Source organism: Protopterus annectens, chromosome 2.part0 (genome assembly GCF_019279795.1).
Source record: "Protopterus annectens isolate FY-2018-M chromosome 2.part0, PAN1.0, whole genome shotgun sequence".
NCBI classification, from domain to species: Eukaryota; Metazoa; Chordata; order Ceratodontiformes; family Protopteridae; genus Protopterus; species Protopterus annectens.
Window position 1 is genome coordinate 1,265,079,516 of NC_056728.1, and position 72,089 is coordinate 1,265,151,604.

A 72,089-nucleotide genomic window follows, 5' to 3' on the forward strand; every position below is an offset into this window, starting at 1 on the left:
GTCCATTGGATATCAATGAACCATTAGATGTCCTCCCCCGATCCCTGGTGTGGAAGCGTAGCGCAGCACCACGAGAACGCGCTGTGCTTCAACACAAGACATATGGATAATATACATACAAAATGTAGGTTTAGTTAGATGTTAGTATGCCATGCAGATGAATGGCAAGCCGGAGACAACATGGCTACTGTGTACTGGTACCTATTTGTGGAAGCGCTCTGTCAGAGATGTAACGAAGCATTTGTAGGCAATGTGAGGCAAGTGAGGCTGAGGATAGTGAATCACAACATGTCATGCCATATGGGCCAAGCCTCTACAGTGTAGTGTAGGTTAAGGGGACTATTAGAGTAGAAGATAGGTGACAACAGGAGTGTGTATGTACAAAACACTGTAACCTCACCGTAGTGTCACATGTGTGCTGTCAGTACTCAGTGGAAGAGGCGTGTCATGAGCTATCGCAGGGAATGTCAGGAGACTGACGGCGTACGCCATGGATACCACCGATGTGACCTGCAAACCTGCCCACAGTGTGTCTGTGCTCGTGCGCGCCAGTAAGCCCGAGTAAGTATGTGTGCACGCGTGTTAGCCCGTGTGCCCATGTGGAAGAACGAGTAAGCTAGTGTACGAATGGTGAAGCCCCTGTAATTTTGTGTATGCATTTGTAAGCAGGTATACATGTGTACTACACACATCACACACGTACTGCACACACAGACACACATGCTGCCAGTACTACACTCATCAGTGAAATGGCACATGGATGGAGACTACATCATCAGAGGTAACAGTGCTGTAAACTATGCTACAGTGATGGTCATAGCTGCAATGCATCATGCCTGCTGAAGTACACCTGGAAGTAACACACTGTGTGTTAACAGCATGCTAACATCAATACAGTGGAATAAAGCCACTGTGTGCAGCAGCACCAGGTTAGTCAGATCTTGCATCAACGTTACACATCACAGGTGGTGGCACAGGTGACATCATATGCACAGGGTGTGGTGTTAACATGTCCAGAGCTGTCATAGAGCCATCCAATGTACACGTAGGTGTGTGTGTGTGAGGGACAACGGTTATTGCATGGCCCAATGGTGGTGCAATGGGTGTGTGTATGTGATAGCCGTAGCTGTTTGTGGTAAGTGTGTGTGTCTGCATATACACAGGTACAGCATGTGTCAGCCATATACAGGAGGTTGTGGGACAGTCACAGACCGTACCTGCCAGGCTGTAGAGATCCCCATTACTGGCCATGGACACCCCTCCATGCATCCAACACAACCCAGTCCTGCACCTGTCAATGTCTACACATACAGTCCTGGGATCTGTACCACAACCTGTGGATAAACGTGTGTCTGTAATGTTAACCTGGGTTGCATAGACTTGACAGTTACTACAGATGGATATGAGCCATACTCACACTCCAGTGTAATAACCACCACTGACTGTTTCTGAGATCTGCATACGACCACTCAAAGGTGCTGCACTAACATTGTTTCCAATGCCCGTGTAATACCCAGCAACACAATAACCGGTCACTACACATGTATAACCCACGATCACTACAGCACACAGTATGTGTACTATCACAGAGCCATAGCAGATGTACATACATGCAAGGTGTTCACGTACAGACAATGCGGCACAATCAAGAGTGATAATCCCAACATACATATCTATATACAATATACAATATATATATATATATATATATATATATATATATATATATATATATATATAGCTATATACATACATATCTCTCTCTCTCTATATATATATACATATATATATATATATATATATATATATATATGTAGATAGATACATATATACACACACACACACACACACACACACACACACACACACACACACACACACACACACGTGGCAGGGTTGGGAGCAGAACATAAACGTAAGCACTGTACCACACGACAGCATTACGCAGTTACAAAACACGCTACTATGATCAGTGGATCACATGATTCACACAGGCACACATCTAGCCTGCAGACAGCAGCAGCAAAGGCAAAGACGCCGCACGGATGTTATGGAGAGTGAATACTGTCAAAGCAATGTACTGTTGTCATGCAGCTGGAAACACACACACTTGGCAGGGCTGGGAGTCGAACATACACCTAACTAGCCTAACACACTACAGCATGACACATTTACAGAACGTGCTACCGAGATTACTGAACACAGCACTCCCAGAGGCATACTTCTAGGTGGGTGACATCATCCGCAAAGGCAAAGACGTCGGTAGCAAACTGCTGTGGTGTGCGGCATCTAAAAGCAAGACTGAGTCCCCAGGCAGATGGGAGCATGCGCGCACACACATACACACACACACACACACACACACACTTGGCAGGGCTGGGAGTCGAACATACACCTAACTACCCTAACACACTACAGCATGACGCATTTACAGAACGCACTACCAAGATTACTGAACACAGCACTCCCAGAGGCATACTTCTAGGTGGGTGACATCATCCGCAAAGGCAAAGACATTGGTAGCAAACTGCTGTGGTGTGCAGCATCTAAAAGCAAGACTGAGTCCCCAGGCGGATGGGAGCATGCGCGCAAACACACATACACACACACACACACACACACACACACACACACACACACACACACTTGGCAGGGCTGGGAGTCGAACATACACCCGACTACCCTAACACACTACAGCATGATGCATTTATAGAACGCGCTACCGAGATTACTGAACACAGCACTCCCAGAGGCATACTTCTAGGTGGGTGACATCATCAGCAAAGGCAAGGACGCCGATAGTGAATTTATAGAGAGTGAGCAGTCTGAAAGCATATTACTGTCCCAAGGTAGATGTAGACAAACACACGGCAGTGGTGTGATCGGGGCAACCAAATATCTACGTCGCACTACAACAACACTACATAGATATGGGACCCGCCACAGACAGTACACCCTTCAAGACAGCAACCAGTGTGTTCAATGTAGGCATCCATCGTGACATTGAAAATGGACACCTGTTGCCTGGATGACCACCATCGCTATACAGGATGTCAATGGCCATGCCCACATGCTTAGTATCACACGTCTGTTTGGAAAGTACTGTGTGTCCATCTACACAATGGCGTACTGGGCATGCTCACACACTTAACAGTTGCAAAGGGCCATCTTGCATGGACACGGATTCTAGACACGGAAGTGCGCAGTTTGGAATGTACTGTGTGTCCATCTACACAACGGCGTACTGGGCATGCTCACACACTTAGCAGTTGCAAAGGACCGTCTTGCATGCATGCACACGGATTCTAAACACGGAAGGGCACAGTATGGTATTACTGTCCCCACGTACATGAAGGCCACTCACATGTATTGACCAGTACACACTCAGGAGCTATCACAGATGTCTCAGGTGCATATCACAGAGGTACACACCACAATCTGCAATGTAGCCCTCCGACATCACCATGTCATTGGACCAGCAATACACAACCATACATTAACATAACACCGTGTGACTCATGACCAGTGCACTGTACATAGGTCTACAGCAACTGTGCAGACTACACATGTACCGACAGGGTTCCATCCTGTGTTATGCATTGCAATGATACCACTGTACATAACCAGGTCAGCTCTACACATACCAGGCCCCTGGGTCTTACACAGCTGTAACAGATGACTGTCACTGTACACCAACGAACACACATGTTAGGCTATGTCATACATGTAATTGTAGTGGATATGTGCATGGACCACACACATGACACATATGTACATAGCATAGCTTTTGCTGTCCTCAATGCAGACAAGTGGCTACAGCAATCATAAGCACGCAAATGGAAGGTGGGTCCATGGCTGTTGAATGCTAACAGTACATGAGGCAGCAATGTTGACTGAGGACACATTCCCTCTGTACTAGTTACCCATGACACCCATCATATCATACAATAGTCCATGTGTTATGTATGTCAACACACATGTCCACCAATTGCAATGCATACAAACATGGCTACATGACAGGCATGTAGGACCAACACACATGTACAATCTGTAGTGTGCATGCAGCTACCATGCATGTGCAGTAGCTGATCTGTGCCTAACTACAACATGCAGTTGCAATGCAACCCCATCATTGACACCTGTATATGGTGACATACTGACAGTACAGTAGGATGTACAGCAGGTATGGCTGGATGTGTGTACATAAAGTTGTGATCCACCTATGTAGATGGATGTTTGACGGGGACGGCTCACAGGTGTGTCACACGCCATCCTACCATTACATGTGCAAACAGTACGCTATGTTACCGTTACTTGACAGTGGAGACATAAAACCTACACAGCGGTCAGGTGTCACCGACAGTACGTCACTTGACACCTGTAACACTTACATCCTCCCGTGTGCATATAGCAGCACAATTGCTGAAGGTAGCATTGGTACACATAATGCGGCCAATACTGCTGCATGTCTGTCAGACGTATCATCATATAGCAGGTGTATCATTCACAGTATTGCCATGTGTGTTTGCTTGTGTGACCATATATGCCACATATGGTGGGAAATACATCCCAATTGTTACACACCCCTGTACACTGTTGTAGAGATCTGTACATACTGCAGTGTGGAAAGCATGACGTAGGCAGGTGTGGTGTGTGTATCACACACATCAGCTATCCATATGTGTATGACATTTGTGGTCTCCATAGTGTGTGTGTGTGTATGTAGGTATGTATGGCTGTCTGGTGCATGGAGTGAGGGTGTATGCTACCATACAGAACACACAGGATCCCTAACCCCTCATGGTGATGCAGTCCACTACCCTGTTGATGCCATTGATCTCAGCCACACTGGCTACCTGTACATGTTCTTTCTCTGTGTCGCGTTGTGTGGGTTCACAGTACGGTCCTCACCTCAACACTATGGGGTGTGCGTTATAGTGTTGTTGACCCCGTGAGTGTGAGCATGTTCCTGTAATGTGACAGGGTATTATTGCTACACAGTGAGGCCTCATCCTATCAAGTGGCCTCTAACATTATCATTGGCCAGACCGCTGTGTACAACCCCTGCACCATGTCAACATATCTGTGATGTGACATGGTATGGATGTCACATCTCTAGCCACTGTAGCCTAAGCTGCCCACATGCTTCTGGATCAGTATATGTGTGGACATCTGTGTTATGTTAGACTTTCCAACAGTCAGGCTGAGGCTATGTATAGGATGCTGATATTGCCATATGTGCCTGTGAGTACTCCACAGTTACACATGGGAGACTGCAAACAGTGCTACCTGTAGGCACATGCAAGTAGACCATAAGGAGGGAACCAGGGCATCATTACCAGCATGCTGTTACTGTTGTTACCAAGACACATACTGTGAACATATAACAATGCATGCTAAACCTGTACTACATGTTATGTCTGGTGTGTGTCAACAGTACACAACTAATGTAATATACACGTCTTTCACTATTCACACACAACTAATGTAATATACACTTCTTTCACTATTCTTACACAACTAATGTAATATACACTTCTCACTATTCTGTTCACCCTGTGCATCAGACCATTTGAGCATGTCTCTGCACCAATGGTGTGGATGACAGGGATGCAGCACAGGCTTCATCATATGCACAGGGTGATAATGTTTGCCAGGGGCATAGGCTGCACCAATGGATGACATCTTGTGTGTGGGTAAGGGCCAGTGATATGATTGGACATGTCTGTTCAGTATGCATGTGGGTGTTGTGGTGCCCTACAGATGTCTTTGCTGTGTGCGTGTATGTGTGCACACAGTTCTGCCTTTTGTGAGGCCTACATGGGGTATTATTGACAGCTCCAGATTGTACAGACCAGGTTGTACAGCTCACTGTGTCCGGCCACGGCCACGTGACCTGTGCCTGCCAGGGGTTGCACGGGCACTACCAGGCGGAGGTACAGCTTGGCTACTGTCCGACGACACATGTCCACTGGAACCGTGTCCCCACTGGGAACGTCCAGGGCCACGTCCACGTGGCCTGCTGTGTCCTGGTGTGGACAGCGCAGCACCAGCTGCACTGCTACTGCTACCAGCACTATGGGAGCGGGCATGTGAGTTGGCACGCTCACGTTGACCTGCACTAGGTGGTGTAGCTGGCTTACGTCCACGTGGCCTATGCCTCACTCCTACCAGATGTTCCAGCACAGACAGCTCACGCTCGCAGATTGCCATGCCACGGTCAAGGATTCCAACCATGTCACCCAATCGCCTGTCCAGAACATCAGCAATCAGCTGTTGAGCATTTGCCAATGCCTGGATGTTGTCATTTAGGGTACGGATAGCAGCCCTCTGCAGCCTCTGCCCTTCTCTGTTCTGCCGTTCAGCACATGCCTGTGCCGCCATTACAGTCTGGAACATGCGTCTGGTGATACCAGCTGCTGTGCTCTGTCCTGCAGGTGCATGTCTGCCAGAGGTCCTCCTATGAGCAACACCGGCCACATGCCTGTGTGGCACATCTGCAGTCATTACACTGACACCATGGTGTGTAGACACACCTTCTGTAGCCACCACACGTTCCTGTTCCACGCTAACAGATGCTGACTGTCCTTCCTCTATGGCCACTGGTGATGCGGTATGTGTTGGCAGCAGAACTGTGTGCGGGAAGAGGGAGACATAGCTGGGATGGCAACCATTGGCACAGATTCAGCCCCTGACAACCCTGCCTGTACCTCATGCATATGTTCATCACTGCTAGTATCTGTGGGGACACTAACATCAGATGGACCGCAGGAGGGTAACGCACCTGCATCACCTGTGAATGCAAAGAAAGACTCTAAATTACAATAGACACACAGACACACACACACACACACACACACGCACACACACACACACACACACACACACACACACACACACACACACACACACACACACACACACACACACACACACACACACACACCATGCATGTGATTTGACAGATGGCATGCAGCATGCCTGTGATACGGCAGAGGGCATGCAGCTCAGACATTAATAGTGTTAGTAAGCATACCTCCCTGGGGTTCACAGTACAGCAAGCAGGTGTCATATAAGTAGCCATGCAGTTCACACAATCATGGTAGTATGCATGCATCCCCGTGATACACCATGTGGACCAAAACAGGATAACAGTACACATGGCTGACGTGACCTTGACATGTAATCTGCTGACGTGTGCATTAACAAGCATAAATGTCTGACACAATGGTGTCCTGACACATGTACAGCATCGTAATGGGCATCACATTGCAGTGTTGTCTGTATGCCCAACAGATAGAATACATGTTTAGTAAATGTGCATGAGCATGGAAGGGTAGTGTGAGCCGTCTACATTGCTATACAGTGTGAAGTACAGACACTGTGCCATTGCATGACATCATGAGGCATCTATATTGCTGTACAATGCATAATATGTACACATTGCATAGTCATAACTGCATGCATACCCATGACATAACTGTGGATTGTGACCCACAATGCTAAAGTGTATACACACCAAACCATGCTGTGTCAAGTGACAGGTCAGTGGAGGACCTACAGATGACACCCCTGCACAACAACTACAGGGTCTTAGCTGCCTGGCAACCATGTCCACACATAGTGGACATGTCAATTCACCATTTCCCACATGACATTGGTGTACCACACACACGAGGTGCACAGCTAATGGTGATGTCCTACAGCAGCAAGGGAAATGCACAGTATCTGTGGCCTGATGTGGTGTCAATGTCTGTGGAAGCTGTACAGGTGACTACTGTCATTCTATGACACAGTCGTGATGTTCAACAGATCTTATATGGTAGACATCAGTGACATCTCCACTAGCTGTACACAGGCTTTTAGGATGTCCAGTGTACCACATCAACTGTATAATCAGTCAACTAAGGCTATAATTGGACCATGTGTGGACAATGTGCAACAGGGTGTGTACACATCACATCTGCTGTGTGGCAATGTGTCTCTGGCCATCCCCCATGGCCATGTGTGTACATGTGTTGACCAAATGTGTGTGATGGCCATCTCACATGTCTGTGTTGTCCCATATGACATAAACCCATAGATGTCAGATATGTCACCATCCACAGGGCTATGCAGACAACGGGTTGTATGTTTGGTATGTGGGGTATGGGTCATGGGATAGTGTGACAATATTGCAGCCAGAACACTACGTGTCTAGGACATGTCAGATGGCACATCACAATGTGTGCACCCAATGCAGGGGCATATAACACAATGGTGACACCTGTGGGCTGCCCATATCACAGCTCACTGTGTGGTACTGTTTGGGTACCACACATGTTGTTCCACTGCATACTACATATGCCTCCATTGTAGAACACCTCCACTGTTGTATGCACAGCTGACCACACATGTAGCAATGACAACTACTGTGGTTTCAAGTCAGTGTATAATTTCGTTTGTATATATTGCACATGGGTGGCCTGTGTGAATGATGGGTGATGCGACCTGTATATCGTGACTGGAACAAACATCAAGTGTGCAACTGTTAACTGGCCACATGGCAAATAGATCTATGCTTTAACATGCCTAATACTGATGACAGTCTCACCTACAATGGACTCATGTCTGTGCGGCATGCCAGAGGTACCTGTATAGGGGTGACACAGCAGTATGAACATTATCCCTGACTGTCTGACAGCCACAGGGTGCACTGTGCATGTCAACACATTCGCCTATATAATAGCATATAGTATGCACATGTGTGCATACACAGGGTAGCATACTGTAGTATGCAGCATGTGTGTCCACATATCTTGCGTATGTTGTTACTTTACATAATGTACAGTGACACATGCAACTAAATGGGATATAATAGCCATATGTGCAGTACTGACTTACCAGGCAACTCCAGGCTCATTGGTTGGGAGACAGCCACCTCCACGATGGCAACTAGTGTGTGTGGATGCTGTTCTGAGGGTGTCCCCAGACTGGCCAGTAGCTCCTCGGTGTGTGTGAGTGGGGGCTGGGTTGGTGGCCCACCACCTGTTCCACCTTGTTCCCTGGTGATTGCAGTGGCATGCTGTTTTGCATGTCATATCAAGTCCGTGCAGTGTCTGCGCACCTGCTGGTAGGTGCGGTTATGGCCACCCACATCGTTCACCCTCCTGCATAGATCCTGCCACAGGTCGTCCCAGTGCTGGGCATGCTGTGGCACATGGCTGAACAACACCTCGTAGTTCTCATGGAGGTACAGGATGAGGACATCATCCTCCTGGCGGCTGTACGCTGGAAGGCGTGTACGAGGCATTATCTGTAAGACATAATGATTGTGACAGGTCACAGTTTCAGAGATGTACAGAGATACTGCTGCACATACATTTCTATGACATCTAGTACATCTGCACAGTAATCTTTGTAAATCATCATGACACTGACACGACTGACGTGTTTGTGTCACACACATGTAACACCCGTTATGCATTGGATATCATCACCATATATGTGTGTCACCTTATTACAGTGTTCATACTCCATGTGAATGCTATCTTGATGTGGGCATGTCTATTTGCCTGCACTGGTGTTCTTACCTATCTGCACACGCCTGGATGTGTCCACGGTACTGCTGTTGACCTTGATGCTGTGTATATGTCACATATCAACACAGACACAGCCTTAATGGACTTGAGCAGTGACAATGCACACATATGCATGGACACCTGTACATGTATGTGTTTTGCCATATACATCTACACAGCACTGTACAGCTGTTTAACATCCTGCCACGGATCACCTGTGTTGGACATGTGATAGACATGGGACAATGGCTAGTTGGACATCATTCGCAGGGATGGTTATCAACCATAGCATGTACGGGCAAGGTTTCCCAGCTGTAACAGACAGCCAGTATGCCACCGCGAGGTGCATCAGTGCCGCATTACTGATCCGGACAGTTGATACTACATCTACCATGTGGCCATCACACCATGTATGACTGGGATGACATGTGCAGCTTTGATGGACAGGGTTGCATGGTTTGGTGGGAGTATGTCACATGTATGGCACAGGGATCTGTCCAGCATGTGGTGATCCTAGTATTAGGACGGTGGCTGTCCATGACGTATGTCTTACAGATCAGGATATGGACATGTAGCATGTCCATCATCATGGTGTAGCAAATGTCTTTATGCAAGGTAGACAGCATGCTGCGTAGTGGAGGTGAGGATTGTGAAGGCTGGTATCGCCCATCCACGCATGGCCATTACCCCTTAAAGGTGATATGTGATCCAATATTGGTCACCCCAGTGCTGTATATGCCTGTCCAATGATCTCCATGCTCATGGATGGCACCCTGTCATGACATGGGTACCTCGTATGACTACCCAAGGGGCCTGAAGACGTCACCAAGGCAGGGAGGTGTACTGCACAGCACCATCCCTTGCACTGTGTCCATAATGTTGACCACAGCTTAGGTGGTAGTTAATGGGTACAGGGATGTTCACCTAGCAGTGACAATGCTAATATCATCCATCAAAATGTGCACATATGCCACGCACCTCACCCAGATAGCCCATTCTGTATGTTGTTCACAACACTGACACAGCTATTCCTCATAGGTCATGGCCATTCACATCCTTACATACACAGATGCCTAACATTTGTCTGTGTGGTATGGGCTAGAATGAGGGTGGAGTACAACACATTAACCCTGTTCTACTGTAGCTGGCACTGGTGTGATATGCACATTGTAGTTGTGAGTCTGTCAACAGGCCACTGGTAGAGCACTCCTGTGACATACAAAGGTATTTGTAATCAAACATCCGTACTGTTTTGTACATCTGTACTGCTAACATCTACAGTGAAAATGGTTCATGGACATGCACACCATACTCAGCAGGGGTATAGTGCGGTGCCACCCATTATGACTGTCGTCACCACTTGTGGGTTGATATTATCCAACACTCTATCTGTATTGTATGGTCATGCTAGGCACTTGTTCAGAACTTGAGCATGTCATGAGCTACTGATTAATATAGCACCCATTCCACACCATTTCCCACAGGTACACTGGCTGTCCTAAAATTTCCAGCTTGCTTATGGTACAACAGCTGTTGTACACACGTAACACACATATCCTGTGAGACATGGTTATATATACAGGCATGTCCGACTGTCACATGCCACTGCTATTGCCTGTCTATATGATGGATATGTCGTACATGTGGCAATAGAGCAATTGTCTCATGTACGCTTTCAATGCTCACCTCCCAGCATACGACACTACAGCCTGTGGGGGATGCACTTATGCAGCCCTGCTGGGGGTAATGCTGTCACCAACCCTGGCTGCACCTGACAGTCATGTGGGGATGCGTAACATTCGCAACACACCCCACTCATCACATAGTCTCACATGATCTCCGCCACAGGCCACACATATGAGGACAACTTGTGCAGTACCTCTCCAGTCTCTGTGTAGGCACCAGAGGCAGCCTCCATCATGGAACACAACATCACCAACTTATAGACCACAGACTCATGTGTTCCCATCACATACAGCCAACAGGGTGTTATAACATACACAACACACCAGTCATAGGTGAGTCTGTAGGTGGTCACACTGCAACTCCACACAGCAGGCTACACAAGGCGATAGTCGCTTACATCTTGCTGTCGGGTAACTGGTTCTGCAATATAACCTATGCACCCATGCCACACCTCACCAGGTATGATGTGACTGTCATTCTCCATGTTAGTGTGGCTGCCCTGAGATGCCACTTTACAGACTACATGTGCAGGGACATGCAATAGCTCACCAGTGTTGTAGCCCTGAAGGTGTGGGCCTAGCCCTGGGGAGCATTATGCATTCATCAGGACCCGATACCACTGTACAATGACTGACTGTGTCACTTCAACAATTGCCTCTGCTTCTGCTGTCATTCCACAGGCATCTGGTATCTGTCCACTTTGACTGACCTGGTCAAGTACAATGCTTTGGCACAGATGACCTGCACCTGTCAGCCCTGGGAGTACAGATCACATGTAAGGCTCTTGCTGCTTCTATACTGCCTGTCTTGCACAGTTTTCAATAACAGTCACCGGCAGAACGGGAACTGGCAAGCAGGACATGGGATCATGTGACACATTGTTTGCATCTTCCTCTGTGATACACGCAGGCAAGGCACACCTTATAATGCACCACTCCAATATCTCTGCAGTGACTGGGACCTGCCTCTAGGCTCTGCAGAGCACACCTGCAATGACAGGTTATAGACAGACCATACCTTTCAGGCACATACCTGGACTGGCACACCCACAGCTGGGTGTTCCCATATCCTACTATGTTGTACACACATCCTGGCTAGTTACTTAGCACAATGCATCAGAGGTGCTCCATGTGCAACTAACTGTGTCCGGAACCGCTATACACATTGTAACAAGCTACAGATTCAACAACATACCCCACGGTTACCAGACCTCATTTGTTGGTGTACTGGACAGTAGGGCTCAGACAGCTACTACTGATGTGTGACTGACACTACCCCACACTTACCTGGGATAGCCACTCATGTACCGACACATCCATGAGTCATAACCTCCACTCAGCTGGATCAACCCATACACACCACCACCAAGACCAACATTAACCTTGACATGAACACTGCCAACATGGGACTGGTGTTCTACACCTGGGGTTATCCCCTCATTGGTGGATTCCAAACATATGCTAATCAACCTTGTTAGCCACATCCCAGCACCGCACCCTTCACGGCATACACAGTACATGAGTACTACAACACCTACTACAGACATCTTATGACAGCGGTTGTTAACGTCATGACACCCGTGCAGATGGACAATGCACTTACAAATGTTGAAACATACCCCAGTGCACTTCATTAGCACGTACACAACTGCATGGATCATGCTATTCCACACAGAGCCATAATGGTACACACCAGATAACAGACGCCACTCTGGTGGTCAAGTTCCATGGACATAATGCACAACAACAGGTGGAGGCTGTTACACAGTGGTGTACAATCCCATGGGTGGGGTAGCTCACTGGTCAGCCTCAGTAGGGCCACAGGATCCCTCATCACATACTCCAAGACTAACTATGTAAACATTACTGTGACACTTTCCGGGGTGTACCACAAGGCATTATGGTGGTATGTCAGTAGTCATTGGCAACACCCACATCTGCTCTCACATACAACAGTCACTCAGGAACATTACAGACCCAGGTGATGTTGGCAACATGCTGGCAGATGGATTCATTGCTAACATTACACCCTCTCACTCACTACAGGGCCACAATCCATGCAGGAACATTGCGGTGTCCCTGCGGTCACACCTACACAGTATTAACCTGCACTCTATATGTCCTGGGACACTGGCCCCATGTCACCTTCCAAAGTCCCAGGCTGTGATGTCCACAAACCTCTGAACGACATGTCTCCCCACTAGGCCACCATATTCAGTAATAGCCTTGTATCAGACATTGTGGCCCCTGAATGGCACACAGCAACATTTGTCACACTCCACACAGGTGGCACCACAATGCACAAGTGGGACTATAGTCCTACACACCTGACTGGACTGTTCTGCACAGCTATGGGGCACATCATCAAGGACGTCATTTACAGAGACATTGTTGGGCTCCGGTCCTTTGATGTACCCGGGTTGGACTTGTTAGGGCCAGAGCATGGCCCCTACACCTGGTGGACTCCTTTCATACAGTTACCAGGGTAGTTGATGATGGTATGGGAGTCCACACATCCTACATTGTCCTCTCATTGCCTTTCAGCACCGTTCTCCATTCTGGTATTGACAACATACACATCCACCTGCACATCGTACCCTATGTCTCAGGATATTATGCAATGTGGCTCATGGACAGGACACACACAATGAGGGTAGCATACCATAGTACCTACTGCATTTCAGTTACATTTACCATACCACAGTCCTCAGTCATTGGGCCCCTCATGTTCAGTATATGCTTCCCTGAGGTACAGGCTAGCACAGAGGGACTATCCCTGCCTAGCTTTACAAACCCCTGCATACAAAGCACCATGATTGATCCACCAGCTGATACTGACTCCATTCATATGGGTGTCACTGTGACAGATACATGATATGAATATCATGGCCTCAAGCTGCATGACACAAGGTGCATGAACATCACCTTTGCATTACACCATTCACCCACTGACTATCACATTGGTGGTAGTCCCCTACATACATGTCACATTGTACATGTTTGTAGTACACACGTATGTCGCACCCACTCCTGTGGTTACCGTATTGCCACTGTGGCGTGGATATCCTATGTGGCCACACTTATCTGTACTGGGTGTGTAGCTGGTACATAGGCACCCATTGTACCTCTGAACTCAAGACGTCTACACACATTCAAGGGTACACCACCCCATTTAGGGTGTATCTTACACAACAGCTACAGCTTTACATACCACACCATTAACACGCCATGACATTTATTGAGCTCCGACAGTTAAAGTATGCGGCTGAACTACGGACACCACGTCTGTACACATTTGCATACTACATACTCAGAGGTGACCTCTGCTGAACAGACAGGGCCCATGTCCACAACAATATTAATGGATATAATCCACATACACGACATAAGCAAAAGCCACTGTGAGCAACATGCTGATGGATATGTGCACACACGCAACAATGAGTGGGATGTGCTTGAGGGTTACATTCCCAAACCGGTCACTCACCTTGCTTTGGAACATGAGTCCTATGTACATCACGCAGGGACACTCAGTAGCACTGTTCATGTGATACCTCCCTTGGTGGATGGGAGACACATGTACACCAGGGATCACTGCAGTGGCTGTACTGTGCAGAGGTGCAGGTAACACATGGCTCTGCTGTTCACAGGACACTGCCCTAGAGAGGTGCCACTGGCGTGAACACTGTAGTTGTGCTTACACATAGACTTGCCAGACTGCATAGTACCCCACTATGAACCTGTGAAGCTATTACATGTCCTGTGTGCATGGTTACTTGGTAGCCTTTCCATTTAGATTAGCTATCATGCTATTGCAATGTCCCGTGCCTACAAGCCGTATGTATCCTGTTATTATACATGCCAATAGACAATACCTTTGGTATGCATGATATGCCTGTTATGCTGTGTAGAATATTTGACATATCTACCTACAATACTATATATTACACATATTTCACATAGTATCCCATAATGCAAAGCATACTTGCACAGCGGGACCACCTTAGACATGTCATTGTCGTTATATGCCCATACACATGCCTACTGTGACAGTATATCAACATATACTATCCCCTGCTATGGCACGTACTTGTTGGACATACCCTACCACTGACGGCGGGTTGTATGGAAATGTTCTGTTTAAAGCCCTCATGTAGCATCCCTTGTGGTGTCTGTGATGTGTACCTTGTGGCCCACTGCTGGACGCACAGTTTCTACATGCGTTAGTATGCTCAGCAAGACATCACTACATAAATACGTTTTCCCACTTTATGTATTGCGGACACTTTTAATTAATGCAAACCAGGCTATACATACAGTAAATAATTAATAAAAAACATGTTATACATAAACTTACATACCGAGTGTTCTACATACCTTGTTATTGTTACGGACTTTTGTCTCTATCTCTCTCACACTGCTTAAACAGGTAGTTTGTATGAGCATATGGTTTGAATGTCTAGCAAGTCATCCTTATATACGTCGATACCTGTAACGTGGTTTCCTCCCGCCAATTGGTGTTCCTGAGTGACTAATTACTTGCATATCAGCTGTGCAGCTACTCCATTCCCCAATTACATGCCAACAGTGGGGTATAATTTAATTCTCCACTTAGGCGTTGCCCATTTGCCCTACCTTCGGGGAGACGGCCTGTATTGTGTTTTGTTATGTGTAATTGCAACTGCTATGCATAGAGACGATTATAGTTTGGATTCATGTCCCCCATGGATTGTGTGTGACAGCTAGAGTATGTGGTTCAAAATGTGGGTGTTCCTGTCATCCCAACGTCTGATAATGGACTATTGCAAACAAAACCTGTAACATCGCCGTTTGTTCCATTATATAACAGCTGCAATTTTGCATGGCGCCTTTAATTGTATCTCTCACAAGGTATGTTGATGGTTCTGCAGATGTAATTGACTAACTGGATGTTTGTGCTGTTATTGCAGTCTGTATTGCTATAGTTTCTAGTGTGGGTGATGTCGGTGTAATGTAGCATATACAGGTTTGTGGGGCTTGCATTTCTACATATTCCATATATATGTTTGTGGGCTTCATCCCTAATTAAAGAGCTATCAGTTAGTAGACTTATGTTACGGGATTGTACATTGGGCCGTTGTTAATTGGTTTCTATATAGTATGCAGGTGAGGTTGATACTTCCATACCTCCGGAATTGCAGCGATATGTAAAGGGATATGTCTAACTGACAGCTATCCCGTGTATTTCTGTCCCAGATATTTGCAGTCATTGCGGTTGTGTTGGTAACAGAACCTCTTTGCCATGGGTTGCCACCTTTTCTTATGGCCATTGTTGGACACTTTGCGGGACACACAGCGGTGTTTACAGGCCAACACATAGCCACGGTCAGTACACAGGTTAGCACATACTTTTATCCTCAATACATACCTATTGTGGGACTTTGGCTACTTATCATATTGCATGTAACATTTACGTTTCTTACATACAGGCATAACTATTTAATGCAACTATTACATTATATGTGGGACATATTAATGTCCTACAATCCTGGACATTTGCCCTTTGTAATGTTTTATGTCAGGACACACCTACCCAGGGAGGGGCTGTCCCTCCTAATGTGGGACAGGTGGTAACCATATGCCTACGGCTAGCTATACCCACACCTACCATAATGATCTACCTCCGAGTTGGCACTAACAGACACATGATGTGGACACACACACACATTACAGTCACAGGGAGACGCACACGGCACCCTCAACCCACACATACACAGACTACGGCGCTCACAAACACATTTGAACACAGTACCTACGTGGACCGCAACACCGGCAGCAGTAACTAAATGTCCCTTCATATCATCATACTCGTGGTTGTACTGTTCCGGTACTGTGTTCTTTCGGTCTTTCAGCCTCGTGGTTACGCATGTCGGTATGTTACACATTCCATAGTTGGCAGTATCCTATTTATTTGTACCTCCGAGGTGTTATGAATGTCGTTGACCTATCAATATATATTTTTGCAGATATCGCTGACTCCGTATATATCAGCATATATCACTCTATCGCCCTTTCTATCTGTATTATATATATGTATATATGTGTACATATATATATATATCTGACGGGGAAAGTGACAGGCAAGCTACACCTTTTATTGTGTACTTGTTGGTGTATACTGTTTCCTGGACTCCGTACGTTTGTGTCTGTACCTGTCACATTACACACCTGCCATAGTTTAGGATTACCAGCTGTCCCACTCTGCGAGGGACAATCCCTCTTTGGGCAGTTGTGTCCTGCAAAATATTTGTGAACATGGCAAATGTCCTGGGATTTTAGAACATACTTATTTCCTATAGTTTATGTAATAGTTGCATAAAACAGTTATTCTGTATCTGAACCACCTATATGTTCTAGAAACAGAATAAGTAAGTAAACATTACAAGAATGAGCTTTTATCTAGGCAAAACAGTGAAGTTCTGCATTTCATACTGGCCGGGTGTATGTGTCGGCCTGCAGACATCTGACATATGTCCCACATTGGTCATTTGAAGAGGTGGCAACCCTACCATAGGTACATCTTGCCTAGCAATAGTGTTAGGTGATTCTATACATGACTGCGTGTTCTACACCTGGCAGTGGTCATTTTACCCTTCAGAGCAGGTGCTATTAGTACAGGGATGAATAATGCTGGTTTCACCTGTTCTGGACATCATTGGCCATGATCTGCGCGATATTTGGTGTAGCTTATCCCTGTTTCGCACATATCCATGTAGTCATATTTAAACGTCGCTTACCAGCAGTGGGCAATGCATATTCCCGGTAACGTGTGCTAAACATGATCTGCTGACCTGCATCCGACATGCATTACTCGTGCCTTCGGGATTATGTTACATCCCTTGCAGGACATGGGACCAGGAACATGCACGATGGTCACTGCATTTAACATATGGCCATCTGGGATTTGTACACGTGTTATGTCATTTTGTACGTGGAGTATACTATGGCTGTTACTCCATACTGCACTCACATGGGTAACTCAGTTAGTTTACATATTGATGAGTCCACTTAATGGTATGTCCATGTGATGTTTACTGGATGTGCTCCTGCATTGGGTATGTATATCTCAGTGAGCCACACATGATACTGTGCTACACCTTCAAATGACCATGGGTGGAGCATGCTGGGGTGATGAATACCTGTCATGGGTACACCCCATGCCTTGACACAACATCCATGATTATATTATGTGCAGCCCCTCATTAACACAGCAGGGACTCTGTGCTGAGTGTGTGTAGAACAGTGCTTACACACATGTGCTCCCATGATTGCCTCTGCTCCTCTACGCGACAGTTGGTTACTCGATGTTGTGGAGACAGCGGACACTGTTTGCCCCATTTGGTGTATGGCCTCTGACAGTCAGCCGTGAACCTACCGTTGTACCTGGGAACCTATACACACAGCACCACCATATGGTGATAGGCGCATGTACTGTTCAGGTGTTGACATTCCTTGTTCCTATAGCTGTTGTGTGTACAATGTTTGAGGGCTGCCTATGTGGGATTCACACAGTGGGCCACCTATACATTACAATTTACAGGTGGTCGTGCTTGTGTGCCATCCATTTTACTGTGTGTGCAGGTGGAGTGGTGTGTCAGTCCGTAGGGGCCTACACTGTCAGAGTATGTGCTATAAGTTCCCTCTTTGCCAAGGCATAGGCATATTGGGCATGCCTCCGTCTGCCTACTGGGGCTGGCACAGTGTGTTCATGGTCTGAATCCCTCTGTGCCTATGATGGCCTTGGCAATTGCGGTGGGCTATGAGGGCCTTCACCATTTTGTCCCTGCTGCAGCTGTTTCCTCAGGATCATATTATGTAGCATGGCACATACTATGACAATGTGGGCACACGTGCCTGGAGAGTACTGCAAGGCTCCACCAGATGTGTCCAAGCACTGGAACCGTGATTTCAGCATCCCGAACACATGCTCTATGATGATTCTGGTTTGTGCGTGTGCCTCATTATGGCGTTCTTGCATGGGTGTGTGTGCATTTCTAATGGGAGTCATCATCCACGGCTCCAGTGCATGGCCAGCATCCCCCACAAGGTGGCCATGTTGGATGTCCCCCCTGACAAATACCTGATACAGCTGTGAGGCATGCCAGATATGGGAGTCATGGTAGCTTCCAGGGCTGCCAGCACACACATCCATGATAATGCCCTGGGCATTGCACATGACCTGGCAGTTGATGGAGTGGAATCCCTTGCGGTTTATGTAGTGCCTACCATGTTCACCGGGTGGTGATTTGATTTGTATGTGCGTGCAGTCTATCACAGCCAGTACCTCCGGATAGTGTACCACATGGTGGAAGTGATGCATATTGCTGGCCAACTCCTCCTGAGTTTGGGGGAAGTATATATGCTCATTGGCATGTGGTAACATGGCATCCAGGAACTGGTGTAGTACCCTGGATGCTGATGCCTGTGAGATCCCCATTATATCTCCAGTTGGCCTTTGAAAGGTACCTGTGGCTAGTATTCACATGCTTACACATACCTTCGTGTCCACTGGGATGGGTTCCCCTCTGTTATTTCTGGTTCTCAGGCGTGGCTGGCACAGCTCCACTATTTGTTGTAAGATGTCCCTGTCCACCCTGTAATGCTCTACTATCTCCAGATCATGTAGCCCCTGGTAGGTTACCCTTGGTCTGAACACTCTTCTCCTCCTCCGGGGCCTGCGGTGGTTGTCGGCATCATCCTCCACAACACCGTCAGTCTCTAACACATGCTGATGAATCACAGATATGGCAGCTCCCAACATGTACATTTTAAAAGTTCTCCGTGTGTTTACACCTATGGTGCAGTGTTTGGGAATTCACAGGTGTGTGTAGGGTGCTTTCACACTTTATACTATTGTTCTGTGAACACCGATGATGTCATAGTGTGTGTATGTACGATCGTAGCTACAGGGTATCTTATGTGTTTTACTACCGGAACTACTATTGTGGTGCCTTTGGTGTTGAATTACATTTGGCTGCCGTGGATTACCTCTTGACCTTCCCTTTACATTTCTGCACGTTCCACCTACCATTTTCTGGCATGCATCCAGCAGCCTGCTTTCATTTGTACTTTCCTAGACCTGGTGTATCTTGCGTAATGTGTGCTATTGCCGGTCTACTGTTGGTTTGCTTTGCTCTGCTATGACAGATCTCCTATCTTTGCAATCCAATGCCTCCCCTCCTTTCTTTGCATTCCGATGCCTCCCCTATCCTGTTTTGCAGGTTTCTGCGAGCAGACTTGACAGCTGCCGTCGATTGGCCGCCGTGAGTTGATTGGTGTTGATTGCTCATTAGTATGCCAATTACCCTACTTTGGCATTTCCTTCTTTTCTTCCCCTGATCTTCTTGTTTGTGCTCTTGTTCGCGGCGCGTGCATCCGCTTACTGGGTTTCGGGCATGTTTTCATTCCCATACACATGCGCTTTTGGGCACCATGTGTGCTCTCAACTAAACGATTCTATACCTTCCTCCCCACCCCTGTCCTGCAGCTTTGCTTAGCAATGGCCAGGCCAGTTTGCATTGCTCCAATGTGCTTGTTACTATGGTGGCACACCCCTCTGCTGATGTCATGTATCTCCTCTGAGCCACTCCTCGGTATTATAGCTCTGCGCCATATGGTTCAACCTTCATCCGGCGGGGCATTTGCGATTCAGTATTATCTGCCGCATTTGCATGGCATTGACTACTAATTCATAGTTACCGCGCCGAACACTGTTGCAGGCCCTTAGCAACCCTTGCACCGTGGTTGTGGTGTTCCATGCCTACCATTGTGTATTATGGTGTAAACCTGATTTGTATTACATTGCGATTTTATGACATGTTTATATATTTTCTTTATGTTCCAGTTTGCGCACACATGCCCTGCGGTTGTACTGTGCGTTACTGTGGACATGACATTAAATGTTGTTTTTTAGGTGTTGTGCATCTTTTCTTATGCCATTGGCTGTGTATTTAGCCATTGGCATATGTTAACTTTGTAATACATAAGTCTGGTCCACTTCCAAAGCTCCGATGTTCTGTTTGGGAAAATGTAAACCGTGTTTTTTGGTTTACATTTCCGTGGGCTTACGCTACACCTGCACCACTTCATGAATCACTATCTGCCTTCATTTTCATGGTGTGACACTGTGCATGGGGTGATTAGCATACCTATGCCGAGGGCTGCGCAGTTCTGGCGTACGCCGGTAGTTCACGTGGTATTGGATCGTACCTGAATCGCTCGACGGCCATATTTGGCATTATTCCGCCTACGCTACACCTGCGCCTGGCGCAAGCTTCATGAATCCCAGGGTAAGTGTACACGTAGTATAGGTGTTTATGAATCTGGCCCATTACTTTTAGTGTTGATATTATACCAAAAAAAAATAAAGATATGATTTTGATACTTAGTGAGATTATCAACTATTTCACATCAAATGTACATTTGTTGTGAGCCAAATCATGCAGATTTGTGCAAACTAAATGGAATGTAGGCCCATTGAGTACAGTGCTATATTACTGAACAGTTTTTAGTTTTTATAGCAAACCAGTTCTAGGAAAAAAATGTCATGACATATATGCTATATACCACACTTAGTTTGAGAGTATAGGTAAAAGGCTTGTCTAAATTATGTGTTTTGTTCCATATATATATATATATATATATATATATATATATATATATATATATATATATATATATATATATATAGCTTTAAAAGATGTGCCATGTCATTACTAGCATTGGAAAATGCTACTTCCATGAAAAATGTTCTATGATTTTTAGTCCTTATGTAATGATAGTTCAATACAGATATGTCCCATGCTAATAATATATTCCCTGCCATGTAACCCTCCATTATGTGAATAATGTAATGGAATTTTTCAGGAAGTCAGACTGGGGTATCTGTGGAGCCTGTATTCTGTGCTTTCATAAAGGAGGTAGTATCTCAAATACTGCTTGGCAGTTCTCAGTAAAAGCTACAGAAAATTATACTTGAAAATTTAGGGGATCACTACACATATTCATTCCATGCTTAAGGATTTAGATATAAGCCAACACTGACACTGTCTGGGCCATTTTGCCCTTGCTATCACAGATAATTTTGATGGTGGTATATTTCCAGTATCATAATGTCTCATTTATGAAGAAATATTTCTGATTGTTCTGTCTGATGGAATATAAATTTAATCCAGATATGCTGTGGGCATCCAAACAAGCCACAAATCCATCCTTAGCATATATAAAATGTAAGGAATTATTCCCAAAAGCATGATCAAATATCTTTGCAAGACAGCATTTAATGCCCACATTCATTAGGCAGTATCTCGAGTGTTCACAGATGGCTGTTTATAACACATTCAGGAAATAATATTTTTGCAGTTAACTACAGGATGAACTAAAGAATATCATTCCAATTTTACAGATATTTACAATGTTTAAAGATCAATGAGGCTTTGCAATTTTACTATTGCCAATATGGTAGTTGCATATTTTAATTTGTAGAAAATGCCACTGAATGACCCCACTTACATAATACACACACACACACACACACACACACACACACACACACACGCATTTCTATCTATTTATTTATCTAAATATCTAGCTAGCTATCTGTGTGTGTGTAGTATATATTGCAACATAGTATAGTAATTTCTCACCAATATAGCATTTAAAATGATGTAAATAAAGGATATGCTTTAAAAGAATGTGGTGTATTTAGCATAGCAACAAGCATGTATTAGATAGTTAACTTAATTATATCATTGTTACCTGATTTGTGATTAGTAAGAAAGGCAGCTATAGACTTACCAAAACACAAAACTGTCCTGTCATACTGGGGAGGATCATTTCTTATCAGAAGGGTCCCATGTGTCATGTTTTAACCGGAAGACACTTTCTAGTTCTCCACAGCTTATATTCAGCTACTCCTATGCCCACTTCTCAGTAGTGGGCTTACCAAACCCAATTTAGCCTCCTACGTTTGGGTCTAGTGAGATCAAGGCTCCCTGGGAAAGCATCATAATGCTACTGAGAAGACTTCCTCCTTATTCCAATTGTACACACACACACACACACACACACACACACACACACACACACACACACACACACACACACACACACACACCTGTGCTATTCAAGGGGTCAGCATAGAATGGCCTCTGAGTCAGAGCCCTGTACCCCTACATGGAATACATCTTGGGGTTGGGAGGATGGCCTAATGGTTAAGGTGTTTGCCTTACAAACGCAAGGTACAGGGTTGGAATCTCACAGGGGATAATTGGCTTGGCTTAAAATGGCTCGCAAGGGCAGTTAGCCTAGATCTAATCTAATCTAATCTAATCTGTATCCCTGGCCTTGACCAGAGATTGACCATAATGGTATATTTGATGTGTGAGACTCCCCAGGATGGGAAGGTCTACCCACTTTGTCTGCGGCGTCAAGCTCCCAAGCTACTAATCAAACACAGGTAACCTGGACCATAGTCATGGTTTCTCTTTGCTGTCAGCCGGAGCAACCAGAGGAATAATGTTGGTAAATTCTTGGATGGAAAATAAGAATGTTTTCCAAAAGGAAGTCAGTGAAACACAAGAGTTTAAACACTATTCGAGAGCACTTGAATCCAGCCGAGAAGAGTTTTCGGACTTTTATTTTATAAGAAGTAATTGCAGCCCTTTCTTTATGTGGCTCATGGCCTATAATGAAGAAGGTGCTGATGGACAAGTACTTTGTACTTTTGCTTTATTTTGTTGCCATTTTTTTCTTGTGGAATAAAATTGTGAACATTTTGGTAAACACTTGGACTTTTCAAATCAGTTTTGATGAAATTTGAACAGTAAATAAGACCTTTGGTTTTCCTAAAAATGTATACAAATAGTGTGGGTGGTCCGTATGAATTGCTAAAAGTCTTTACAACAGTAGTTACCCATAAATATAGATCTTTCTCAAACTGCTTCAGCTAGACAGGATTTTCAACAAAATGGATCAACAGGACAAAAAAAAAAAACATAAACCCTACTCAAGATGCTTGTAATGGATAAACAGATCATCTGAAATATTTAATTCAGCAACAAAGTTCACAAATAAAATTCATAGAAAATTAATTAACAGTTGTGGAAAACAAATAGAATGAATAAAAAATTCAGAATGAATTCTTAATCCAGCAAAATACTTTACCAATGGATAAGTTTAAAGATTTACATACTCGAGAGAACAAAATAATAAGATATATGGTATCCCTGAGAAGCTAGAAGGAAAGGTTTCTCACAACATGGTTACCCAAAGCAGTAACTCTTCCTAAAGATCTTTCATACAACACAGACGAAGCACACAGATCTTTGGCAACCCCCCCCTGTCAAAACCTGGAACAAAAGATTAATGTCTTACTCAAACAAAGAAATGTTTTTGAAGACGGGCTGGACAAATTCTCATGTCAAAATACATACAAACAAAGCTGACAGTGATCATGCTATAAAAAGTCTAAAGAGAAGCAATGCCTGCCAGCCACTAATAAAGGTTTTAAAGAAAAGTAATATTTAGGCACATTTTATGTTTCTGACTATTCATACAGAATAAAACCAAATTACTTAACAAACCTGAAGCTGTTTCATACATCCAGAAAAATAACATAATTCCAAACGGTGATGACAAAGACTGTTATTATAGATCACAAAAAAGACAGCCAGAAAGCATACCTCTCAACTGTCTAGATGTTTGTAGAAAGTCCAGAGTTTTGGATCTTGTTTGTGGTCCATTCCTCATATAACTTGTGGTTTTCTGGCAAATCACTGCGGACCGAAATTATTAAATAATGATAGACATCTGAGTTTCAGGCTTAATTTCCTTCATAAAATGCATGATAATGCAAAACCTGTTACTCTAGCAACCTTCTAATTTTATAGCAGCAATGTTTAAAATCTGTCCCTATTTTTGGCCCTTTGCCTTTGTCTTGCCCAGTATTTTTGTCAGTATCCAGATTTCTTGTTTTAAGAGGCTGAGAGGTATGCCAGAAAGCGAAACATGGAAAATAGTGGCAGCATCTAAAAAGGGCAAGAACTGATAAGTAATCCTGTATATGCATACCCCACTGTATGCACAGCAGCAAGGGCCACCTAGATCACACCCACCACCCAAAACTCTGAGACTGTAATGTATTTTTAATTTTTATTTATTTATTTATTTATTTTTACGTTTTTGGAGAGGCAAGCCCCCCACACCCCCTGCAAATTAAATATACCAGCTGCAAGATTGCACTGCATTGAGGAAAAGGGTAAATACGTGCATGTCTGCAAGAACCACCCAGGGAGGTACGCATGTACAGGATCGCCAACTAATCAGCAACAATAAGAAGAAGAAAGGAGAAAGGAGAAAAGGCACAATACAAGAAAAAAACTGAAGGAAAAAGAAATGCAATAAAACTAGACTTCTAAATATCTAAACTTGTTTTAATAAACTTAAAATGTCTTAACAGGAGTTAATCCATAAGTTACAGTTAAAGATTTTGTATAAAACAGTAACAATTTTCATAGAATAGATAGTATTTTATTTGTTTTTCACAGCTCCAACTCAATATACACGTGTTAATGCAATGTGCTGTCAAAAAGAAAAGTGAAAAAAAGGTAAGCTAGCTTTTTTTATTATCATTTAATATTATAATATTACAGAAAAGACTGAATGAATGATGTAATCTGATGTTCTTAGATGAGTAAAGGATAGCCATCTTGTACTTTTTATGCATTATGCATAATAATGCTTGTTTGATAACTTAACAAGTATGTTTACATTTCAGCTTTGTAATCCCTTTAAGATTAATAACTATTGTTAAAATATTTAAATAACCATTTTTACAAATAAATTACAATGTTCATTTGGATACAATATTTCCTGCTGCATAAATCTGTTAAAATGGTCAAGGGCACATGCTGATGGCGCAAATGTCTGGATGAAAATTATAGCAACAGTTTGTGAAGTAATCCAGACATGAGCTCTCCAAAGTGCAGAATTTCCTCTCACTATTCCCTAAGTAGAGTTTCAGACTTCATACCCTTCATAAAAATCCATGCTCACACAAAACATGTTATTCAATATTTAAAATGTATCCCTATTTTATTATTTATAGCTTTGTCCAGATTTTTACCATAATACTTGTAATTTAATCAACCTGTTTAAACACATATGTAGAGATCAAACAGATAAGGAATAGTGCTAATTGAAACTACATGGCTACTAGGTCGTAAATGCTCATTGCAGCTGAATGCTTCATTTCTGATGTGTGTATAGGACAGGATTGTTTAAAGAATGTCAAGAGGGAAGAAAGATTTTATAGTGCATATTAATACGGTTGTTTCAGGTATATAAACAGATGATAACCCATCCACCATCCATACATCCACCACAATCCTGTCTTCCCATTTGCACAAGAGATGATAATCACTATTATACAATGACTGGCCAGTAATATTCAAAAAGGAGCACGCTGATTGGTCAGCCCAACCAGCATGCGCATTATAAATCCTAGAATACACCAATGGAAAAAGGTCTGATCACCCGGACTTTTTTCCATTAGCATATCTCATAAAAAATTTACTTTTTTTTTAAATTAAATTTACAAAACCAAAGACCTCAAACAAACGAGGGAGACGACACAGAGAAAAATAAGAGGATAATCAGGTATGTTTTGCGAAACTAAAGAAATGTACCCAATTATCCTTTTATTTTCTCTGTCCTGGCTCTCCCGAATGTTAAACGTCTCCTGGTTTCCTTTTTCTTTTAAATAAATAAAATTAAAAAATAAAAGCAATGAAGATCTTCTTTTTTCCGTTGTTTCCTTTGCATAGCAATGATGTGCTGCATAAGAATGGGAATGCAAGTGCCATATGCATGCGCAGTCAGTAAACTCGCAGTTAACAGGAACTCAATCAACCGGCGAAAAAATATCAAAGAAATACAGTACAATTTTCATGTGTTGCACTTTCTGTTTCCTCCCCCGCAGAAACATACCTTACATTTTTAGAGTTTTAAAAAGGAAGATAGGAATAAATTCCCTCTCACCCCAACCTGAGAACAAGTCAAACCAAACAAATAGTGTAGGGTACAGTATTAGTCTGGCCTATTTTTAATAGTAACTCTCGAGCAACCAGAAACTACAGTTATCCAGCATCTACCAATCCCTATGGGTGCAGGTTAACTGAGAGTTTACTATACAGCAGAAAAACCTCAGGATACAGGAACAATGCCAAAGGGCGCCATGAAGGCATTATACAAAGATATTATTTAATAAAAGTAAGTGTTTTTTTCTTAAATAATATCATTTTATAATAGCAATAACAGACTCTGTGGTGTGGTATATTGAAGATTTACCCATGGTTGTCTTTATTTAATTACTTAGGCTTCACCCTTGTGATTAAACCACACCAACGGGGGGGGATCTTTACTATACTACACTGACATCATAATGCAGCCTGAGTCCCCAAGCATGCAATAAATGTAAATAACATTTTCAGCAGTTCCCCCTAAAACTACTGAATATATTGTTTTTAGATTAGCAATATTGTACATGTAAGTTTGTCACTTTTTAATGCCAGAAGTGGGACATTTTTTAATGGTACATAATATTTTGCAGGACAAACCAGATCCACAATAAGTGTAATTGGATTGGAATTCATGTTTTGTCAAAATAAAACATACATCTTGTAGAATTCGAGTTGTTCTGCTGTCTTACATAAAAGTAGGGCATTTCGGGTACAAAATGATCTTTTTATGCAACTGTTAGAGGAAATATAAGAAACAATTTCTGTTGTAAAAATATCAAGACATTTGCATTTTTCATGATTTTTTGCAGGATGCAATGGCCCAAACAGGGACTGTCCCACTTAAAGAGTGGACAGGTGCTAACTCTATGTACATATTGTTGTAAGCATTCATATAGACAGTTGTAGATATAATGTGACCTGAAAAAAAAAAGACATACTAATTTGATGCTCAGGAAAAAAAAAAGTTACTCAAAAGAGTACAGAGATTATGGCTGGCTGCACCCTTGGATGGAAGCACAACAAATAAATAAATTATTTGATGGGGAGTTAACACGTGGAATATTTTTTATAAAGACCATTTGTAATACCATACATTCACTGAATGTTAACAGACATACCTCAATGCAGACTATGATGTTTGTAAAAGATACTGAGAGTGTTAAAGAAATGAAAACATCAAAATATCATAACTAAAATATTTTTCTGCTGGGAATGTGTAACTATACATTTAGCTATGCCTTCTTTTGCCAATCGAGGTAAAACTGGTACTGTGTTGAGTGTGTTCATTAAAATGGATGCAGTCATGTAAAATGTTTTGTTTGAAGAAAAGGTTTTTACTATTTAAAATTTTGCAAACTGATTATGAAGATGCTGTTGTCTTTCGGCTTTTCTCAGTAAGGGGTCGCCACAGCGGAACTCCAGTCCGCTAATGATTGGCAGTAGATTTTCACGAACGCTGAGGTGCCAGCTCGACATTCAACCTTCAACGAAGGCACGCCCATTTATGCATGTCTTTCGAATGCCCACCCAACCACGGGGAGGACATGCAGACTCCACACAGAAGGCACTCCCCGCACTCCAGCCGAGAATCGAACGGGAGAACCTCTTGCTGTGAGGCAACAACGCTAACGCTGCAGCATCTATTTGGTAAAAAAATAACATACAGACAAAAGGACTTTATTTCTTTATTGTAGTGAAATGTTAAATTTTGTTTTTCCAAGAGCTTTACTTATAGAATAATCAAAGTGCTATTGGACAGAACATGTATGTATTAGCAATGTCGTAAATGCTTGATTATGATGGTTAAACCTCTTAAAATGCTTCCAGGTTGGATTGTCATTATTAAACATGAATGAGGCCATCTAAAGAACAAAGTTATTATAAACTTATTTAGTGTGAAGGCTGTGCTTGTTTCACTTGTATATTTTGAAAGTGACTTCCCCGTTTATGTAACGCCTCATGCATTACCCTACTGGGGGATGATGATGGAGCTCTGGAACTTCAGCTGTCTGATGTTCAGTCTGCTGATGAGAGAAATCACTAGTGATACCATTGCTGGGGGATTTCCTCCTTCGAGTTGGTGCGATTGTGGAGTTGGTATACAAAAATTCAGGGTGGGGGTGGGGTTGAGTATGCTTATTTATGACCTACATTGATTTCTGACAGTAGCAGAGGACTGGACAGAAAGAAAGAGACGAAGAGGGGGGAAGAAATGATGGAAGAGCGAAAGAGGGGATATAACAGAGATAAAGGAAGGGAATAGAGAAGGATATTATATTTTTGATAAATATCACTCTAGATGTGAATACGACTTGCAAACTAAAGAAAAGAATTTGAGGAAGACGTGAACAAGGTATACATGTTAAATTATTATACTTATTTCTGATATATATGCACACATCAATTACCAAAGACCACGTGGCTTCTAATGAATTAAAGCTATATTTTTATATTTATATTAACAAACTCTTCACTGTTGTACCTTATAAATCAATGTATTCAGTACTTTATAATTTGTCAGCAATAAATAAAGTACTGAATAATTTGGTAATCAATGTGCATTAAACAGAAATGAACATTATTTCACATGTATATAAGCTATATGTTCTAATTATTCATTTAACCTTAGAATTATTTTTTAGTAATGCAACACTGCAGAGCATATTATGTTCATGCCTCTTCTAATCTTTTGTTAAATCCCATTGTGTATAAATACATGTATAGTTTTCTTTTCTGTGTAGGTAGGTTTTTTTTTTCTTTTGTTTTTTTTTTTTTAAATGTTCAAAATTTCAAAAGTCGAACATATGGTAGTGGCCATATGGCTTTTGGCTTTTTGAAATTTCGATCATGCATAGTAGATGCGCATATATATATATATATATATATATATATATATATATATATATATATATATATATATATATATATATCTATATGGGTCCTTGTTATTTGATTGAGTTTTCAGAAACTTGAACTCCATATGGTTGAGACCATATGATCGAAGTTTTGAAAACTCAGAGTTGTTGAATGGAGATTGTGGTACAGCGAGGACTGGGAAATTTACCCTTTTCCTCACTGTAGTATGATCTCAGAGTTTGTATATATAATTTGCTGGGGGTGTAGGGTGCAGTAAAAAGTAGATTTTTGTGGGGTGTTTCTGATGTTCAAGTTTTTGGAAACTTCATCATATGGTCTCTGATATTTTGTTCGAGTTTCCGAAAATTCAGTCATCTGACATAGACCCTTTTATATATATATGTATATATATATATATATATATATATATATATATAAAAACTATATATAATTATATATATATATATATATAAAACTATATATAATTATATATATATATATATATATATATATATATATATATATATATGATATGGGTCTATATTAGATCAGCGAGTGTGTGATCGACCTTATTTTAGCTTAAGTGAAAAATATCGAAGCAGCAGAAACTCAAATTTTTTCCTAGGAAAAGAATTTGGTTTTCCATTTCTGTTGCTTCGGTATTTTCAGTGCTGTGGTGGAAAGTTACGGGTGGGATTCAGGTAAGTGTACGATTGTGTGGATGTGAGTGTTAGGGTGGTTTAGGTGAGTTAGGGTTAGGTATGTGTGCGATTGTGTGGACATGAAGGTTAGGGCGGATTTAGGTGAGTTAGGGTTAGGGAGCGGGTGAGGTGAGTGTGCGATAGTGATGGACCTTAGGGTTAGATTTTGGGTTAAGGTAAGTAGATAGTGGTGTGTGCATAGTTTAGTGTAGGGTTAGGTGTCAGATTTTAGGTGTATGTGTATGGATTTCTGTTTGTTTGGTGTGCTTGTGTTGTGTGTATGTGTTTTGGATCAGCGATTTTTTTCCCTAGGAAAAAAATCGCTGATCTGACAGTTCGAGATTGTAAGCTTCCGCTTACATAAGGTCGATCAATCAGCATTCGCTTTTTTAAGTGTTCGCTGATATAATATAGACCCATATATTATGTTTATATCTACATAATATTATTCTAGTATAAATGATCAAATATATTCAATACAAAAAATAAAACGTCAGCAAAAATAATTTTCAGAATTCAGATAAATGAAAACCTGTAATACTGAATATGAAAAATATTGCAATCTTTACAATAAAACATCTCCATAACACTAAACCTAAATTTGTCTGAATAGTGCCAATGTTAGAGAAAAGTTTTTTTTTTCCTAAGGTAATGTGTAGAGTTTGAGTTAGGGGCAGTGTTAGGATTAGCATGCATAACTAAGGTGGACAGGGGCACTAACTCTACTGCCTGTACCCAAATCTAACCCTACATCTCACCTTAAAAAAAAAAAAAAAACTTTCCATAACTCTACCATATACAAGACAGGCTCAGATGGACAAACATGTACCAGCATGCACTCAGATCATTAGCTCTATCCCCTTACCTAACCCTAACCCACACAAACTTGCACATACATGCACACATGCACAAAAGCTATGCCCTCGCCTAACCCTTACCCTAACCCTTACCCTAACCCTTACCCGCATATTCTCTTACACACATACATTGAAGCTATGACCTTACCTAGCCCTTACTCTAACCTAGAGCTGGATCCAGCACTAAGCAACATAAGCAGTTACCTAGGGCCCCGTGGCTACAAAGGCCCAGTCTGGCCAGGAGGCTTCATAAAAAAAAAAAAAAAAAAAAAAAAATCTTCTTAACACCGGAGTGATGGTGACTTCTCCCTTAAGGAGGACCATGAATCGGTTGAACACATGCCAACATGGATGTAAACACATTCTGCACACGCTCATGGAATTTAAACTAGTAGTGCCATTTATAGAGAAAGTAAGTGCATGTGTGTGTGTGTGTGTGTATGTGTGTGTGTGTGTGTGTGTGTGTGTGTGTGTGTGTGTGTGTGTGTGTGTGTGTGTAATTTAAACTAGCAGGTCAGATATTTCTGTACGAGAGAGAAATTGTGTGTATTATGTATGTGTATGTGTGTATGTCATTTAAACTAGCAATACTGTTTGTATGAGAGATAGTGTGTGTCTATTGCTATATGAGAAAGAGAGAGAGAGAGAGAGGGTGTGTTGGTGTGTTTGTGTGTGTGCATTGCTGTGTGAGAGAGTCGGTCTCTGTATGTGTGTGCTGCTGTGTGAGAGCAGAGAGAGAAGGTAGGTCTGTGTGAGAGATTAGGTGTGTGTGTATGTGTGTGTTGCTGTGTGAGAGTAGAGAGAAGGTAGGTGTGTGTGTGTGTGTGTGTGTGTGTGTGTGTGTGTGTGTGTGAGAGAGCAGAGAGAAGGTAGGTGTGTGTGTGTGTGTGTGTGTGTGTGTGTGTGTGTGTGTGTGTGTGTGTGTGTGTGTGTGTGTGTGTGTGTTGAACATACCTCTGAACTACCCAGACTTAGCCTCGTAATTTTGGTTTGTTACATTCTTCAGAAAATGCATGCTAACACAAATCCTGTTATTCTAACAACTTTCTAAGTTAAAAAGAGCAATATTTAAAATCTATCCATATTTTTGGTCATTGTATCTCCATTATTTTAGGCTTTGTTCAGATTTCTTCCACTAAGAGGTTGAGAGATATGTAAGGCCCTGTTTAGAGGGGGGGGGTGGCAAATTAGTGTCTATATTAGAACACTGAACTTTCAAAATTTAGAGTGTCGAATTTAGAATCGAATAAACAGAAAACCAAATTTTTTCCTAGGGAAAGAATTCGGTTGTCCATTTCTGTTGCTTTGGTATTTTCAGCGCTGTGGTGAAAGGTTACGGGTCGGGTTCAGGTAAGTTTGCGATTGTGTGGACGTGATGGTTAGGGCGGTTTAGGTGAGTTAGGGTTAGGGCGTGGGTCAGGTAAGTGTGCGTTTATGTGGACGTGAGGGTTAGGGCGGGGTAGGTGAGTTAGGGTTAGGGCACGGGTGAGGTGACTGTGCGATAGTGACAGACCTTAGGGTTAGGGTTTGGGTTAAGGTAAGTGGATAGTTAGTGGTGTAAGTATAGTTTGGTGTAGCTTTAGGTGTAAGACTTTAGGTGTATGTGTATGGATTGCTGTTTGTTTGGTGTGCTTGTGTTGTGTGTATGTGTTTTGGAACAGCAAATGTTTTCCCTAGGAAAAAAATTCACTGTTCTGTATGTTCGATGTTTTAAATTTTCCATTAATAGGGTTCAATATTAGAACACTCGAAATTCTGAAAGTTTGGGGTTCTAATATAGACCCGGCAAATTAGTCTATTAACTTGATCAGGCTTGACCCTGTAACTTGGTTACAGGAGGCAAGAGCCTGAATTCTCTATACCAACTACCAGACTTCTGAAGGAATTTTAAGCTTCACTGGAGACAAGAGCCTGAATCCTCTACACCAACTATCAGACTGCTGAAGGAATTTTGAGCTTCAGTGGAGACAAGAGCCTGAATTCTTTACACCAACTACTAGACTGCTGACTGAATTGTGAGTTTTAGTTTCAGTACATTTTCAGGGAATTATGAGTTTCAGTGCATTTTCATGGAATTGTGAGTTTCAGGCAAAGCCGAGTCTGTTTTCAATGTGCAACTAATGGTTTTGTTTGGCAAATGGCAGTCATTGTTTGTGCTGTAGAATTTTAAAGCAATGTTAGTAGCATAACTGCCTTCAGTGCAGAAGACTGTAGATTCAACTTCCACACCATGTAGATGGAGTGCTGATATTGCAGTAGTGCTGATATTGCAGTGCCCTTATGATTGCGGCTTATTTGGAGCATTTTGGGGTTCTGCTCTCCTGAGTGTGTCCTCCTTTGTATGAGATGCCTAGTAACTATGACATTTTGTTGGTTTGTCAGTCATTCCCTATTGCAATATTACCAGCTTACCATTTTTTTTTAATGTAACACAGGCAATTCATTCTTTAAAGGCAGCAGGTACTGAATTTGTAGATGAAACATTGAACTGTAAAGTTGTTTGCCAGTAGCAAGCTCTTCATTAGTTACAGATCGCTTTAATGTGGAATTATTCAGATCACATTTACTTCTGCAGAGACTGTGCTTATTGACTGATACTGGTGGACTGTAATGACAGACGTTTGAGTCGCCTTTTATGATTAAAACGTTCTGAAATAGGCAGTTTTGTCATTAATGGGTTATACATTTTATTTCATTGCTTACTGGAAAATGCTCAAAACCACAAATTTAAAACACACTGTAACAAGTGGTGTTATGTTACACAAGGAATATAATTTATAAAATCAGGAAAGTAAATCAAAGAACACATACATGTATGCATGGCCCTAAAAATGTGTGCAAGGAGCCTATGGTTTGAAAACAGCCCAAAGGTAAACTTAATTTTCCACTGGCCAGATGCATTTTATTTGAATGTGGGTTTTAATGCCATTTCATTGAATGTGAGTTTCAGTGGCAGAGAGGTTTATTGATCATGCTAAGTCTGTTTTCATTCTGAGACTGTATTGTTTATTTAGCTAATGGCTACCTGTAATCATTGTAGAAGTAAATAAGAAAACAGTATGCACACTGATAGGTTTGAACAATGTTTATGGGGACTGGGGAGAAATAGCTAAGTAATAGAAAACTGGAATGGTTGGGGAGGGGGTGGGGGATTACTTTAGTAGGTGCTGCTCTGGGGGCCTCCAGTCTATTACCCTGCCTAGGATCCCATTTGACTATGATCCAGTTCTGCCCTAACTTGCATACATTTGCATGTGCACAAGTGCGCGTGCGCACACACACACACACACACACACACACACACACACACACACACACACACACACACACACACACACACACACACACACACACACACACACTCTGAAGCCATATCCTTACCTAAACTCACCTCTAACCATAACCCTCAAACACAAGCACAGACACTCCCATCCCTACCCAAAATCTGCTTACCATTTTCAGTAAAACAGATGTTCAAAATTCCAAATATTTAACAAATTCAAATATTCTGCAGTTCTATCTGCCCCTTGCACTTTTTGAGCAAACATACCGTACAGATGATAAGTTGCAGGAAAAAAAAAAAAAAAAAAACAGAAAAGGAAAACATTTTCCTTTTTTCCCCTTTTCCTGTATGCTAAAGACAAAAAAAAAAAAGGAAAAAACTTTTGGACTTAATTTCTCTGTATGGAGGTAGAAGGTGTTTAGTACCCTATTGTGCAGGGATAGGGTTAGGGGGCAGGGCACAGGGGTACAGTTTTAGCATTGTCACATCACAGCAAGAGGTTCTCTGGTTTGATTCTCAGATGGAGTTTCTTCTGTGTGGAGTCTGCATTTCCTCCCTGCGTTCATGTGGGTTTCCGCTGGGTGTTCTGGTTTCTTCCCACGTTACAAAAAGATACATCTGGAGCATTTCTCCCCGGGTCTCCACTCAATATTGGCTTTGTTCCAAGTTGGACTTTCCTGGTAAATGGATATAAAATAAAATAAAATACTTTGAAATTCTGTTTAGAGCAGAAAAGGTAGTAATAGTGCTGTACCAGAAGCTTATGAGAGCACCGAGGTACACTTGGCAGCCATTTTAGTGTATTTCTCTTTGGACTTTCCAATCTATTTTGCTCAACTGTAAAGTTATTCCTTAAGGACATCCTTCGTGTAAGACTTGAAGTTACTCATTGAGAATCTTATTCTTATTACATTTTAGCCTGCAAGCTCCCAGTCTTAGATATCCATCCTGAAAAATCTTTTCAGTGGTAGTCATATCATCAGGGGGATTTCTTTTGTTGTGCAAAGCAGTCTTCAGACAAACCCTGCCTAAATTGCTGGAAAATCTATCATATTCTTCTAAGGCTAAAATGGCAAAACTCAGTCTGTGTAGGTCACTTTACTGTAGCAGCCCCAGCTGCAACACTTTTTAAAATACAAATCTGCTGAGAGTGTTTGTGATGTTGCAGCTGATACCTTCATCCACACTTTCTCCCACCACTACCGACTACACTTGCAGCTTACAAACAGGATAAGGTTTGCAGCTGCTGGAGGCTCAGCCTCCCTCTCTTTGCTGACAGGAAAACTCTGAAGGGCTTTGAGCCCAAACTTGTCTTTTAATCAGCTGACAGTTTGGGTGCATGGAAGGTGTCCCTGAAGCTTTGGAAGCTGTCCGGCTGTTATATCCTTGGCAGGATATAACCCATATAGCTAAGGCTGCTGTAACAGTGATGATCTGAACATCTACTGTTGTGGTAGCTTGAACCTGCACAACTGAACGTTTTGCATCTATATTTTTATTTTGTAGCTGTTGTATTAACATGTATGCTATCAGTTGCTACTCTCTTTTCTGTCAAATGCACCATGACCTTGGAGTGTCTGTAGTGATTCTAAATTATACAAGGGTTACCCTTCCTTCCTTCCTTAAGGTTAAGATGACTGTAAACTGTTAATTGAACTGCTGTCTTTGATAGTTTTGAAATTAAAAAATGGTTTAATACAGAATGGATTCCTTTTATTGAAAACAATTATTTTAAAAAAAATCAGTATATCAAAAAACTTCATTAGACTAATGCCAAGTCTGGAAAATGTCTTCTTAAGAAGCTCTGACTCACTAACAATAATACTCATTATTTCACTATATCCCAGAAATAACTTCTACTTATATTTTAAAATATCTCTAATAACATAGGAAGCCACAGTATGAAGTTATAATGTTGCTTTAGTTCTATCCATTTGTAATTCTTTGTCGCCATCTAGTGGCATAGCTCTTTCATTACATGTTACAATTGCAGGAGCAGCAACCAGAATTCTTTTTTTTTTTTTTTTTTTAAATCTTTTTATTGAAATAATTTGAACAACTTACAAATCCAACAGATGACAACACCAAACATACCAGACTAACAAAAATACAGATAGTTTAACCCAAACAATAAATCAAATAACTATATACAAATCTCATCTAAACCCAGACCCTGAAAAGTTCAAGTCAATTTTATTATTTACAAACAATATATTATCACAGTAAAATATGTTCAAATATTTGCTTCCAAAAATCCTTTATTTTCGGCTGCTGGTTCCGTATATACAGAAAGTATTTATGAGCATAAAGTTGTTTTCTAGCTATCTGTTTGAATCCTTCCCACGACAATTCCCTCCTATTTTTCCACTTTAAATTAATATAGTATTTGATCAACATGAAAATAGAAATGAGGATCCGAATTTGATCTTTGTGTAACCCTGGAGGGGGTATATGGAGAAGAGTAAATTTCCATGATAAGGTTGTTTTTTCGTACCCCATTTTCTCTAAGTTGACCCTAAGCGCACACCATAACTTATATGCTATTATAATGTAACATATTATTATTATCTTTCTTTGGAATTCTAGAACTTAATTTTCCATCTTTTTTGTATATAACCAAATATAAATATCTAACTTTATCCTTATCGGAGCAAAAACTAAATGACAAAAATGTATTAATTTTTCCAAGTATTTAATAAACGTCTTAATGACTGCGGTGGTGGTGCTGCGGTAACGTTGTCGCCTCACAGTTAGACGCTGCCCATTCGATTCTTAGAGCGTCTTCTGTGTGGCGACATGTGTGAACAGGCGTTCCTTCATTGAAGGTTGTGCTTTAGGCCCGGCAAGCCAGCATGTAAAACTCTACTGCCAATCATTAGCGGACCGGAGTTCCGCTATGGCGACCCCTAACCGGGAAAAGCCAAAAGACACAAACAATCTACTTATTACACCATTTCATATTAAAATGATATCATCAGTAAATCATGCATAAATTTTCATATATCTAACATTTTCATTAACAAAAGTATAATTTTCTTCCCAGAAGGCCATCACTAAATTCACACAACTAAGTGTCATCCTGGCATCCATTACCACTCCCACTATAAAATTTCATTACAAAGCACAAAAGAAAATATGAGTTAAAACTATATCAATTAGCCCAATTAATATTCCTATCCATGCTAATGATAATTCTTTACTTTCTAATAATTTAAATCCAAAACACTCGTAACTTCTTTGTGATTCCATGCATTTCATGTGCACCAACCATGTCCTTACTTTCAGGGGCCATTGATGGAACATTATACTTTTCCATTCCATACACCATTTTGTACATCTTGTATTAATATGTATGCTGTCATTTGCTACTTTCTTTTTTGTCAACAGTGCCTTGACGTTACAGTGTCTGTAGTGATTCGAAATTATGCAAGGTTTATCTTTCCTTTCTTGAGGTTAAGAAATTCTTAGCTTGAACGGCTTTCCTTGATAGTTTGTTTGCTTATCTCCATGTAATTACTGTATGTTGTAGAAATGTTAATAGGATCACTGTCTGCTTTATTATTTTTAGTTGGAGACAGCCACATCTGGGGAAAGTGAGTAAGTCTTTTTTATTTTTCAGGTTATGGCTCCAAGATTCAGTGATATTGGAGTGAGATTATTAAAATTTAAGTATGTGCTCCCATGGCAACAAAACTTATTTTTATTTTAGTTTATATTTTTTATGCCTATTTACTTGAAAATATTATTTTTAAGATTAATCTGTAACAGTGCTTTATGTCCTTGATGTAATAGTTTAATGTATTTCTACTGGGGTGGGGGTTGGGGATTAAGATATCAATGCGTGAGCATTGTAGAAGCATATTTATAACTATTACAGCTTGCATTGATAAACATGTATGCTTCTGGGTTTTTAGATAACTATGGTTACTTTATTTGTTTTGCATTTTGAAGCAGTTGTGTACATCTCAGGAAAAGCCAAGACCAAGAGGACATAAACATACTCATAGACAATTGTATGACATCACAAGTGACAAAAGTTTGACCTCAGACTGCTATAGTTGTCAGTGTTGCAAATAAACATTTAAGTACAATGTTATTAAATAATAAAATTAGACATTCTTCAACATTGGGGAAGCATACTCAAAGTTCAGATGAAATGATTACAATACCTCATGTTGTATGTGTGTTGCTTACTTGAAATTAGCAGTACACTCCACAACAACTCCTATTCCACATTATTTGTGCATTGCTACAGTGATCCTCCTGATGATTAATGGGTGGCTTTTCATGTATCTACATTTGATTACGTTTCTTAGCTCCTACTCTCTGCTGTTTATTTAAGTTGCGTGTTTGCATTTCAGATTTCATTGCTGTTTGTTGCTTGCTATATTTTTACTTTGCTGATATCTCATGTATGGTGGGCAGCATGAATTATTGTTGACAGAAATGTGTTCCATGGACAAGAGCACTCATGGAGTGTTGCACTTTTTTCTTTCTCATTTTTAGCTGTTTTCTTCAATAAGGCAGCTTTGGGCTTTGTATTTATTCCATTCATATTTTCTGTCTTAAAGAGTGTATTATATATGTATCAAGCTGCATTTTACAGCTTTCTGTCATATTGCAAGGTGTATATTGCATCATTTAGAATTTTATGAATCACATCTATTGTTTCTTATTGTTAGAAATGACTTGCAGGAGGATGAGAACTGAGGGACTTTAACTACACTGGACACGTATTAGTGATATGGGTATTGGAGGACAGGACTGCATTGAGAGAAAGCCTGATTACAGGGGAAATGATATGGAAGAGTGAGAAAACAAAAATCAATGAGTGTGGTGGGCAGCATTTATTTGCAGGTAAAGACATTTTCTTTTAAATATTTTGTAAATAGCAACAAAGGTAAAAGAGGTGTTAGACTAAGTAATGTGGAAGAGTATTATGATGGATAGATAGATCTGGCCTTACAAGGAGTCATATAAAAAGAATGGCAAACACAGGCAACCCAGATGTTAAGGAGACATGCTGTCAGGGTGCCTCAGTTAAGCTTCTTAAAATCTGTTGCTGTATCTGTTTTCTTTTTCCTTGATCATGGCTCACTAGATGGACCCTTGTCATCAGAGTCTTTTTCATGTACTACCAACATCCAAGCTACCAATATGATACAGTCCTGGTCCTCTAACTATACACAACAACTCCACAGGTGTTACATAGAGTGGTTGTAGAGTGCAGGTCACCTGCAGAAAGACCTCACACAAGAGGACATTTACCTCTTGTCACCACTTGAACAAAGATGCTTTTCTAGCCAGATGATCCCAACCTGTATGAGGCTGGCCACATCACCACTTAGCAGCTGCCAATGTACATGTTTATCTCCATCCAGGTTCATTAATTGTCTTGGCCTTTGGCTGTACAGCTGGTAACACTTGTCCTTGTGGGCCTTGTGATGTGGCTGAATGCTGTGAAAACCCCACCCTGTTTTCGCACTGAACCAGCTGCACTTACAACTAATAAAGGAAAAGTGTGAGCACTGATAAACTGCACATATATGAAAAAGGCATAATGTATGACACACCAGAATACATACCATTAGTCACCACTGTTAGTGCAATGTGGTGAACCAAATTATCTGCTTGCTTTCATTGTGTAGAGTGCCATCCACAAAGCAATTTATGCAATATAATTAGTAATGCTGCTGTCTTACAGCATTATTAGCTGTGTAGAGACCAGCGGATACAACATATCACAGTGACAACATGACCAAGTAATAACAACAGGAAGTACTAATACAGTCTCATATGGCACAGTACAATAGCTATGCTGCTTTGCAAACCAAATGTCTTAGCATAAACAGTCAAAGTCTGTCCATGCTACATAGTCAGATGTGTTTATATCCATCCATGATATGCAGTTGCATTCAGAATTCATACACATCTATTACATTATCACCAGACCATGCTGTTAGCAGTAATTGTGAATATAGGTATAACTGAACAACTGTCAGTTAAAGCCCATCAGGCATAATGGTCACATTTGTGCAAAGCAATCACAATACATGACCAGTAGCAGCAGTTGGTGTCTTAGACGGCATTATGTATTGCATAATGGGATAGTGGACACAAAGGCATGTCTGACACTTGTCTCACATGAAGAGACTGAAAATGCAGTGCATATGGCTCAACAATGTAGCACTGAGTATAATGACAAAAACATCATCTGTCTACAAGGCTGCTGATATACAAGGAACATAGCTATGATACTATAAATAAACTCTTTCCACCCTTCTAAAACCAAAGCACAACTAAACACTATATTCTAGGAGTACATATGAGTACTGTTGATCAAACAAAGAGTCAGGAATGTCTGTTTCCATGATAACTATCATAGTATTCAAAATAAAATACATTTCTGTTAATATAAATGAAGGCATTCCTTGTGCATGTACGCATACACACATACATTGCACACCATCAGAACACGCACATATACACACATGTGCATGCACATGCCAGTATATGTCTGCATGCAGATCACAAGCAAATATGCACACCAGCAAATATGGTCACCAATAATACTTTAGTATCATGTTATACAAAACTCATAGTTGAATTATATGAATGCAATACCATGCCATGCAGTTTAATAAAAGGCAGTTTAATATGCTTAATCACATGGCTGATATATTTTATATCAGTTTATACTATTATAGTAATATGCAGACCATAAATTGGAGATATGAAAATACAGTAATTTTCTACATTACCACATGAAATTATAAAGTACATCTAAGCACATGGATTACAACCGATTACTACAGTACCATAGAAACAACGCACTACATATAGTAGACATGCTGTGTTAATACTGTAATTTATACTACTGCTACAAAAAGGCATCACAGTATTTCTAAGTACATACATAATTTATGAATGGTTACCATGTAGAGTATCATATCAGCCCATAAGTTGTAGGCTGGGAATATCTCACTCTACAACACTACTTAATGGATCACAGTACAACTAAACCCATCGCTAAGTGTGACAAACTCTGTAAAAAGTTATAAAAATGAAATACTGAAAGGCACCAGTGGACTCTGCTTGGCTTGCTTTTAAGGTCATTCATATCCTGCATTTGCCTTCAGGGATCATGTTATCCCTATTGATGTAATATTATTATTGTAGTGCCCATCATGTTATGTTTTAGGTCACCTAGTCAAATTCTAAGAGACATTGCCCTATTTATGCTGATTGCATTCTTGGAAAAAGATTTTCTGCTCCTCTCACCTGACACCACAGCTGCTATAGTCTGCTGCCCTGAGACTACTTGCGGTATAATACAGCCATTTACTTAAAGGAGAACCACATCCAAAAACTAAAAAAAAAAAAATGTTTTTCAGCATATCTTTAATATTTCTGCATTAATAATCAAAGTAAGTGGTTATTATTAGTTCTGAGCTTGTTTTAATCAAAAATGGCCTGAAAATGGGTTGCTGTGCTCCATGATCTTGTTTTACAGTCAATGCTTTTGCTTCCCGAGGGCATTTTAGAGGGACAGAGAGAAATCCATATGACAAGAAGATCATTTACTGTGGTTACCTCTTTTTCCATCAGCTTACAACAACACTGTGACCACCTACTTTCAATTGTCAGCATCAACCTGCACTTTTCTGTGTTTTTTTCCTTTGACCTTTATTAGTGGATATCGCTGATACAGGATTTTAAGGAATGTTTGAATGACAATACTGAAAATGTAGTAGTTAGTTGCTCTTTTCAAGGTAATTCAGTGTTCAAGTGTGAAGATTCTCACCCCTGTGTGTTTTGGGGGATGAGCTGGTTTGTGTTGCAGTGACAGTTTTTAATACTGTAGATAATATTTGAGTCTTGAGTCTTTGATGTTAATCTCCCTTCCCATCTCACTGACTTGTTTCATCTAAACACTGCACACAGAGCAAAAATGCTGTAACAAAACACCCGAAGAAAATGTGTACTTTTACAGAAAATACAATATAGAAAAATGCAAAATCAAACACTGACAGAAAATCATTAGAGTAAGATGAAAATGTTTTCTTTCTTTGTGGCACTCTTAGAATTTGATTAGAATATAGCTCATAACTAATCAGGGAAAAATCTCAACAGAATCAGGGACAAATCCAGAAATAATCAGGGATAATCAGGGATACTTTTCATAGGTTCATTGGTTCATAGGTAGGTAGTAGGCTATTGGCCCAAGGGCCTAAGTAAGCCTAGTCAACGAGGTTCTCTGGCTTATGCCACCCAAGAAAGTTAATTTTCTGGGCCCCTGTCGAGCAGAGCCACAGAAGTGATCCCCAGGGTGTATTTCCTATTTCCCATCCACTCATCAAAATTTTTCTTGAAGAGTGCTAATGAGGAACTTTGCTTGACATAGATGGGTAGCTCGTTCCAGAGTATAGAAAGTCTCTAGGACAGGAATCTATTCCTCCAGCATGTCCTGTTTATTGTGGTGACAAGGTTTAGGTCCCTAGAGCATGTAGCTCGGAGGGATTGGGATTTCATAAGGTGTAGCATGTCCAACAGCTCTGGGTTTAACATAGCTTTATATATTAGGCAGAGATCTCCACGGAGTAGGCGATATGCTACAGAGTTAAGCTGGAGTTTTTTGAGATGGTCAGCGTAGGGCATTGAGGCCAGTAATCCTCTTTGTGAGATACTTCTGTGGCCTTTCCAGCTGCTGCAGATGTCTTGTGAGGCACCTTCCAAAAGTGGAGTTGTACTCTATAATTGGTCTAATGAGTGCTGAGTAGAGGGGAAGAATGATCTCTTTTTTCCTGGATGAGAACCCTTTTGTGATGAGGTGTGCCACATAGAAGGATTTCCTGACTACTGTGGTGATGTGATTATCAAAGGAGAGACTACTGTCCACCTGGGTCCCAAGGTCTCTTATCACACATTCGGAATTAAGTAGACTACTGTTTATGTGGTAGTTCATGTGTACAGAGTTTTTACCAAAGGGGATGACAATGCACTTTTTGCATTGAGCTTGAGGCCATGCCTCTGACACCAGGCATCTCTCTCAGTGAGGCCCTTTTGTAGGATGTCCACATCATTTGGAGACTCGACTATGGCTCCTAGTTTGCAGCCATCTGCAAACTTCATTAGCCAGAGGCCTTCTGTGTTAGCCTGTACTTCAGAGAAGTAGATACCAAACAGGAGAGGTCCCAGGACTGAACCCTGTGGTACACCACTTGTCACTGGTTTGAAGTGAGATTTGGAGTTTGCAACTTTTACAGTGTGGGTTCTGTCAGTGAGCTAGTTGGCAACCTATTTTGTGATGTAGGGATTTATACCAGGTTTAGTGAATTTAGCTATAATTCCGGAATGGGGGATGGTGTCAAAAGCCTTGGCGAGGTCAAGATAGGCTGTGTGAACCACCTTACCCTCATCTATGGCTTTGGTGTCTGCCTCAAAGAAGTCGATCAGTTTCAGAAGGCATGATCTGCCTTTCACAAACCCAAACTGGGTGGGGTCCAGAGTTTTGAGGTTACCAATGTCTTTGTTTATGAGTTCCATGATGATGCATTCCATGTCCTTGCAGACAAGGCTCATCAGGCTAATAGGGCGATAGTTCCCAGGATCAGTGGTGGCTCCCCCTTTGTGAAGTGGGATAACTGTTGCTGTGCGCCATTCAGTGTGCACAAAGCCTGACGTGAGACTATGATTGAACATGGTGCTTAGGTAGGGAGCCAGTTCGTTCTGAAGTTCATGTAAAATGCAGCCTGGGATGTTGTCTGGTCCCATGGATGCTGTGTTTTTGGTTTTAGAGAGTGCAGCTTTTACCTGCATAGATGTGATTACAGGGACTCTGCATTCTTCCTGTATAGATATGGGCCCTTTAGGGGGTGAGAGGGGGGTAAAGTTAGCACTGAACCTATCTGCCAGGATGCTGGCAATATCAGTTGGTTCTGTAATTTTCATGCTGTTGTGCTGTAACTCAGAGCAGATCTGGGTGTTGCCATTGAGATTCTTGACATAGCTATAGAATGCTTTGTGGTTGTCCTTAGAATCAGTGATGATTTTGTTTTCGTAGCTAGCTTTGGAGGATCTTATAAGGGATTTCAGCTTCTTACTGAGGCTGACCAGGCAGCTCCTTCACTCATGGGATTTTACTCTCTTTTGCAACAGTTTCTTCCTTCTGTTGTAGAGTTTGTTTATGGCAGGGGACCACCAGATTGGCTTTCTTTTTTTGGAGGATAGCATCTTGGTTTTGTTTTGGGATAGCATGATCCATGCACTCGTGTAAGTGCTTATAGAGTGCATTTGTGTCGGATTCAGCAGTCTTAACTGTATTGTCCATCTGCATGGGTGTCATGGTTCACCACTTCTGTCTTAAGAAGTATAACGTTGGCTTTGGAGAAATTTTTTACCATGGTTTCCTTAATGGGGGGGTGGGGGCAGGATGTGGATATCTAGGGTGATTAGCTTATGGTCGGATCTGATCAATGAGGAGTTGATTTCAGGTGTGGAACACCAGTCACTCATGTTGGTAATGACTAGGTATAGGATATTGTTGCCCTTGGTGGGGGTGTGGATAAGTTGATCCAGGGCATTGGAATTTATGAATTCCAAAAAGTGTTGAGTGAAGGAGTTGGTACATGAGTAGTTTTCCCAGTTAATAGTGGGGTAGTTGAAATTGCCCATTATTAGGGTGTTTGGTTGAACCCTAATATTTTCCAGTATATCAAGGAAAGAGGAGTGGGAATCCTGGGGCATGGTGGGGGATATGTAGCAAGCTACAATTTGGATTGCAGTTTTGCCCAGAGTTAGTTGCACTTGGATAACCTTGGATGCATTATGCTGCACAACTAGCCTGGAGGTGTGGATAGCCTTAATGAATATGGACACACCTCTGTCTTTGGTGCTCTGGTTCAGGTTAGATGGCCGAAAAGTGTGGTATGAGTTATAGCCTGGTAATGCAGGGGTGCTCTCTAGAGCCTTGAACCAGGTCTCAGTCACTGCACAAATATCGATGTTCTCCATTTTAAGGAGTGCCTCAAGTGAGTACATTTTGAGATTTAGACTTATAGCATTGAGTAGCATTACCCTTAGTTTTTGCTTGCCTGTTCCTCTTATGGTGGTGAATTTGTCATTTGAACCTTGCCTAAAAAAGGCACTATAGGGGTGGCAAGATCCTTAGCCAGTATCCGGAATCCCAGGCGTGACAGGTGCAGGCCATCTCTGGGAAAGCATTGTGGTCTGTCGATCATGTCGTCCCAGGCAGAGAGATAATGGATCCCCTTAGAATGACACCAGAAACTTAGCCAATTGTTGAAGTCAGTCATTTTGTCCTTGTACCGTGGTATCATTCTAGGCGATGGCAGGATGCTACTCATAGGTAGGTACTAGGCTATTGGCCCAAGGGCCTAAGTAAGCCTAGTCAACATGGTTCTCTGGCTTACGCCACCCAAGAAAGTTAATTTTCTGGGCCCCTGTCGAGCAGAGCCACAGAAGTGATCCCCAGGGTGTATTTCCTATTTCCCATCCACTCATCAAAATTTTTCTTGAAGAGTGCTAATGAGGAACTTTGCTTGACATAGATGGGTAGCTCGTTCCAGAGTATAGAAAGTCTCTAGGACAGGAATCTATTCCTCCAGCATGTCCTGTTTATTGTGGTGACAAGGTTTAGGTCCCTAGAGCATGTAGCTCGGAGGGATTGGGATTTCATAAGGTGTAGCATGTCCAACAGCTCTGGGTTTAACATAGCTTTATATGTTAGGCAGAGATCTCCACGGAGTAGGCGATATGCTACAGAGTTAAGCTGGAGTTTTTTGAGATGGTCAGCGTAGGGCATTGAGGCCAGTAATCCTCTTTGTGAGATACTTCTGTGGCCTTTCCAGCTGCTGCAGATGTCTTGTGAGGCACCTTCCAAAAGGGGAGTTGTACTCTATAATTGGTCTAATGAGTGCTGAGTAGAGGGGGAAGAATGATCTCTTTTTTCCTGGATGAGAACCCTTTTGTGATGAGGTGTGCCACATAGAAGGATTTCCTGACTACTGTGGCGATGTGATTATCGAAGGAGAGACTACTGTCCACCTGGGTCCCAAGGTCTCTTATCACACATTCGGCATTAAGTAGACTACTGTTTATGTGGTAGTTCATGTGTACAGAGTTTTTACCAAAGGGGATGACAATGCACTTTTTGCATTGAGCTTGAGGCCATGCCTTTGACACCAGGCATCTCTCTCAGTGAGGCCCTTTTGTAGGATGTCCACATCATTTGGAGACTCGACTATGGCTCCTAGTTTGCAGCCATCTGCAAACTTCATTAGCCAGAGGCCTTCTGTGTTAGCCTGTACTTCAGAGAAGTAGATACCTAACAGGAGAGGTCCCAGGACTGAACCCTGTGGTACACCACTTGTCACTGGTTTGAAGTGAGATTTGGAGTTTGCAACTTTTACAGTGTGGGTTCTGTCAGTGAGCTAGTTGGCAACCTATTTTGTGATGTAGGGATTTATACCTAGTTTAGTGAGTTTAGCTATAATTCCAGAATGGGGGATGGTGTCAAAAGCCTTGGCGAGGTCAAGATAGGTTGTGTGAACCACCTTACCCTCATCTATGGCTTTGGTGTCTGCCTCAAAGAAGTTGATCAGTTTCAGAAGGCATGATCTGCCTTTCACAAACCCAAACTGGGTGGGGTCCAGAGTTTTGAGGTTACCAATGTCTTTGTTTATGAGTTCCATGATGATGCATTCCATGTCCTTGCAGACCAGGCTCATCAGGCTAATAGGGCGATAGTTCCCAGGATCAGTGGTGGCTCCCCCTTTGTGAAGTGGGATAACTGTTGCTGTGCGCCATTCAGTGTGCACAAAGCCTGACGTGAGACTATGATTGAACATGGTGCTTAGGTAGGGAGCCAGTTCGTTCTGAAGTTCATGTAAAACGCAGCCTAGGATGTTGTCTGGTCCCATGGATGCTGTGTTTTTGGTTTTAGAGAGTGCAGCTTTTACCTGCATAGATGTGATTACAGGGACTGCATTCTTCCTGTATAGATATGGGCCCTTTAGGGGGTGAGAGGGGGGTAAAGTTAGCACTGAACCTATCTGCCAGGATGCTGGCAATATCAGTTGGTTCTGTAATTTTCATGCTGTTGTGCTGTAACTCAGAGCAGATCTGGGTGTTGCCATTGAGATTCTTGACATAGCTATAGAATGCTTTGTGGTTGTCCTTAGAATCAGTGATGGTTTTGTTTTCGTAGCTAGCTTTGGAGGATCTTATAAGGGATTTCAGCTTATTACTGAGGCTGACCAGGCAGCTCCTTCACTGATGGGATTTTACTCTCTTTTGCAACAGTTTCTTCCTTCTGTTGTAGAGTTTGTTTATGGCAGGGGACCACCAGATTGACTTTCTTTTTTTGGAGGATAGCATCTTGGTTTTGTTTTGGGATAGCATGATCCATGCACTCGTGTAAGTGCTTATAGAGTGCATTTGTGTCGGATTCAGCAGTCTTAACTGTATTGTCCATCTGCATGGGTGTCATGGTTCACCACTTCTGTCTTAAGAAGTATAACGTTGGCTTTGGAGAATTTTTTACCATGGTTTCCTTAATGGGGGGTGGGGGCAGGATGTGGATATCTAGGGTGATTAGCTTATGGTTGGATCTGATCAATGAGGAGTTGATTTCAGGTGTGGAACACCGGTCACTCATGTTGGTAATGACTAGGTATAGGATATTGTTGCCCTTGGTGGGGGTGTGGATAAGTTGATCCAGGGCATTGGAATTTATGAATTCCAGAAAGTGTTGAGTGAAGGAGTTGGTACATGAGTAGTTTTCCCAGTTAATAGTGGGGTAGTTGAAATTGCCCATTATTAGGGTGTTTGGTTGAACCCTAATATTTTCCAGTATATCAAGGAAAGAGGAGTGGGAATCCTGGGGCATGGTGGGGGATCTGTAGCAAGCTACAATTTGGATTGCAGTTTTGCCCAGAGTTAGTTGCACTTGGATAACCTTGGATGCATTATGCTGCACAACTAGCCTGGAGGTGTGGATAGCTTTAATGAATATGGACACACCTCTGTCTTTGGTGCTCTGGTCCAGGTTAGATGGCCGAAAAGTGTGGTATGAGCTATAGCCTGGTAATGCAGGGGTGCTCTCTAGAGCCTTGAACCAGGTCTCAGTCACTGCACAAATATCGATGTTCTCCATTTTAAGGAGTGCCTCAAGTGAGTACATTTTGAGATTTAGACTTATAGCATTGAGTAGCATTACCCTTAGTTTTTGCTTGCCTGTTCCTCTTATGGTGGTGAATTTGTCATTTGAACCTTGCCTAAAAAAGGCACTATAGGGGTGGCAGGATCCTTAGCCAGTATCCGGAATCCCAGGCGTGACAGGTGCAGGCCATCTCTGGGAAAGCATCGTGGTCTGTCGATCATGTTGTCCCAGGCAGAGAGATACTGGATCCCCTTAGAATGACACCAGAAGCTTAGCCAATTGTTGAAGTCAGTCATTTTGTCCTTGTACCGCGGTATCATTCTAGGCAATGGCCGGATGCTACTCAGGGCTAGGGTCATACCTGCCTGGGCTACAAGATCGGAGAGCTCTTCCATGTCTCTTTTCATGTAGTCCAGGGAGGTACGTCTCAGGTCATTCACACCAACATGGACAATGACAGAGTCATATTTGTACTTGTTGTGGAGTTACCTGAGTGCGTGGGTTATGTGGCTGATCCTGGCAACCGACAGGCAGCTGACAGTAACCTTCTCCTTGTTTAGCCTGGTGAGTGGGACATCAGTGTGCCTCACTACAGAGTCACCTATGACTAATGTGTTGGTTACGTTGGTTTGCCTTATGGCTGTGGTTTATTGGCACACTGAGTCTGTGGACTATGTGTCATTTGGGTTGTGTTGGGGGGTAGAGGTTGCTTGTGTTTCTGCTTTGGAGGTCTCTGTTGCTTGAGCAGATTATTATTGAGAGCCTCTGCGAATATTTTTGTGTTTCTATGTGTGGATTTTGGTGGTGTAGGTTTAGTGGGACTATGTGATGAGTGTAGTGTGGTGCAAGTGTTTACCTTCTCCTTTTGACTGTCAAGTGCAGTCTTGGTTGGAGAGAGCTTTACCTCCAGTTTGGCTAGATAAGTGCATCTCTCACAGGTTGTGCTGTTGGGAGGTGGGAGATAGGAGGAAAGGGTTGTCTGTGTACATAAGGCAATTGCTGCATTGCCTTAAGATGCCCAGATTCATCAGATAGACAGGAGAAAACACTGGGAGCTGACCCTTGGACATGCCTGAATAAAAAACTACTTTCCTCTAGACAAGTGAGGAAAGTGAGTATAAGAGCTATTTTTCTCTAACCAAGTGAGGAAAGTAAGTACAAAAACTGTTTTCCTCTAGGTAATGAGGAAGGTTGAGTGCTGTAGTAATTTGTAGCTTATTTAGTGCTAACAACAAGTTCTGAAAAAGTGCTGAGCACGTGTAAGCAAATTCAAGTGCTAAAACTAAGAATCTGTACCTGGATCTTGTGGTAGACAGGTTACCTAGTGCTTACTGCTCCCACTGATAAGCTAGAAGGCTTCCCTCCAACACAGAAAGGCTTGGGGGGGGGGGGCTCAGAAGCTTACAAACAGTCCTGGATACAGCAAATCTGTATCTGGACTAGACTAGTAACAGGAAAGATGGGAAACAAGCACAAATGTGGGCTTTTAAACCAGTAAAGTAAAACTTTTAATGTAGTAGTGCTATTAATTAGAGACATTGACATTAAAAGGGAATGTGAATTAATATACAGTTTCTGAAGTAAAAGGAGTCTCTAACTCTAATTAGTATCATAATGTATTAAATGTAATTCACCACCTTTTCTCCAAAACTCACCAGTTTTAAGAGGCACAGATCTAAAATGTGAGGCAAAATCAGGGACAATCAAGAGGCATGTATCGAAGGAAAAGACGATCAATTTGCAATGAGAAAAAAAATTAAGTGTGAGAAGAGCTGTCTTATTCATTTGCACCTGGAAACTAGGTTTCAAAGCCTTGCTTTAGTTCAGACTTGTAACTATACCTTCAGTCTAAACTTTTATCTGAGGTATGATGCTGGCAATCTGTGACTGATAAGGTACATTTAAATGTCATCTTATTTCTTAAGGGCTCTGTAGTTGGAATTAGTAACATAACCTAATTACTCTCCCCCTCCTAACCTTCATGATCTAACAAACAAAGAGACAGAGATGGGAAACAAAGACATACAAAAATAACTTCAGACATGAAACAAGTGGAAAAATCATTGCATTATGCTTTTTTCTGTATATGGCACATTAATTATTTATTTACAGGGAAGGAAGACCACTTTTTTTGGGAAGAAAAATTGACATTTGAGTGGAGTTCTCCTTTAATTTAGGATAAGCACCTCTGGATCCAGTTATTTATACATTATTTATAGTGTTCACGCACACTGTGAAACACTGCATTTACAATGCACATTAATTTTGTTTTCCACAAATGCCAGAAAGCCAACAGTTTGCAACACTTTGATTTTTGATGCTGGGAAATGTTTCATACCGCACTAGTGGCTGAGGTATCATACTGATGTGGTAGCTTCTTATTTTATGTGAAAATATGATGATGTATTACAGTTTCACATATATTCAAGAAGTAATATTCCATGACATTTTCAAGACAGGCACCAAGGCCTCGGATGAGGAGAAATTTGTGTATACAGCCTACCTGGACTTAGCCAAGGCGTTTGACACTATCCCCCACTCAGGCATCATTGACAAACTCACCCAACTAGGCATCAACCCTTATATCATTAGATGGGTCACTAACTGGCTCACTGATAGAACTCATATAGTGAAAATAAGGGAATACACCTTCAACTGCAGACCTGCTATGAGTGGTGTTCCACAGGGATCAGTCCTGGGACTTCTACTGTTTGGAATATATTTCTCCAAAGTACAACCAAAAACTAAAGATCTGTGGTTGACAAAGTTTGCTGATGACTGCAAACTGGGAGCAGTCATAGAATCTCCAAATGATGTCAACATCCTAAAAGAGGGCCTTACTCAAACAAATGATTGATGCCAAAGTCATGGCCTTAAACTCTAAGCAAAAAAAAATATTATCATTCCTTTCAGTAAAAGTGATGTTCCTGCTAACTACCACATTAATAGCAATACCTTAAGTATGCACTCAGTGGTGAGAGACCTGGGCACACAGGTTGACAGCAACCTTACCTTTGACTACCATGTCTTCCTATTGGTAAGAAGGGCATTCTATATAGCTCATCTCATAAGTAAGCGCATTGCCTCCAGAAAAAAAAGAAGTTATTAACTCCCTGTATCTTCCGTCATCAGGCCAATAATTGAGTACAATGCCCCTTTTGGTATGTACCTTTCTAAGCACCTGCAGCAGTTGGAGAAACCACAAAGTTTCCTCACAAGGAAAATTTAAGGTCTTCATCATCTGTCCTATGGGGATCATCTAAAATCACTTTCACTTTATTCTGTTACTGAGCGGTGATCTCTGCCTTACATATAAGGCAATCTCTGACCCTGCATTATTGGAAATGCTTCATATCCGAAAGTCAAATGGTACACAGGTTACTCACTCTAAAGACCTTAACCTGGTATGTGACATTGATAAAACCTGCTGGAGGGACAGATTTGTCTCCCAGATGTTATCACACCTTTGGAACAGACTTCCCCTTCATGTCAAACAGAGCATTTCATTGGCCCTCTTCAAACACAATCTGGACAATTGGATGGGTGACCATAAATTCACCCCAGGGGTTCTGTGTCTTTTTTGGATGGGGCAATAGGTGCTGATCGTGGAATTAAGGGTAAGAACTTGGCTAGGGTTGTAAGGGCCCTAGGGCCATTAGCCTAGTAACTTCCTATGATCTTATGTATATACCATATTCTTGCCAGATATTTGCCATTTAATGCTATGTAAAGCCATCAAATTAGAATGCATAGCAGTAGAAAGCCATATTAGCTTAAGGACTGTGCAAACGTAAGATACAAGTTGTTTAGTCAAAATCTGCAAGCAGCTTTGTTGATCTCAAAAACTGTATTTCTCTAATAGAGTTCTGCATAAAATTAACATTCTTCTGCTAAGAAAGGTTTTCAGACTCCAAAAGTTGTTCTGTGCAGGCAGTAAATAGACAGACACCTTTGTATGCCACTAGGTAAGTTGCTAAAATTATCTGCACAACCAAGCTAGCAGCCAGTGCTACTATTAAAAGAAAAGGTTACTTCATGTGTTAATGTTGTTCAAGTTTGTTTAGGCCATTATATTTGGTTAGTTAGTGCTTTTCTTATCTATACATAGTTTACCCACCTTAGAAAAATAAACATTTAAGCTTGCTGCTACTGTACATTTTAATGAAGATTGACCTATACTGGCAGCCCTAGCTGCAGACCTAGAAAAGTTATCCTACAGTTGTGGTTTCATCTCGGTTGCAGATCATCTACCTACTGTATAGGGGATATCTCTAACTGATTCCAGTTAGTATACTGTCTGATGTTGGCTTTCTAAATAAAAAAGCCTTCAGATTGTTTTTTTTCTGCTTTGACGGCTTACACTAGTCCACTTTCTACCCTACCCCCATTGCCATCCACCCCCTGTATCACTGACTTTATATTTTTACAGACTGAATCTACTCACAGGGATGTGTTTGATACACCTTGATGTCAATCATCTTCAATTGCTTGAATGATAGGGTCTTAATTCATTTTATGCACCTGTTTTTGAGAACATGCAGTAGGTACTAATGGAGGCAAAAAAGAAGCCTGCTACTAGAAAATCATGTATTAGCAAAAGAAAAAAAGTTTTCTAGTTGAGTCCTACAACATAGCCTGCACCCATTCAGGGTTAGTTGTTCTCTGATTTTACAATCTTTGTATGAGTTACTATCCTATTGTTCATAGGTTCATATGTAGGTACTAGGCTATCTGCCCGAAGGCATTTATAAGCCTAGCCGGAATGTGTTGACTTTCTCCGCCCCCTTATTCCTCTTTCAAGGTTCATTTATCAGCCATTTCAGCATGTCTACCCAGAGATCTTCCTCTTTCAATGCAATCTCATGTCAAAATGCTCTTGAAAAGGGTTTTGCATAAGAGGTCTCCTAGGAAAATAGTGGCCCCTCCTTGGGATCTTAATTTTGTGTTAGAGACGTTAACACTTGCCCCATGTGAACCAGCTAATCTGGCTGACTTGAGTTAATCCTTGTTTTATACCTAATGTAGTATCTGAGTTTACTTTAAGCCAAACTATCCATTTTCCCGTTTTCTTTCCTGAACCTAAAATTAAGGGATAAAGCATACATAGAGTTGCCAACCATCCAGAATTCTTCTGGACTGTCCAGAGTTAAGGGACACTGATCGGAAAACATAGCATGCCTTGTATTAGCTGGAAAAAATAATATCTTCACTTGCTCAGGGACTGTCACATTTAATTTTTAATAAAAAAATACTGTTTTTTAAGGGCATTCTTCTTAAACAATGGTCCAGTTGCACAATCCTATCACACCACGTATGTGTGTGCATTGTTGCACAGATGTCCTGTTCTTCCTTTCCACCTACGTGCAGAATTTTAAATGCAAGAAGATGTTCTGTTCTTGTGTTGCTGCTGAGTAACTATGCTGGCAGGTGAGTGAAAATTTACTGTTAATGTCATAACAGTTTGCATGTTATCCATTTGGCAGGGAAATAATAAATGGTTGGATGGACCATGTGTGTTCTTATTTACAGCATTAATGACATGGTTAATGCAAGATTTGAAAAACAAATCTTGTGCTGTTCACCTCAGTGACTGCTTAACTATGGAATACTTTTTTATCTGCTAGAATTTTTACCCATCTACAAATGAGTAGACCAAACCTGAATTCACACACACATTTTTTGTCTTGTTCCAACTACCTTGCATTACACTGTAAAGTTTTGGTTGCAGATGGTTATTAGTCACAGATCCTGCCATGCCATTTTGGCTTGCACGTAGCAGTAATTGGGTTTATCATTCATGGTTCAATTCTTTCCTTTTAGAAATAGATGCAAATCATTGTGGCAGAGATCTGTATTACTGTTAAATGCATGTAGTCACATTTTAAGACATGCAAGAAACAAACAAAGATACATATGTTTCAAGTTAGCGCCCTCCAGTAATATTGTAGGATTTATCTGATCTTGGAACATGAGGTTTTATAGATTATAAATTTCTCAGTGGCAGACTGCCAATAATTTTGTTAGTTTTCTGAGGAAACTTTTTTGTGTAAGCATTCAGTCCATGTGGCAAGCATTTTTTGTAATTTCTTTTCTGAAACCTATTACAGTAAGTATGTTTCATTCAGTAAAAAGATTTCAATCAGAACTGCATTACAAAAGTATAATTCATTTATAATTGTAAAAAAATAGTTTATATAGATTTGATAATAAAATAGTATCAGTGTCAGCCATATTTAGAGCCAAAATTTACTTCTGACAGGAACTCAACCATGAAGTCACCTGGCTCACAACCTACCATAACATAACATAGCTTTGTATTTCATTGCGGTCATATCCAGAATTATTTACATGAAAAATTGGCAACCCTAAGCATTCTTCTTAACACAGACAGCTGAGGAACTTTCTGGACATTACAAAATCTTTCAGATCTTCAGATTAATTGTCCATTTCTTTTGAAGGTAAGAAGAAAGGACAACCTGTATCAAAACAAGCTATTTCCAAATGGTTGTCTAAGGCTGTTACCTTTTGTTATACTTACCATAACCTCATTTCCTTTATACTTCTCTCCATTGCACAATCCCCACCTCTGCTTCCAACCCCTTCCTGTTTTTGTTTTTTGCCACACCCCACTTCTGCATACATCTCTCCTCTTCTTCTGCAAACCCTTGACACCAACCACTCCTTTCTCCTTTCTGTGTACTGACTCCCCCTACTAGTTAAGCTATCCCTAACTTTCCTACAACCTTTCTTCTAGGTCCAACTTTTACCTCCCTCTTAACTATTGACCCTCCTTACTGACATGCCTTTTTCAATCTAAGTCTTTCTTCTATTGGCTCCCCTTCTTCTCCTGTACACTCCTACCTCATATAACTCTCACCTAACTCCAACTTATTTTCATCCTGCAAATACTAGTGCCAATCTTTTCACACATCCTCTGCAGTGTTTCCCTATCTGCTCATCTATCTTTCCTCTAAATACTATCCTCCCCAGAATTAAAATATCCCTTCCCCTACCACCTCTTTAGAAAATAAAATAAAGCACCTACTATACAAACTACATTCCTCCCTAAGTCTCTACTACTATCATGTGACATTCACCCAAACCCTGGCTCAAACCCCCCCAGTCAATAAAGCTAACTCTCATAACCAACCCTTCACTACTTCTCCAAAAAAGCAAGTATCTTTTTACTCCATGAGTCTTCAAAGCATCCTAAACAAAATTAGTGAACTCCATGCCTGAACGGCTAACCACACCCCTGATATAGTCACCCTGACTGAAACCAGGCTGAAGCCACAATACCGTGACAGTGATATCCTCCCCCCTGGATATAATATTCTTAGACTAAATAGACAAAAGAAAAACGGGGTAGACTGGCCATTGTATATTCAAACCACCTTACTCCTTCAAGTCTAAACCAACCCTCTCCTTCCTTCTCACCTGCTGAACTCCTGACAGCTAACTTTAAACTTAACAATTACACCACTATCACAGTCATAGCTATCTACATTCCTCCCGGAGATAAAATTACCCTTCTAGAAAACATTCTGTCTTACCTTTCTCAAAACATCCACAATGAAACTATTGTTCTTGGGGATGTAAATATTAACTGGCTAACTCTTCAGTTCCCAAACACTACTTCATGCATCAACTTACATGCCTTTGCACAACGTATCTCAACCCCCACCCATATAAACAGATCACATACCCCTAGCTCTCTCATTGATTGGATTTTAGTCACAGATCTCCACAAATGTCATAACCCTGAGGCCCTACCCAACTCCCTCAGTGATCACTCTCCCATGAAAGTTCTAAGATACACTCCTCATTTCACTAGGCCTTACAGATACATAACCTGTCGCAAACTGTCCACCTTCTGCCCTGAGACTTTTAATGCCCCCTCTCCAGGATAAAGTGGACACATCTAACCTATCCCCCCATTGATGAAGTTGTCCACTCTTTCAACTCTACTTTCCTTAACATTCTAAACTCTCTTACTCCACCCCGCACTGTTCACATCAAATTTAATATACCTCCTTGGCTTAAAAATGCCACCCGCACCCTAATGATAACTAGAGACAGGGCATGGAAAAGGTGGGTAAAATTTAAGCTCCCTTCCCATTTGCAAAAATATAAAGAACTGAGTAATCAGACAAAAAACACATCCACAAAGACAAAAAGAACTTCTACTTTAACCCCCAACTGCCCAAAAACAGATTCCAAGAAATTTTGAAACTCTAAAACCCTATCTACACCCTTCTTCTCCCAACCCCTGCCCAAACAACTCACCAGAAAAAACAGCTACCTCATTCAATTCCTATTTCATTGAATCCATATCTAAGCTGATAAATTCCTTCCCCTCTACTACCAACTCAGCTGTTTCCAAATCCTCTCATACTCTCAACTCCTCTACCACTTTCTCTCTTACAACTGTACTTACTTACTATATAAAATCCTTGCTCTTTAAACTTAAACCCTGCTCTGGTTCTGCTGACAACCTGCCTTCCTATTTCCTACAAATTGCTGTTGAATCCCTTGCCCTCTCTGTATCAATCCTAATAAATTGCTCCATCTCAGAATCTAAGGTGCCATCTATCTGGAAAGAATTCTAAACCATACCCATTCACAAAGGAGGTAACTCCACTGACATTACAAACTTCAAACCCATCGTGATCCTCTCACTACTCTCAAAAATACTGGAAAAATGCATACACAAGCAAATCATGAAATACCTTCTACAGGAAAACCTGCTCACTCCTACGCAGCATGGCTTTCGCCCTAAACATAGCACTACAACTGCCCTTATATTCTTCATTAATACCATTGCTATAGCCAGAGACAATAATAAGTTGGTCTCCTGCCTATTCCTCAACCTTTCAAAAGCTTTTGATACAGTCTGTCACCCTCTTCTGCTGAACAAACTGGCTAACCTAACCCTCTCTGCCTCTACTACTGCCTGGTTTTCCAGCTATCTCGCTGACCATCTACAATCAGTGGGATGGCTCTCAGCTCTCTCCTCTCCTTTTCCTGTCAAAATGGGAGTCCCCTAAGGATATATCCTTGTCCCATTACTATTCAATATATTCACTAATCTACTGTACACCTCCTGTCCATAGTTATACCTTGTACAATAAGCAGATGACTCCACCTTCATCACCATCGCAGATACTCCCTTTGACCTTATCTCTGCAACTCAAACATCTTTTAACTCAGTCAAATCCTGGTTCTGTGACAACCAGCTAATTCTTAACCCTAAAAAGACAAAACTCTTACTATTTCTCCCAAAGAACTTTACCCACCTTAAATCTACATTTCTGTACTGTCCCCCAGTAGCACCCCATTAATATTGAACCTGGTACAAACCTACTAGGAGTAATGATAGATGACCGACTCAAGTCTGACCCACATGTAAACAACTGCATCAAAAGGCACACCAAATACTTGGCCTTCTTTATTGAAACAAAACGTTTCTAAGTAACAAAGCAAAAATAATCATCTCTCATGCGTACCCCCTACTTAGCCTTCTATTTGTCTGCCAAATTCTTACCAATCTTAACTCCACACTACTAACTAAACTAGACTCTACCTATAACAAGGTTGCCAGATTCACTGCTCAACAAACTTATAAATTGCATCATTGTCTTTCACTAAGATACCTAAATTTGCTGGATTTACCTCACCAGCTTCTACTCTCTCAACTACAAATAATTCACTCTATACTATACCTGAACTTTCACTCTATACTATACCTGAAATCCTTCTGCCCTAGTCTATCTCCCCTCATCTCTCAATATTCCCCCCCTAGATCCCTACATAGCTCCGACCTTGACCTACTACAAATATACAAACCTAAGACTATAATCAGCTGCAACCTCTATAACTACAATCCTACCATATCATGGAACAAATTACCACTAGAAATCAGGTCCCTCAAACATCCAAATCAATTCAAAACTGCCACTAGAGAGTACCTCCAAACTCACTAGTCCTGCCTCTGTACTCATCCTTCCTGATCTAGCCCATTGATTCACCAAACCTTCAAACCTTTTTAGCTCGTAAACCTCCTCAAAGTATCACTGTTTCTCTCAGTCTCTTATCTCCATTTCAAATGTCACATATCTCATGAAATAACTACATACACTATGAACTCTTTTCATTGTTTATTGAAAATGTTTGTATCAAATAATTTCTCTTATGTGTTATTATGTTTTTTTCCACTATTATTTTTCTGATAAAATGATATTTTATTGTATGTATACACTGTAACCCATTGACACTGTTAACACTAGAATTGTAAAACTGTGGCGCTTTTCTCCCCGGGCCTCTGCTGAAAAAGGGCTACTTAGCTCAGTCGGACTAACACGGTCAACAAATGTAAAATAAATAAAATAACAAAACTATTCCAGGCAGGGTCAAGGCCCACTCTACCAGGGCCTTGGCTTCCTCTATGGCTTTTTGGAAAGGGTTGGATTCTAGAAATATTCTAGAAGCTGCTACATGGTCCTCTGTGCATACTGTGACAAAGTACTATAAGCTTGATTCTTTCTCAAGGTCTAGATCAATTTTTGCTATGACAATTCTCCAGGAGCTCCTGGACCATTTTATTTCCACCTCCCAAATGTAGTAGCTATGGTAATCTATCCATATAGCTAAAACTACTGCAGCAGTGATCAATATGAAGAGCACAGCGTAGTTTGTAAGTTGAACTTACAATAACAGTAGATGTTCAAATGATCACTGTTGCAGTAGCTGCTCCCTTCCTCCATCCCCTTTGTTTTTTGGTGTGATTTTTATGCCAGATTGTGGACATATATTTTTTATTGTTCCTAGCTTTGTCCTTTCATGGCTCAGCCTCCATGTCTCTGCTGGCAGGAAAGCTCTGTAGGGCTTCACTCCCAGACTTGAGTTTTAGTCAACTAAACTTGAGCTGCTTGAAAGTGTGGGTGAGTGTAAGTTGCCATGAAGCTTTGGAAGATGGATGGCTGTTATATCGCAGGATATAACCCATATAGCTAAGGCTACTGCAGCAGTGATCATTCTAACATCTGCTGTTATTGTAAGTTCAGCTTGTGTAACCATACTTTTGCTGTTTTGTGTTGCATTGTAATGCACCGTGTGACATCTTATAAGATTTGTTAACTGTGGAGCTTTTCTCCTGGGGCTTCCACTGAAAAGGGCTCTAACCTGGCTCAGTCAGACTTTCCTGCTAAATAAGTATTGACACACAACACTAATCGAATATTTCATAAATAAAGATAACACTGGCAGTGTCTATTAAGGCGGTGTAAATATGTGATATGACATTTTGCATTTTGCAGGTGTTTGCTTACATTCATATGTTGTGTCATTTAATATACTACTCAGTCTGTTGTCTTTATGCCTGTTGAAATCTGATGTAGTTGCCTTATGGCTCAGGTTGTATTTGAAAAGGGTCTTGCATCAACCTATTTACCTGGTTAACAAACAAAATGAATAAATAAATCTCCCTTATTTTGCCTTTCACATATGTAACAGATACAGAGCAACCTAACTAGTTGCAAAATGCTTTGCTTTGAATTACAAACCACATGCATAATCATAGCACTGTGCTTTTACCCACTTTAAAGTTTTATTTTAAATGTCACCCTCATTGTATTCATAACATTAGAAATGTTTATACTGGTTTGAGTCTTGCAGACCAAGCATGACTTCATGAATTTGACGTATCACTTTTTAAAATAAAACATAAAATTAAGATTTGGTAGAAATGTCATTGCAATTTATTAAATAAACTACAAACATCATATTACACCTATGAAGTGCTTCTTTAAATTAGTGTACATAGAAACATACATAAGCAGAGAGCCCTGCAGGCGTCATCTGCCCTTAAAAGGGGGTGGGGGGGGGGCATATAAAGGATATAGTCTCCTGATAGGTTGAGAGTTCCATGTGAGCTGAATATTTTTACCAGGCCAACTCCTCATTAGTTACAGCTCTGTCATCCCTTTTTTCTGCATAGCTTCATAGAGACAGCCCTTTCTGAATTCTGAATATAACCTTGTAACTTGGGCCTGGGCTGGGTTGGTCAGGAATGAATTCCAAGGCTAACCACTTGTAGTTAAAAGTATTTTCCACTCTTCATGTTGCAGTGTGTTTCCAAATGTAGATTACACATTCAGGATTTATTGTTTCTGTTTTAGGATGAACAGTGTCTTAGAACTTTAACGTTGCAATTAGAAAAGTGAAAAAACAATGTTTAATAAGCAGTTGTGATTGATTTTAAGCAATGTGTTATATGACATATAATTTCTCTTTAAAACATATATGTTGTTGCAAGAATTAGTTGCCTAATTACACAAATGTCTATATGACAATATTGTCTTTGGTTCTTTGTTGAGCAAAATTTGCATATTTTTGACAATAGTATGCAAAAAAGTCACCTGTTACACAATAAAATATGCTTATGGATGGGTAGAAATCACTTCTATCTGGTATGCATAGCCATTGAAATGTATTTGAATGTATATTAGGCCATACCCTTTAGGAAACAAATTATTCAGAAAAAAAAAACAGTTTTCATCAAGCTTGCTAAAATCTCTGGTTGTGTAGTCGCTTTAATTTATGATGATATTGTTTTGTGATGGAAGCAAAATGACTGCATTATATCATGTACTCATTATATGTGCTACACAGGATATTTTCAGTAGTTCAGTTTGCTGAATTTAGTTGTGTTGTTTCAACAGCATGACCGTTTTTCCATTTACTCCTTAGCTTCTCAAAGCATACTTAAACATAACATTTTAGCAAATAAAACTTTCCAGACCTTTTGAAACCACCTCCTTATGAAACTGAAATAATTCTACAGTAAAAAGTTTGTTCCATTCATATGAAAAAGCTGAACTTGTTGCCATAATAGACTATAGTGAGTGAAAGAGGCCATTCAGTCTCATACGAACAGATGCTAACTTATGAAGGCTCCCTGCTGCCAGATTGGGGGGGGGGGGGGGGCAGATAGGCAAGTGGGTGACATAAGGAGGAAAGAAGGAAGAGTGTTTCAGAACTACATGTGGGTGGTTATCTGAAATCCATGAAGACATGGACTTTTTTAGATTCATTGTTGGGGTTCATGCTTAATTTTCATAGATAATAATAAATGTGTGATTAGTGGGTAGAACAAAATAGCCAACTAAATAAATAAATATAAAATAAATAAGTAAACTGATTAATAAAAACACTTTTACTGAGAAAGTAAAGAGTTCCTTTAACGCATTTACCTCTAAATTATCTTAGTCAATTTCCTGTTTTCTCCCTCAGCACCCCTCAGCACTGGTTGTACTTAACTGTTTTCTATGTCAAAATAATATCTTTTAGATACTAGTTCAGATAACAAACTGTAGATCTTATCAAGATTTTTTCTTCTGTTTTAAAGCTACTTAACACTATCTAATGTGAATTGTAAAGTATGCCTTTATGAATCACGTGCATGACTTATGGAAATGTTGATTTTTTTGCATACTGCTGTGAATTTAAGCTGAATAAAATGAGCTACATGCTGTACCAAATGTCATGATTCATATTAATGCAGATTGGCACTGATGTGTATACAGATTCATTTGCCAATACTTTCCACAGACATGTATTATTTTTCCAGGCTGTTTTTACTACAAGCAATTTCATTTTATTTCCTTTCTTTATTTTTTCCTTAATCCTGGATTCTAAGAGCATATGAAATGGAGGCAATCAAGAGTAAATTAGAAAAGCAGCCAGTAGTTTATTTATTTATTTAACATTTGTTGACCGGGAATGTCCGACTAGGTTCCACAGAGCCTGTTTTCAGCGGAGGCCCGGGGAGAAATGCTCCAGATGCATGTCTTTAGAATGTGGGAGGAAACTGGAGTACCCAGAGGAAACCCACGCGAACACAGGGAGAACATGCAAACTCCACACAGAAGGCACCCCAGCCGAGAATCGTACCGGAGAACCTCTTGCTGTGAGGCGACAACGTTAACCGCTGCACCACTGTGCCACCCATCACAGGGAAGACTACAAATGTGGCAGAAAGGAGGATAGATCTCTATCAGCAATAGTAATTTACATGGCTTAGTATTTCTTATTATTTCACTAACTATTGGTGTTACACAAAGTATCTGTAGTGTTTCTTGCTAGTGTGAGATACTTGATGTGATACTTCTGTGGGTTGTTCTGAATCATCACTTCTTTACATCCAGAGTTGCCATAGCAATGCCAGTAGAGGAATTACAAAACAGCAGATTCTCCTCAGTGAGGGCAGCGCTGCTTGAACCAAGTACAAATTAGCTGTCCAAATGTTAGTGGGACTGTCATGAAAGTCATTGCTTTATGTCACTCATTGAAGGATATATCAATATGAATGTCTTTCCAAAATATTCAAGATTATAAAAATTACTCAAATTCTTGTGAGTTGCTTCCCTGTCTGTTGAATTTAAAGATAATTTTTTACTATTCTGTTATTTTCATTTCTTGATGCTCCCTGCATAGAGCATCAATTTTCTACTTCACACTTCTGAGCTATTGATTCCTACCTTAGCTGAGGCCACATGGCCACCAGGGCAAAATATAGGCAGAGGTGGCCTATCATCCCTCAGGGATTGAATTATTTGTGTTATGCCCTATCCTCAGCCCCAGTAATGCATCTAATATGCAGTTCTATCAATGTGGTCCAGGCCATTAATAGTTTGCCAGTGTATGGCGCCTCCCCATACCATGCCAGCATTGGGAGTCTCTGTCTCCGTTATGGGCTGTAGTCCTTGCCAGAACCTATCCTTCCCTTTAGGATAGGCATGTCAGTAAAATTGCTGGCCTTTCCTTTCCATTCCAATATGACTCATCATGAACCAGGCCTAATAACCAAGTTCAAGTTGCCTGCATCATAGTCAGGGGTCCATCAGTCTGCTCTACAGAAGTGGTATTAAAATTATTTTACATGTATCATTTGTAAATATCTACATTAAGCCAGAAGTAGTAATGAGCCAGGCTCATAGATTTCTTAGTTATATCTAAAAATGTAAACCCTTACGAAACATCTAACGTTTGGATAGATAGGAATGTGATGATAATAAACATATTTTAAATCTAAGGTTACCAAAAAACTCAAATGGGAAGAAGGGGTAACAGATTGTGAAGTGAACGCATCTTAAACTTGGGTGCTATCAAATACTGATTTAGGAAAGAAAGGTATAGAACTGTTCTGTAGGCATTTTCTTTCTTTTGTACCAGAAACATTCTTGAATAAATCCTCTTTCCAACTGAGATGAAGGACCTGTTTCTATTACTCTCTGAGAAAGCATGTGCTTTGGGGCAGGAGGAAACAGAGGGGGATTGGTCTGGAGGATGTGGAGTAATTCTCTGGAAAGGGCTGATTTCTTCTCACTTAAAACTCTGGTATAGTCTAGAAATAAGAGGGATATTTAGCTACAGTGGTTTCCTCTGAGTCTAAATGAAAAAAAAATTGAGGAAAAAAAACCTGCATATGTCACATCACATTACTCTACAGATTAAATTGATTGAATCTCTTTAAGAAAAGAGGCATCCCTTTTTATTTCTTCAGAAACCACATAATATGGGTCAATAGCCTCTCCAAGACCATGAACTAAACCTAATTAGACTCCAGCTGAATAGATTTACCTTTTAAGATCCCCCTCTAGCTACATGCACCCCTCTGGATGTACTGCTCAACAAATATTCCCCGAAGGACTTAACTGAACTAAATTATCTTCCAAAGATGTTGGTGTTCCTTATATCTCCACTGACCAATGCAGCACCCTTTAAGATAAGAGAACTGTCACCAAACAGAATTAGGGTGGAAACCTCTTACTATATCTATGTCACCAAACAGTATTAGGGGGACTATTTTTGTATTTCCAGCTCGGGGGTCATCTAAGCAGTGGAATTCCTCTGTATACCTGTAATCCTTTCTATAGTCAAGCAGTTAAACATTTTCTTTATTCATATCTGTGAGTTAAATTTCTTGCCTGCTCCCTGGCATGCACTCAGCATGATGAGCCTCCCCCCCACCCAAGTAGCATGGAATCTCTGTAACCTTTCTCTAAAAATAAAAAAGTAAATATCTCAAATTGGATAAACCTTTGTTACGATATCTTAACTCTGCAACTGCATATGTATCAAACTGTAGAGTTTCTGTTGAACTACACGTTAACTTTGCAAATAACAACAAAACAAAAATATAATATAATAAATAAACAAAGAAACACTTTTAGGGACAGCTCTCGGATTTTCCTCTATGGAAATTATGTACTTACCTTAGCTTTTACCGATTGTTTTTCATTGCTATCTCCACTATCATCATGGGTCAGCCAGCTCTATTCTGCCCATGCAAAACTCTGCTCCCCTACCCTACTACCAATTCTCACCCACCCCATTACATCTAAATGTATATCCTCATAACTCCACCCCACTCTCACCATCCAATTAGAATATCTACCAAATTACCCCTTCTATTCAAATGTCCTACTTACAACCCCCATCCCACTTTTCTTCCTAACTTCTAGACACATGCATCAAACCCACCCAAGTAATAATGCAACCCCCTCTTAGCCTAAACTTACTATTGTAGCACCGAGCCCCCAGTTAAATATCCAGTTAACAAATAATGCTTGTAATATCCTGTCAAATCACTTTGCCAATACTCCTTGCACATGCTGCATCCCTACCAGTTCAAACCCCAAATTATTATATCTCTGCAGTTACCTCCATCCACATAAATCTATTTCAGCCAATAGTTATTCTATTACCTCCCCTGAGCTATTTCACGAGACCCTAATATACTACTCAGCACATAAAATCATGACCACTCCCCATACTAAATCACACTGTAAACTGCTAACAACTGCTGCTACAAAAATATAATACACTTTGCTCTTATCTTATCTCCATAGTACAGCAATGCAGAGACATCCATCCACATCCAGGTCCCTTCCCTAATTTACACCTTAGAACATGTCCTGAAAACCTAAACATAATAACACTACACCTTAGAAGCCTGCATAACAAAATAGTACACTTCCATGCCTTGATTGACCAGTAAAAACCTGATTTCCTTGCCTCAACTGAAACTTGGCTAAATTCTAATGTAAAAGATTCAGAAATTAGCCCCCCCCCCAACTTTAGCATAGTTAGACTTGATAGATCCCAAAATAAAGGTGGAGGATTAGGCCTGCTTTACCCTGACACCATTCATATCATGCTCTTTAAGATAACATCCCCACATTCGCAAACACAGAGATACTTATATCCTTTCGAAATTAATAGCACTAAACATGTCTGTGTCATAGTACTATATTTTCCACTAGGTCAAAACATACACATACTTGGAGACATACTATCTTGGATCTCACAAACAATTAACCATGAGACATTCATTTTAGGTGATGTCGACATCGGTTGGCTAACACTCTCCTCTCAAAGTGCTACCAATAGTATTAACATCTATGGCTTTACTCAAATCATAAATTGTCTAACTCGATATATTAAAAACTATGGCCAACAATCCACTCTAGACTGGATTCTTGCATCCCACACTACTAATTGTACTACTTTGGGCACACTTTCTAATACCCTCACCTACCCATATACACCCTCAGAACTACTACACATCTACCCAAAAAACGCACATTGAAAAACATCTGCAACCTAAATAATTTTTCTCAAGATAAATTCAACAAACTGCTGAAGAAGAGAAATCGGTCAATTCTGAAACATCTTTCTCTTGATGCAGCAGTACAGTATTTTAGCACCACTTTTTTAAGTATATTTACTGCCCTTGCTGCAATGTGCACAGAAAGAATCAGAAGCAGTCCTGCTCCTTGGTTAGGCAAAGATGTAAAAATCTCATGAAAAAAAGGGACATAGCCTGGGATCACTGGAAACAACATAAAAATGAGGTAAACCTGCAAGTATTTAGCCATCTCCACAACCAAGTAAAGAAACAAGTGAAGAAAGAGAAACTATTATATTACACCCAATCTAACATGAGCATAGATCTAATCCAAAAAATTCTGGTGCTCCATTTCACATCTGCTTAACCCTGGGACCAAAATACACTACTGCCGTTGCCCTGATGCCCCAGCTCTACAAATATCTAATAATTTAAATATGCAGTTTATATAATCTATAGCTTCCCTGATCTCAAACTCCCCAGCCCCAGCTCACTTGCCAACAAACCTGCCTCATCTTCACTCCTTGACTGGCACCACTATAATTCCCAAGTTCCCATTCCATTAACCTACTAACTCGATTTCTCTTTTCAACCCACCCCTACAAGTCAAATAAAAAATGTTAGGAATGCTTAAACCTTGCTGTACTTCAGCAGATAACCTCCCATCAGAGTACCTTAAATTAGCTGCTGACTTCATTGCATACCCCATCAACATTCTTATCAACAGATCCATTTCTTTATCTAAAGTTCCCAACAACTGGAAAATGTCACATATTATTCCTGTTCACAAAGGGGAAGCTCTGCTGACCTAACTAACTTCTGATCTATAGTCATCCTATCTCCCATCTCCAAAGTACTGGAAAAATGCATTCAACAACAGCTAATGAATTTTTTTACTACACAACAACCTACTTATCCATACCCAACATGGCTTCTCTCCAGGCCACAACACTTCTACTGCCCACCTATCCTTCACTGATACTGTAAATAGGGCCAAAGACACAGGTAACTTCATATCAGCATTATTTCCTGAGTTATCAAAAGCTTTCGACACAGTTGCACACACCATACTCCTGGCTAGGCTCTCCAATCTAGGACTCACACCTCCCTCTATACAGTGGTTTTATAGCTACTTAAACAATTGAAAACAAGCTGTAAAATGGTTAAACACCATCTCTCCCTTTCTTTACACCCCTTTAGAAGTCCCTCAGGGTTCCATCCTTGGCACTTAGCCTTTAATATTTTTATTAACAATCCATACACTTCCTCATCCAAGGAACACTCATACAATATGCAGATGACTATACTATCATCCGCACCTCTCCCACACTTACTCAACTGCACTCCATCTGTCAACAGACTTTTACATCCATTGAAATCTGGTTCTCTAACTCTCAACTCTTTCTTAACCCTAAAAAACAAACTCCTTTTCTTTATGCCAAAAAATGACCCGATCAACATAAACCAGTCCAAAATTCTTTCTGCTGACAACACTGTTATTGAAATAGTTCACCAATCTATGCTAGTAGGGGTTGTTATAGACAATTAACTGAAGTTTGATCTCCATATTCTACATAACATTAAGAAAACCCACCAGAAACTAGGCATCCTATATAGGAACAAGCACTTCCTGAATATATACTGACCAGTCACTCTTGCCAAAACCTTCCTCCCGTCCTCTCTACTATATGGTGCCCCCAGTTCTCACAAACCTACAGTTCACCATCAGAACTAAAGTAGAATGTTGCTACAATAAAATGACCAAGTTTGCCACTAACATAAAGACCAACACACATAATTGCAAATCATTACATATGCTACAATAGCTTGAACTCCAAAAAGCGAAATTCGTAGTATCCCTCTTATCAGAACCACCCTCTGTAACTACTCCCTTGCTCCAAACAACCTGATTATCTATAAATAAGGAATGTTTCTGATGCTTTTCATTATACTCAACTAGGATCGCTTGTGTGTGTTTTAATAAAGGATATTCCATTTTTAACTCAACTGTGAACTACCTATTTTTTATTTGATTATTTTTTAGCACACATTTTACAGTTATATTTTACAGTTCGAGTTTTATTAAGTGAACTAAGTGCTTAACATAATTTGGGAAATTAACATCATACTCTCCACACTGCAAAGTTTCTTCTTGGTTTGTTTGAACTCCCTAACCACCTCCAGTATGTCCAGCTCTTGACCCTACACAACATCATTTATAAACCTTTAGCATGCCCATCACTTAGTCATAGAGTGAATCAATACACCCCCAACAGAACCTTGAGATCAGATGACAAAAAACTCATAGCGGTTTCTAATCCATCAAAAGTACATGGGCAAAGCTTATATTCTTACTCAGTAGCTAAAGTCTGGAGCTCTCCCACCCTAACCACAAGAATAACTACTAACTTGGCTACCTTCAAATCATCCTTAAAACAACACCTAAATAATAGCTGGATATGCTCCTGCTCTACTCCTGCCTAACTTACCTTGACTTTTCCACCCCTGGTTGTTCTTACTGGCTATCTGAAACGTGACATTTTAGCCTCTGACTGATGCTACTTCCTATACCTTAAACCCTTGTCTGCTCCACCTTTTTCTCTACCTTCCTTCTAACTAACATAAACACAATTTTCTTATTTATCTACCTAACTTGCTTATACCACATCCTCACATACCCATCCTAGCTTACTTACACTTCCTCTCTATATCCTCACAGCTGACCTTTCTGTGAATCATCTCCCTACACTCTTCCTTCATCTCTCTCTCTGTCTTCTATCATAATATAATGGCTGCTCAACAACATATCCCTATGTCAAATTACAAAAAAATAACTGAATAAATCATGTACTACCCTATGTTTGAATGTGAAATACCTGTCCTCTAGTTTATTGAAGAAAATAACTCATTATATGATTGTACATGGATGGTTGAATATATTACTCTGTATCTGAAATTAAACTGCTTAGATGTATCATTCGCTATATGAAGTTAAACTATCTAACCATTGTATAATTTAAGGATATAATAATATGTATGCACTCAGATGTTTGTAAGTTTTTGGAGCTTTTGTCCCTGGGCCTCCACTGAAAATGGGTACATTTGATCCAAATGGACTATACCAGTAAACAAATGTCAAATAAATAAATAAATAACTACTCCTGTCCAGTGGAACTGGGTTAGGAGAAAGTAAATGTTTTGTTTTCTGTAATTATTTATTTATTTTTTTTTGACAGGAGCAGATAAGTTTATTAGTGGTAGCAGCAGCTTCCTCAGGGATCGACACAACATTCTGGCTAAGTATGGACACCTTCCCTGCCTGTTTTCCCAAGACCAACAAGAGTGGCTCCCCTTGCCTTCTTCTCCCATTTAAAAGTAGAGCAAAGTCACATGACAGTGAATAAAATATATAAACCTAGTTTAAAATGTACTTTTCCACATGAGAAAGTAAGTTAAAACATAAAAAGTAATTTTTGGAAGATTTTCCTCAAAGGGAATTTATCTGACCAGCAATGGAACAGCATAAGCCAACTGATGATCCTATGAAGCTCAGAGAGGAATGGTCTCTTTGGCAGCAGGAAAGTTCTGAAGCTCTTAGCACCCAAACTTGTCTTTTTAGTTAGTTCAGCTTGAGCTGACTAATGATTTAGGCATGTGGAAGATGCCCTGAAGCTTTGGAAGCAGGCCGGCTGTTATATCCTATGCTGAATATAATCCACATAGCTTAGGCTACTGCAGCAGTGAGCAGTATGAAGAATATTATTCTGGATTCCTTGTCCATTACAGTTATATCTGAGAGGTCACGTGTCTGCAAAATACCTTCTCCCAAAGTCTCTATAGCCAAAATAAGCCGCAGTAATAAAAGAGGGCACCCTTTTGAGTGCCCACAAATAGAAAAGGGTTCTGAAATGCAGCAACCAATTAGTAAAATCCAAAGAAAAACTCTTGAGGCAACACCACAATACTAAAGAACACTTTAATGAGAAAACTAAAAACCGTATACTAGTAAGTGCTTTCATGTTTCACAATGAAAGCTTCATCAGACATATTTAAAATTACAACAACAAATTAGAACCTTAGCAAAGACAGAGAATAATGAAGGACCCAGATTCGCATATAAAAGGATCATGTAGTCCAAAAGCCTTGAGTGCCTTCTGCAAACAGTTCCAGTAAATCAAATGGTGTGCCTTCTCAAAAATCTATAAGCACATTTATAATAGGGTTGGCAAATTTCATCCAGGCTAGCATATACAGAGTTAAAGCATTTAAATTGTCTGTACTTACTCACCATTGAATAAAGCCAGCCAGTGAGGGGGTGTACCAGTTTAGGAATCACACCAATTTAACTGGCCGCTAAAATCTTTGTAAATATCTTCACCGCAATGTTAATTAGATTAGATGATAGTTTCCAACTTCCTGTTTATTTTTCCCCAGCAGAAGAAGCACTATTATTCAAGATTCCCTCAGTGAAAGTAGTAAAGAAAGGGTTCACATGGTTCCACTAATTGCATTGAATAAATTATTTAGAATTCAAATGATTATACAAGGCTATTCCAATGATTATGATCTAGGGTTTTTGCCATTCTTAGATTCTTAGATAAATTCATAGCTTGCTTCACTTCTTTTATATAGATATATATATATATATATATATATATATATATATATATATATATATATATATATATATAGAGAGAGAGAGAGAGGGGGGACTATTGAGCATTCCTATGTGTTCCTCACTAATGTTATGCAATTTAATATGTTGGAGGAGATCTTCTATTAAAAGAGAGTGATCATTACTTAAAGATATATTATCAGACTCATAAAGCTTTTGCTGATGTACATATTTCCTTTATGGCTGTCTCAAATGTTCCCCAAAGAACTTTAACTGTCATTGCATCTATTAGATTAAAAGAATTATAATGCTTAGATTCCTGATGAACTTAATCAATATATTTAAAATCTACTATAATTATGGAGTCCATCCTCTATAACGTCAGGCATGAAGACCTTAAGTCTGTTAGGGACTAATATAAAGGCAATGCTTTATGAGCTCATTAAGGACATGGGAAGAGTGAAATTCCCTCAGAGTTTATTGAACCTTCAAGGGAGGTAGAAATCAAAAAAGAATTGATCCTGCTCCCATTTCCAGACATATAGGAACACAGGTAGACAGTGGTCTCACCTTCGATAACCACATTGCCACAACAGTCAGGAA